Here is a 72,089-nt window from a genome sequence, read left to right on the forward strand (position 1 = left end):
CTTGTCTTCCTCACTGTGCTGATGAACTTGCAGTCCCTGTAGCCATACTACAGACGCGGTGGAAACAAAAGAAGGGCAAGATGTGCGAACAGGTCCAAGTGCGCTGGTCCAACTCCGACGCGCTAGGATCAACATGGGAGGACAAGGCGAGTCTACAGGCAAGGTTTCCCTTTGCAGAGGCTTGGGGACAAGCCTCGTCTCAAGAAGTGGGGGATGTTAGCGTCCCTGACAGGGGCGCCCCGCAGGACAGCGACACCGCCAAGACACAAGCCGCGCCACGCGCGGCCCAAGTCCGGAAGCCCAACTGTAGGACCTGCGGCCCAGAGTGGTCCAAGGTGAAGCCCACCGCACCGATATGAAAGGAGACGGCAACGCCAGGGTTCGGTATCCAGTGGATCACGGCAACGGCGGCTCGGCTCATTCCCCTTCCCCCTCGTCACGAACCCTAGCCTCCATTCTTGTATTTCTCCTGTAATCGCCACTAAATTGTGTACCTGAGAGTGCTGCCACTATAATTCGAGCTAGTTCCTACCCATAGCCTATCACATGGGAGCAAATTTGATGGTGAGCTACTGAGCTTAGTATTGATGGTGAGCTGCACGTCGGTGGCCAGCTCGTGCCGCTCCTCCGTCAGGCCGGCGTCGTCCGGCTCTGAAGTGTCAAGGGGCATGTGATCGCAGCCTCGAAGTCGAGCTAAGCTTGTGATCATGTAGTGCGTGCACTGCAGTGCTGCTACATAATTTTGGAAAGGTCATCAAACATATTAACGGTCATGATCTTTCAGTTGCACCTTTATTATTTCTAGAGAAAACTTCACAAAGCGAATTGGCTACAACTCGAAGTCTTTGCATGGAAGAGAATTTACATATTCTGCTCACTCTGTACTAATCTATATCTATCTATATACTCCCTCCGTTCCTTTATATAAGTCTTTTTAGGGATTTCAATATGGACTACATGCAGATGTATATAGATGTAGTTTAGAGTGTAGATTCACACATTTTGTTCCGTATGTAGTCCATATTGGAATCTCTACAAATGCTTGTTTTAGTAACGAAGGGGGTACCTAATCTTCTATTCTTAAATAGCTGCATCCCACTACCTATTTTTCCTCCTCATGCAAACCATGCCACATCATCAAGTCATGCATGTGGTCATAAGTACTTATTTTTCCTCTTCATGTAACCATGCCACATCATGCAAGTCATGCATGTGGTCATAATTTATAATGTGTGCACTAATCTACCCATAGTTTCACTAATTTTTGTGTGGGCATAATTGTTATATACATTGGACGCATAGTGCAACAATATGTAGATCATGTTACAATATTTTGTGTAAAATGGCACCCCGTTTACTTCAATCCAATAGTTTCTATTTTTGTCAAATGCTTCATATGATTTATTGTTTCTAAAATATAAACCGAGAGCAATCCTATATTTCTTTCTGCAATAGTTTTAGTTTTTAGCACCTATTACGCATTTGTTTATCATGTTTTTCGCATCAATGCGTGGGGCATCGTCTAGTAATAAAGGGGCTATTGCTTCTAAAGATACGTCACGAAATTGCCTCAAATACTGTAAAATGTTACCCACTAATGCCACCTATAAGTGATAAAAAAAGTGTTTCACACAGAGGAATCCCCTGCCTGGGCCGGCCCATGCAGTAGGGACCTCCTATACTACGCTCTGCACGCTGGCAGAAGACACAGCCCGCCCGTTTGGGCCGGCCCATGTCCGGGCAGCCTGCTTTTTAAATTTCCTTTTTTTTGTTTTCGTTTTTCTACTTTAAATAATTTGGGACTTCAAATGTTTCAAAAAAAAATAAAAATGTCAATTTTAAACTAAAATATTTAATAAATCATAATTTTTTGTTGAATAAAAAAATGTTCATGATTTTATAAAAAACTATTGCTTATTCAAGCAATGTATGAAAATTTGAAACAAATGTTCAGGAAATAAAAAATGTCATGATTTTAAAATTTTCGTGTATTAAAAAATGTTAACGAAATTCAACAAAATTTCGCTAATTCTAAAAATGTTCATGAATAGAAAAATATCTTAAAATTACAAAATCTGTTTGTGACTTACAAAATAGTCTATTCATTCCAAAAATGATAATGCATTTCAAAAAATGTTTCTTAAATCAAAAAAAATGTTCATTACTTCCAAAAATTGTTCCACAAATTTCCAAAACAATGTTCGTCCATTCTCGTAATTTCGGCCGACTCAAGAAAATTGTTAAAAAATGTTCACGACTTTCGAAAAAATGTTTGCAAACAGTATAAAATGTTCTTGATTTTATAATTGTTCGAAAATTTGTAAAAGTATTAATGAATTTGAAAAATATTCACGATTTCAAAAAAATGTTCATGATTTCACGAAATTGAGAGTGATAGTGTATCTCGGTGATGCAGCAAAATATGATCATGGCCATTGAAGATTATGATTTGTTTTTCTTTCGTTCCTACGCATAGCCCGTTTGCTATAATAATAATAAAGGGGCTATTGTTTCTGACAGTTCGTCATAAGATTGCCCCAAAAGTTGTCAACAATTAACCCCCATATCACCTATAAGTGAGAAAAAATGGTTTGCAAGTCGCTCCACCGTATTTTAGTTTATCACTAGCCAACCCACCATGTCACCTACTGGCTAGAGTTTCACGCCTCCACCTGAGATATCCAGCTTTGATTCTAGCTTAGCCTATTTTTATTTCTATTTTTTATTAGGTATATTTAAAAAAAATCATATCTTTCAAATCCTAACTCGAAATCTAACATATTATATATGACAATTTCTCAAAAAAATGTGTAGATTTCAAATATGTTGTTATCATGCATGTTAATCATTCCTAAAATTAGGTTTAGAATGCAACCTTAATTAATACCTTCTTTATATGGGATATTTTGTAAATGCCTATTGTATATGTTCCCACACCATTTAAATTGAATACATGTGATAGTTTCATTAGTTTGAGACAAAAATAATGCTCTTATGCACAAGTTATCGTTGTGTACTAAAATGTACTTCTCTATTTTCATCATAATGCAATATTTGTTGGGCATCACTAAGGAGGAACGAGAACAAAAGTGTAAACAGATAGCGACAACTAGGTACATATTTTTGTTGTCTAATAAATTAGAAACACCTTAAGTACACTTCAAAAATCATCTCATCTTTATGTTTTTTGCGCAACACCACTTATCATGTTGTTTGTCGCGCAGCATCGTGAAAGATTTTAAGGGATTTGCTGATGTCGTCGGATGTGTGTATGAGGGACGATTTTTTTTCTCCCGGTGCAACGCATGAGCATATTTGCTAATCAAAACATATGTGTGGATACTATGCTCATTCTGGTCCATGATGCTACTTGATTATAAGCGCTTCTTTTATGAGCTTTTATCTTACCCAAATAATGTACTCCCTCCATCTGAAAATACTTGTGGGAGAACTGGATAAAAATGGATGTATCTGGAATTAAAATACATCTAGATGCATCCATCTTTAGTCATGCCGGTTTCTGTTGTGGCTTTGTTGTATGATTGTTTATTTTAGATGTACCAGTTTTTAGCATGTACCCTACGTCCCAAATTACTTGTCGCTAAAATGGATGGTCTAGCAATAAAATATGTCTAGATACATCCGTTTGAGCGACAAGTAATTTCAGAACATCTAGATTCATCCGTTGAGTGACAAGTAATTTTGGATGAAGGAAGTAGCACACTGTTACTTATTTGTTTCAGCCGGGCAAGATTTCATCTTGGTCGATTCACTTTCTGTTGATTGATCCCCTATGAAGTAATCGAACATGGCCTAATGATGTGGTTTAAGTTTGATCAATCCACACCTCTTGGTTTGATTTAGATAAGACCAACTAGACTACAATATTCAACACATGTTGGAAAAACTGAGAACAATGAGCATCTACAGGAGAGACGTGGAAATCTGTTGCGAGTTTGTAAAGACAGGCTGTTTTTGGGGTGCAGATGCAAATGTATCAAGGGGGCACCTGTAAATGATAAGTGAGTTGATCATGTCCCTTGCATGTAGATTGAACATACCACACAGTTTTAGAGCAGTGTATCATGTGATGAGCGGTATCACTGGATATTTTTCCTCGGAAATTGCTTAGGGGGTAAATAGACGAATGGATATCAGCGGAATAATTATGGATCCCTTCATACTAATAATCTCACCTCCCCCCTCCTAAATTTAACGGAGGTGGCCCCCTCCTCCCCTTTAGGCTTTGTTTGGTTTCACGGGATCCTTCGGGGATCCTCATCAAAAACCAGGGCGTCCAGCCCACAGGGCAAGTCAGCCCATGTAAGACCACCGAAGCATTTGGTTGCCCACTGGGATTCTGCATCACGATTCACGTCGTTTCCACGGGAAGGTTTTCCACGTCTTGAGGGGTTGGGGAGGAAAGCCTCGGCTCGCCCACCCTCACGACGCAACGCCTGCTGATTTCTCCGCCTAGTGACATGTTGCTTCCTACGCCTTCCTCCAGCGACAATCCTCTGTTGTGGCTGTCATCCTTCCCGTTCCCCCCAAGATTCGATCAGCCTCAAATCTCATGTCCCGTCCAGCAGCGATGAGCGTCTTCCTACTCCTTCGACCAAGGTAGCCTCTCCTCCTCCCTCCTCCCCTGCGTCCAAATAGCAACATAGCTTTTTCCATGGTTTGTACAAGGATCTCACGTGAGCAGGGAGATCCCCACTTGGGGGTTTATTGCCCAGCCTTTTCCGTCCACAACAACCAAATGAGCCTTTAATCTCCATTAGAAATTGCCACATATCAAGGCCGCGATTGAATTGAGTATAATTTAATACATGTGTATAATTTTACAAGTGTATCTGTGACGCCCCCGATTTGACCGTACACTAATCATGCACGCAAATGTGTACGATCACGATCAGGGACTCACGGGAAGATATCACAACACAACTCTAAAACATAAATAAGTCATACAAGCATCATAATACAAGCCAGGGGCCTCGAGGGCTCGAATACAAGTGCTCGATCATAGACGAGTCAGCGGAAGCAACAATATCTGAGTACAGACATAAGTTAAACAAGTTTGCCTTAAGAAGGCTAGCACAAAAGTAGCAACGATCGAAAAGGCAAGGCCTCCTGCCTGGGACCTCCTAACTACTCCTCGAAGCCGAACTCCATGTAGAATCATCCTCGAAATCTCTAGCTCCTGGACTCCAGCATCTGGTTGCGACAATCAGGTATAGAAAGGGGAAAAGAGGGAGAAAAGCAACCGTGAGTACTCATCCAAAGTACTCGCAAGCAAGGAGGTACACTACATATGCATGGGTATATGTGTAAAGGGGCATATCAGTGGACTGAACTGCAGAATGCCAGAATAAGAGGGGGATAGCTAATCCTGTCGAAGACTACGCTTCTGGCCATCTCCATCTTGCAGCATGTAGAAGAGAGTAGATTGAAGTCCTCTAGGTAGCATCGCATAACATAATCCTACCCGGCGATCCCCTCCTCGTCGCCCTGTTAGAGAGCGATCACCGGGTTGTATCTGGCACTTGGAAGGGTGTATTTTATTAAGTATCCAGTTCTAGTTGTCATAAGGTCAAGGTACAACTCCGGGTCGTCCTTTTACCGAGGGACACGGCTATTCGAATAGATAAACTTCCCTGCAGGGGTGCACCACATAACCCAACACGCTCGATCCCATTTGGCCGGACACACTTTTCTGGGTCATGCCCGGCCTCGGAAGATCAACACGTCGCAGCCCCACCTAGGCTCAACTGAGAGGTCAACACGCCGGTCTAAATCCTATGCGCGCAGGGGTCTGGGCCCATCGCCCATTGCACACCTGCACGTTGCGAGGGCGGCCGGAAGCAGACCTAGCCTAGTGGCGTTCCAGTCCAATCCGGCGCGCGCCGCTCCGTCGCTGACGTCAAAAAGAGCTTCGGCTGATACCACGACGCCGGGATACCCATAACTACTCCCGCGTAGATGGCTAGTGCGTATAGACCAAATGGCCAGACTCAGATCAAATACCAAGATCTCGTTAAGCGTGTTAAGTAACCGCGAACGTCGACCAGGGCCAGGCCCACCTCTCACCTAGGCGGTCTCAACCTGCCCTGTCGCTCCGCCACAAAGATCCACTTGCGGGTACTCCTACGAGCCGACCCGACTTTATTTACCACATGTGTCATGTATAGAGTATATAAGTATATACCCGTGATCACCGCCCAGGTGATCACGGCCCGATAGTATAGCACAACAGACGGACAAGAATGTAGGGCCACTGATGGAAAACTAGCATCCTATACTAAGCATGTAGGATTGCAGGTAAAGGTAACAACAGTAGTAGCAAGGATAGGCTATGCATCAGGATAGGATATCGGAAAACAGTAACATGCTACACTACTCTAATGCAAGCAGTATAGAGAAGAATAGGCGATATCTGGTGATCAAGGGGGGGCTTGCCTGGTTGCTCTGGCAAGTAGGAGGGGTCATCAACTCCGTAGTCGAACTGGGCAGCAGCAGTGTCGGTCTCGTAGTCTACCGGAGAGAAGAGGGGGGAAGAAACAGTAAATACAAAGCAAACATAAGCATGACGATGCGTGACATGACAATGAGCGGTGCTAGGTGTGTCCTAACGCGGCAGTAGGTGGTACCGGCGAAGGGGGGAACATCCGGGAAAGTATTCCTGATGTTTCGCATTTTCGGACAGATGAAACGGAGGGGGAAAGTTGCGTGTTCGATAGGTTAGGGAGGTGTGGTGGACGAACGGGCTACGTATTCGGATTCGTCTCGTCGTTCTGCGCAACTTTCATGTAGAAAGTATTTTCATCTGAGCTACGGTTTATTTTATATGATTTTCTAAAGTTTTAAATCATTTTAGAATTTATTTAACTTATTTAATTCAACATTATCCAGAACAGTGCCTGCTGATGTCATCATGACGTCAGCAGTCAACAGGGCGTTGACTAGGTCAAACTGACGTGCGGGACCCACCTGTCATTGACTGATTAATTAATTAACTAACAGTTTAATTAGTTTAGTTATTAGATTAGTTTAATTAATCAAAAATTAATTAGGTTAATTAATTCTTTAATTAATTAAATATTTTTAATATATTATTATTATTATTTATATTTATTTATTTATTTAATTCCCTTTTTTCTTTTTTTTAAACGTTCAGGGGGCTGGGACCCTACTGCCAGTGGCCCAGGAGGCCACTGGAACGGGTGCTAGCGGGCGAACCCGACGGGCGCGGGCAAGGTGCTGCCCGCCAGGACGCGGGGTGAGGCCGTGGCCCGGTCATGACCAGCGGCCACAGCCGGGGCTCCGGCGCGGCGGAGGCAGCCCCAGGAGGAGGGCCGCGGCCAAGTGCAGAGGAGGGGGCGCGCTTGCGGGGGAGCAGGGAAGGCGACGGAGCCGAGGGCGCCGGCGACGGGGCGAGCGGCGAGTGATCTGCGCGAAGGCGAGGGATAGCATAGCGGCGGAGGCGGCCACGGTGGGCACGCGCAGGGCGGGGCGTGTGCGAGGCGAGGCCACGGTTCAGCGAGGCGAGAGGGGAGAGGAGGTCGGGCCTCACCGCGCGCGTAGGGAAGTGGCAGTGGGGCGTGACGAGGAGGACGGGGACGTCACGGTGGAGGGGAAGAAGGCCGGCGAGGTGGAGGAAGCAGGCCGGTGATGGAGCTCCGGCGACTGGCGGCGGCGGCGTCGACGTGCAGGAGGTGGCGAGGCGTCGGCGTTAGTAGGCGTCGGGTCGACGAGGGAGGAGCTGCGAGGAGGCCGGGAGGGGCGGCGATTGGCGCGGAAATAGTCCGGCGAGGGGGTCCGAGAGGCGATGGGGTTCGGCGTCGATAGGCGCAGGTGGCGGCGGGACGCGCCGGGCGGCGGCGTCGCGACGTCGGGAGTGAGCGATGTGCGCCTGCGTCGTGGAAGGCGGCGGCGCTAAGGGAGAGCGAGGGGAAGGGAGGTCGGGCGTGGAGGCGCCTGGCGGCGGGGGGAGGCGCCAGGGGCGCGATCCAGATGTGGATCGTGAGGGGGAACGGGGACCGTGGGGAACGAGGTGGGAGTGGGGGTAGCAGTTAGGGTTTGGTCGGGGGAGCCGGGCCATATAGGCCAGGGAGGGGTGCGGGGAGTGGGCCGGCTGGGCCGACTGGCTCCTTCGGCCAACTGGGCCAAGGCCCAGTCAGAGGGGGGCTTCTTTTATTTCTTTAGCTTTGTTTTCTGTTTTCTTTTCTTTATATATTTTCTTTTCTATTTTATTCTTTTAATTACTGTTTTATAAAATATAAATACAACTCCTAAATTAATATTATAATTTATTCTACTGCCCCAAAAAGTTTGACACTTAATTAAAATAGTTTGCATTATTATTATTTTTAAAAGACATTTAATTAATTGTCATAGCTGTTGTTTTAATTACTTTAGAGCCTTTAAACATTTTATTAAAGTGTGGTTTCTCCACAATAATTACCTATGCATTATTTGACAACACCCCAACGGTTTAGTTTCAATATTTGAAAATCTTTACCGTTTGATTTTATTAAGTTTGAATTTCAAATCGATTTTGAACTAACACGAGATTAACAACAATAATCGTGGTGACGTGACATCATTAACGTGAGATTAATGTAGCCTAATTATCCGGGCGTCACAGTATCTTACCGGATTAGACTGATTTCCGGCCGGAAACAATAAGACGTCTAGGGGCGTGTATCCTTTACCTGTATCTAAAGGAAACACGATAATCCAAGCGCGACCTAAATTGCGTAGAAACCGTAAAATGGGATTTGTTGCTGTAGCATTACTTGGAGGAAATCGCTTGAGGCCTTGGTTTTGTTTCACTCTTTTTTTTAATCAAATAAAATATGATTTGGCAGTTCTCGTGTTAACATTAAAAAAAAAAGTTTTGACTAGTGTTATTTTGCTCCCCCGTAGTATTCTGCTCGCTCCCACCGACACCCCCTCCCCCAGAAAAATTCCCCAAATTTGGCCGGCCAAAATCATGGACGGAGATCGACGGACGCCGGCGGCCGCGGCCGCCGCCGCATCGGCGGCATCGGTCCTTGACGACGACAACCTCCTCCGCGAGATCCTCCTCTGCGTCGCCTTCCCCACCTGCCTCGTCAACGCCGCTCTCGTCTGCAAGCGGTGGCTCCTCCACGCCTCCAGCCCGGCCTTCCTCCGCCGCTTCCGCGAGTGCAACCCGCCCCGCCTCCTCGGCGCCTGCGTCGGCTACCCCGGCAGGTATCGCTTCGTGCCTCTCCCGCGGCAGCCCCCGGAGCTCGCCGCCCCCATACGCCGCGCGACCTCCTGCTGCGACGCCGCCTTCGCCCGCAGATGCCCGCGAATCAAGCACTGCCGGAGCGGCCGCCTCATCATCGAGGTCTTCCGCGACGGCAGCTTCAATCACCCCCTTGTGGTGCCGGTTCTCGCCGGGGAGTCTTCAACCGTCCTCCCACCAACCCTGCTGTCCCACGCCCACCGTAACTACTGGGAGAGGCGCACTCAATTCACTGAGATGTTCCTACCCGAGGATGGGGGCCGCGACGGCATATCGTTGGTGAATCTGTGGAAGGACCGGCAAAAAGTGTATGCGGAGGTGTGCATCCTCAGATCTGGCCGATGGTGCGTCCCTGACATGGAATCAGAGATAGAGCCCCCAGATGGCACAGTCTTCCTTGAAATGCTACCACCCGTCCATGGCAAAGTCTTCATGGTGACCAACTCTGGGCACACCGTGGGTCTAGATTTGGCCGCGGGGAGCCTTTTCACCCTAGAGCTACCAGTTGGAGTGCGGAGCAACTATATGCTCTCATGTGCAGAGGATTCAGGGATCTATCTTGTCAGCGCAGACGGGTTTCAGCTCAGTGTGTGGCTCCATCGGATGTCGGGCGATGACAATGATGCAGGCTGGCTGCTGCTGGACACATTTTGTGTCCGTGAGGGTCAGGCATGCACGCCCCGTGCAGAGGACAGTTGGGTTCCTCCTCGCAATGTTTGTCTTGATGTTGTTGCGGTCGGGGACAATGCCGACTTTGTGTTCTTGGATCATCCAGCAAGTGGCACTCTCTTTTATGTTCATCTGAGGAGCAGGGTGGTTGAGAAGGTCTATCAGAGGGGGGCAGATGAATGTGGGTATAAACGTGCGGCTGCTGGCCATGTGCGTGTCTCTCCTGTTATGATGATCTGGCCACCTATCTTCCCAGCGCGGAACGTGAGACGTGAAGAATGATCCCCCTGTGTTTGATCGTTGTACTATCTAAACTGAGTATGAGGTCTGTAATAGAGAGGTATGTACTTTGAGTTATTTCTCTTCCTAGATCAGCAGATATTGCAGTCATGTAAGTTGGGTCTTACGAACCTATGTTCATTTCAGTAAAAAAAACTGAAGTTCTCAGAGGTATATTGCAATATATTTAGTAAGACTGCACTGATCTTCTAAGCTGACAGTAGTTTGTATAAGATATTCCATATATGAGGACTTTCTGGTAATGATCGGTTGCGTAGAAGAACTTTAAATGGTGGCCAAATAAAAATGACAAGCAGCAACTGGAAGACAAATAACTGAAAATACAGCTCTTGTCAAGGAAGTTTCTTTTGTGTTCTCGGCAAGGTGGCTTAGACGGTAAGACAAGGTATGAATGTGCTGTGATGTCCATTTTTATTCACATTAAAACTGACTTCTGTTTTCCATTTTCTATGTCCACAAAGCTATAATCCACCAATCATCACTAGTTCACTACTATGATAGATGCCATTGAATGAAGTTTTATCCCAATGTCATGCTGGTAAAAATGTGGCGTGTGATGTCGACAAACTCCACAACAATGGTATTCCTCGTTACACGCACAAATGGCAAAAACAGTAAATTAGAGTGCATCCAATCCTAGCTTGTCAGGAACCTGATGAATCATCAACTGAAGCATTGATTTGATTAATACCACCATCCATTTTTCTACGTATGGTACTAATAACTAAAGTTCAGCCTATCTGGAATCCTGATTCTTCATTTTTACTCATTCGAGGCATCATTACAAGAGATATCAAAGATTAGCCAGGGTCCTGACCATAGCTAACTGTATGATTTTGCCCCCTCCCAAAAGCAAAGATTACAGGAGGTGCTCGAATTCATTAGATGGAGTTTTATCCCAAATTCGCAATGGTATCCAGAAAAGGAAAATGTGATGCATGATGTCCACAACTCCACACAATTGGTATTCCTTCTCACGTACAAATGGCAAAAAACAAGGAATTAGAGTGTATCTAAACCTACCTTATCTGGAATCTGATGAATCATCAGCTGAAGCATTGATTCAGTTGATACCACAAAAGTTCAGCCTATCTCGAATCTTTATTCTTCACACCATTTTTCTATATAAGATACTAACAACAAAAGTTCAGCCTGTCTCGAATCTTGATTCTTCTTCTTCTTTACTTATTCGAGACAATATTAAAAAAAAATTCAAAGATCAGCCACTACCCTGGCCATAGCTAACTGTATGATTTTGGCCCCTCCCAAAAGGTGGTAGCTAGAACTAAGTTTTGTTGCCATGTCTCCTTTGGTACAATGGCAAAATCACCATAGGAACAGTGCCATTTATATAATGAAACTCCATTAAAGAAAAAGGTACATGCTGAACTCAAGATTTTCTCGTTTGGTCTTTACAATCTTCAGTGGTTGGCTGGTTGCTTAATTAAAATCTGGTCTAGAAAGGATAAAAGAACAGTCAAACAGTTCTGGCCGCCTGTATTCCAGGCACGGAATGTAGGGCATGATCAAGAGGAATGATCCCTTCTGTGTTTGATCTTTGTAATATTACTAGTAAGATGCCCGTGCGTTGCACGGAGCACCAAAATGCATTGATCCATGAATAGTTTCATGTTGGGGCCACTCATGTGTAACAAATATTGATAGGCTTCTATTATTCATTCTGCTTACAAGTACCCTTGTGAATAGTAAATGCAGACAAATAGCAAAAAAAAAACTACCTTTTGCAAACAAACATGTTTGAGTGTTCAACCTGCATGCAAAACTTCATGAAAAGATAACACTCGTGGTGCTTTGAAAAGAAAATGCACAAAAAGTTTTTAAAAAAGCTTTCAGTATCAATTTTGTTTATTTTCTACTACCTCGATGAGTAATTTGGAACGGAGGGAGTAGAACACAGTGACGAGCCCTACCCCAACGGCGTTTTCTGCTGACCTTTTCTTGCCTCCCCTGCAGGTGGTGGTGTCCCATCCCACTAATCATAGATACATGCTCTGAGAGGCTACTATGTGAATTAGTACAGATTATTGTTTTAGAAACAGATGGTTAATATGCATCCAAAATTCTAAATACAGATGAGATTCTCTGCCAGCAGCACAATAGACACACAGTCCCTGAAATTCCTGTTTACTGAACCCATTCCTCTATTCCGAAAGGCTCCAAAAATAGTTCCTCAATAGATTACAAATACAACATTACAATGGCATGCGTGCATTTACACTTTTGCACAAGAATGTAATTAAAATAGATTAATCTATAGGATGTAATATAGAAGAATCTGGGCATAAAAACATTAAATAGATGGAGAGCACGTGTTGAAATCATGAGAAAGCAACCATGCACTGGTTATCCTTCTTAGACCACATATCAGATGGATATTATAATGTTGCACCCATTTCTACATGTCATTCTCAATTAGAACTTCTAGAGAGAAATCTTCTGCAAGTGGATGCTATAGAGACAATTTTGCCGCATGCCCTCCTTGCTCTATTGTCCTCACAACACTGTACAAAGATATTTTTTTCTAAAGAGAGATTATCTCAGTTTGCATTCAATCGAGTGACAACAGACGGCTACATACTTGAGTTGCAGTTTTCATGTATCCGTACAGTTTGTATCATGTATCCAGTGACAACTTCCAACTGGAAATGCACACTAAAATTGAATTGTACAGCTAATGGGCTTATTCTCTGCACACATCACATTTTCATGTATCCGTGCAAATTTAGACTCAAGTTGTAGCCTGAAAAAATAATCTTTGCTGGGATCTAGGCAGCTCCTGACCATTCACAAGGCGGAAGATTGAAACTACTTCTCCATATATATTTACAAAATGGCATGGCGTATATTATCTCTGCTAATGTCGATGTCAAGATCAAGGTCTGTGTTAGCAATAAAGATCCTTGAGATAAGGTCACGTCACTCTAGAGATATGTGAACATAGTCCGGAATCGAGTACTGAACACCCATTATTTTTCAGCAATTTGAGCTCAATACATACTTAGTTGTTTGGCTAGAACTACACCTTATGGAATTACTAAGCTGAACAACCGACAACATACCTGAATTGTCATTTGAAGTTCTTGGGATCTTCTGGATCCTCGAAAGGGTAGGCACCAACCAACATCACCGAAAGGGTTACCACACATCCACACATTGGGTATGCCCATTCAAAAAAAAATTATTAGTGCTCGAGCAGAAAACATAAGAGTATTGAAATGGTTACTCCTCATGATCATGCATCACTTATGGCAACGAATGTGGATGGAAGATTCAGAATGCAAGTAAAGCGTCTATGGCCGAGCAAAATGAATTAAGTTAGGAGTAGTAACCTCCATAGTCAACCCTGCAGCGGTAACTGCAACGCAACACCTTGCCGATTCCTACATTCCTTGCGATCGCCCATCTTTGTGTCACGATCATGCACCTCGCCCTTCTTGTCGCCACCTCATAATTTAGAATTAGTTGAACCCTACAATGCAAATTTCTTTGAGAAAATTCAGAAGTACAATTGCCCTACACACATCAAAATTGATGGGACGCTCTTATGCAGTAGTTTGCAATTACCATCAGACACATCAAGCTGCTCAAAGGTTACCATTAATCCTAACCAAAATTCTAACTTTGCATAAGTAAACCACCCAGCACAATTTTGCTAGACAAATAATTTCCACTACTCTTTAAAAGGTGGCAAGCTCCATCTGGTCAGTTCGAAATCATACAGGGAACTAAGTACTTGGTCGGTTTCTTTGTGACATGAAACATCAAGCCTCCTGACCATCACAGCATGCCCATGCAAGGAAGGAATAATTTATAGTTTTACTTCATAGCCAGAATGCACAATTTTTATGCACATGTAAATGTTTGAAGTATGAAGCAACCTTAATATGCATTGACAACCACATTGCAAAGATAATACTTTCTCGCAATTAAACTATCCTGCAAACCAGCCACTAAATCACCTCAGTATGAACACAAAAATGACCAAACAACATACTTATCAAGTGAAAGCAATGAACGACTCACGTTCAGGGCTGTAACATTTTCCAATATCGGTGAACTTTTCTAAAATTCAATGAACTTTTTTCAAATTGGATGAACTTTTTTTGAATTCGATGAAAGGTTTTCAATTTCGATGAACTTCCCAAAATTGATGAACTTTTTTTCTAGAACATGTGAACACTTTTGAATCCATGTTTTGATTTTTCATCATCCAAATTTGTTACCTACGTTTATTCTTTACTTCGGAAAATAAAGTGTTCACTAGTTAGAATCAATCAATCCAATAGCTGACACTAGTTAGCAAAAGAGTTCTCAAAAAAAAAAACAGCGAACGAACCAGTTTCTCGCTAAGGAGTCACGCACATGGCGTCCTAAAGAAAGGCCTAGAACGAACCAGCTTCAGACGCGCGAATGAAAACAGCGAATGAACCAGCGGTGATGGGCCAAATGAAATCAGGCCACAGAAGATCGCTGTAGGCGCCACGTCTCGCAACGGGCGCATACAGCGCTCAATAGGAGCTCCCATTTAAAGGACCGACGCTTTCGTTAGCCAGGGGTACCCCTAGCACGAACCCAACAGCCCGATGGCACGACCAGGCCTATTAATGGGCCTCCCCACTACCCCACGTCAGTTTAGTGGCATAAAGAAAAAAAAGACATAATAAGCCCAATTTTCTGCTCACTACCATCAAGTCTTGAAGCTGGACTGAACCAGATTATGAATATCATAAAATATTTTTTCATAATATGTATAATAAAATTGTCATCAAGTTAAAAAAATGGATCCATACTAGTTATGAAAACTTAAAAATGCCAGAATTTAAGAAAACATAGAAGAAACCCTGGCCAAAAAAAGTTTCAACATAAGGATACCCATGTTTATATAAACAAATTTGCCATGGTCCAAAGCAATTAGTTTGCCATGGTTTAAATTCATAAAGTTTGCCATGTTCCAAACAATATAAAATTTGCCATGATTTGAAGTAGGGATTTGCCATGATCCAAATAATGAATTTTCCCATGGTTTGATTTTTTATTTATTTTTGCATTCGATAAAAAGTCAATTTGCCATGTTGAAAAATAAAAAAATTCCATGATCTGAGGTATGAATTTTCCATTGTCCAAAAAAATTGTTATTGGTTAAAGCGATGGTCTAACCTACATCTTTTCCATAGGCAAAACAATAATTTTTCCATGAACAAAACCATTTGGGAACCTACGGGAGTCACTGGTGCTACCGCCGCATGACCTCGATGTGTCTGGGGGGTGTCGCTGTGAGTTGGTGGGTGGGGACGAGAAGAAGATAAGGTGAGGGGAATAAGCGAGTGGGCGACTGAGCGAGGGGAAGATGTGAAGGATTCTAAAATGTCACCGACAACAAGGCATAAAAATTTGCTCCGTGGTTCGTATTAATAATTCAACGATAGGAAGCACGTTCGTGATGAGATTCTAAAATTTTGATGTCAGATTTTAATGGATTCCATGATTTTAACAAGTTTAAAACATAATAATTTTGTGTAGTATAGCCTAGAAGAAAAAGGAAGGAAACGATCGATTCAGCTGGCCTATCGATTCTGCTCCTCTCCCACCGAAACCCTCCCCTCCGGAAAATCCCCAAAACTTTGGTTTGCCAAAAATCATGGACGGAGATCGACGGACGCCGGCGGCCGCGGCCGCATCGGCGGCATCGGTGCTTGACGACGACGAACTCCTCCGCGAGATCCTCCTCCGCCTCGGCTTCCCCACCTGCCTCGTCCGCGCCGCCCTCGTCTCCAAGCGGTGGCTCCACCACGCCTCCGACCCGGCCTTCCTCCGCCGCTTCCGCGACCGCAACCCGCCCCGCCTCCTCGGCTTCTGCCTCTGCTTCTCCGGCCGGTACCGGTTCGTGCCGTTCCCGCAGCCCCCGGAGCTCGCCGCTCCCATTCGCCGGGCGACCTCCTCCTGCACCGCCGCCTTCGCCCGCAGAATCCTGCCAATCAAGCACTGCCGGAACGGCCGCCTCATAATAGAGTTCTTCAACGACGGCAGATTCGATTACTCCCTGGCTCCGCTGCTCGCCGGGGAGCCCGTAGCCGTCCTCCCGACGACCCCGCTACCCCACCTTGACTGGGACACCACTCAAGGTAGATTGGTTCAGATGTTCCTGCCCGAGGATGGGGGTCGCAACGGCATCACCTTGCTGTATCTCTGGGCGGTCCGGCGAAAAGTGTACGCCGAGGTGTACGTCCTGGGATCCGGCGGATGGGGCGTCCCTGCCACCGCGACAGAGATAGAGCTCTCGTTTGACGCACACTTCCTTCAAATTCTACCACCCATCCATGGCAAGGTCTTCGTGATGACCGACTCTCGGTACGCCCTGGGTCTAGATTTGGCAGCAGCGAGCTTCTTCACCCTTGAGCTCCCAGTTGGAGTGCGCCACAATTACAAGCTCTCCTGTGCGGAGGATTCCAGGCTCTATCTTGTCAGTGCAGACGGGTTTCAGCTCAGTGTGTGGCTCCATCTGATGTCGGGCGACGGCAATGGTGCTGGCTGGCTGCTGGTTGACACATTTTGTGTCCGTGAGGCTGAGGCATGCGCACGTCTTGTAAGGGACCGTTGGATCCCTCCCAGTAATTATCTTGATGTTGCTGCGGTCGGGGACAATGCCGACTTTGTGTTCTTGGATCATACAGCAAGTGGCACTCTCTTTTATGTTCATCTGAGGAGCAGGGTAGTTGAGAAAGTCCATCAGAGGGTGCCAGAAAAATGCTATGTACCTCCCCAAATAGCTCTCTCTCCCATTGTGATGATCTGGCCGCCTGTTTTCCCTGCACGAGAGGTAGGACATGATCAAGAGGAATGACCCCCCTGTGTTTGATCTTTGTAATATCTTCACCGGGTATGACTTCTGTAATAGAGAGGTATGTTTCTGACTGTGCTAATGGAAATTGATGAAAAATCAAAATTATGCGGATGGGCTTGGTTGCATCTCGTCTGACTAATGTAATGTATGCTATTTCACCGTGCTGTTCCTCTCCTTAGTTTGAAATGTGTTTGCAATGTGTTGAAACAATGTGTGCAAGTCTATCTGCTATTACTGCATTGACGATTGTCTATCGGCACAGAGCCAAATATTTGATTATCTCATGTAGTACATAGATGATTGATTTCCAGTAATATTTTCATTCACCTCTGAATGTTATTAGTTTGTTACTTATGTACTGACATTATTGTCCTGTTTTATGTTGTCCACATGAAGGTTGTTCTTCTCATTCAACAGATCTGCAGCTATCAGTAATATAATGAGTTGTTGTTTTGTTTCCAGGCATGGTTCTTCCATCCCACCCTTATCTTCTCAAGGAAACACACATCCATATTCCTCATATGGTGGTGGATACCAGAGTGGTAGTACAACAAAGAAGATTGATATCCCAAATGGAAGGTATGCCACTTGGGAGTTTACTTGTTTGGTTTTTGCATTCTTGCAGTGTTGTTAAAATTATGTGGGTTTAATTATCAATTTTTTTATGTTACTGTATTTTTTGTCTCGTCGGATTTGTATTTCTCTACTTGACCTTCCTTTTCCATTGTTTGCTTGTGAAACTCTTCTCTTTAGTTATGACATACCCTATATTCTTGTCAAAATGTACATGTCCAAAACGTTATCTCAACGAGTTGTCTTGTAAACAAGGTGGTCATGGAGCAGCATCAGTATGGCTTTGACATGATTGTATACTTTATACAATTGTGTGCTTGCTTCTGAGATGTTCAGAGACGCACAACAAATCTGAAATTATATTTGTAATTTGCGCAGTCTCTTTGTTATTAGCTGCTATGCTCTGTGTAGTCTCTCTAATGAAGATACTAGAAATCTTTAAACAATCATAGTTAAATATTGGCAAATCCATACTTCCATTAGGAGGTTTATATACCCTATACGTCTTCACCACATGTCATACCGGTGCTTGTGGTGTTATCCATATATCGCAGGCTATACTGTCTATTGATCATTATCTTGACATAAGGCCAAATTAGTGTCAGTAACTAGTTCTGAGGGCTGCACACATCAATCCCAGAGGCAGATTTGTTACTACCTAATGTTAATATACTTGATGCTGATGGATGAAAGATAAAATTATGAACTGCTCCATCTGTTTTGGTATAAAAGTCTCATGTGTACCATTGTAGTATACCATTAAAATATAATACATACATCAAGGAACATGCCTGGTCTTATATCGAAACAGAAGGAACTGGTTTGTATTTGGATTATATGATTGGATTTCATGTACCTGGTCTTGTCCTGTCAAATTTTCCTTTGCTATTTCTATACATCTTTGGCCCACAATACCATTTCTCTTTTTCTAAAATTCAGGGTACTTCCAGAATTCATCTAAAGTTTCCTCTTTCCAATGATATTACATTTGTAAATTTTGGAGCCCTTTGCACATATTGTTTATTGATTGTGTGTTAATTTTATTTTTCCAACGAATAGAAATCATTATCTTTCGAAAGATTCAAGGACGTTCGAGGAGTGACCAGTACCATTGAAGACTTTGCTGAGCGAGGCAAGCAACCTACTTTGATCATGTTGAACCCATATTTGCATTACACTTAGAATTATTTTTCATGCATAAAGTATTGTTTACTAGTATTGCTATTAAGTAAATTAGCTAGGGTTTAGCTATGCCCTATGTGCTTGATATTGACACCCCTTTGACATTCTTATGCCAAGTAAATTAGCTAGGGTTTAGCTATGCTCTATTTGCTTGATATCGACACCCTCCTTTGATAATACCCCTCCTTCCTAACCATGTAGTGGTCACAGATAAATGTGGGTCATATGTGCAAGTTTAATAGTAATGCTTAGCCATGCTAGTCGCATAAATCATAGGACATGCGAAGAATCTTTGTTACTCATAAATGTTCTACACAAACCTAAGGGTGTCACTAATGCCCATGGTATGGTCTGAAAATAAGGTTATATAAAATGGAGATGAAGTGGAGATTTAGTTAGGTGATTGTGACTTTGACAAGATAGTGAAAGATGTTCGGTGGATTATAAAGATTTATGTATAGTAAATGAGCATGGTGATTATTGTATTGGCGGATAAATGGATCTTCAATAAACTTGAAGCAATTTGGATTTAGTTAGGCGATTATGATCTTGAACCAAATTTCATGGTGGATGATAAGCTTTTGATGCATTTATTTAGTTCATTGTGATCTTGAGGAGATAGTCAAAGATGTTTGGTGCATTAATTAATCTTGGACAATTTGGATTTAGTTAGGTGATTGTGATATTGAACCGTATTTCATGATGAATTATGAGATTTTAGGTGGATTTAGTTACGTGATTTAATCTTGAGAAGATAGTCTAAATGTTCGGTTGATTATGAGATTTTAGGTATGGTAGATGAGCATGGTGATTCTTATACTAGTGGATAAATAGATCTTTAATTTTGTTTGGATCATTTAGGATTTAGTTAGGTGATTTAGATCTTAAACCAAATTTCACGGTGGATTATGAGGTTTTGGTTGGATTTAGTTAGGTGATTGTGATCTTGACGAGCTAGTAAAAGATGTTTGGTGGATTATGTGAATTTAGGTCTAGTAGGTGAGCATGGTGGTTATTATATCGGTGAATAAGTAAATTTTTAACAAACTTAAGAAAATTTGAATTTAGTTAGGTGATTTTGATCTTGAACTAAATTTCATGGTGAATTACAATATTTTAGATGGATTTAATCAGTTGATTGTGATCCGGAGGAGATACTCAAAGATGTTCGATGGATTAATTATCCTTCAATAATTTGAATTTCGTTAGCTATTGTGATATTGAACTGAATTTCATGATGATTTATGTGATTTTAGATGGATTTAATTATGTTATTATGATATTGAGAAGATGTCAAAGATGTTTGGTGGATTTTAAGATTTTAGGTCTAGTATGTGAGCATGGGACTATTATATTGGTGAATAAACATACCTCTAATTTAGTTTGAAACAATTTGAATTTAGTTAGATGATTGCGATCTTTTAACCAAATTCATGGCGGATTTTGATGTTTGGGTTGGATTTAGTTAGGTGATTGTGATCTTGACGAGATAGTCAAAGATGCTCGATGGATTATGTCAGAATTTATGTCTAGTGAGCACGGTGGTTATTATATTGGTGGATAAATGGATTTTTAGTAAACTTGTAGTAATTTGGATTTAGTTAGGCGATTGTGATCTTGAACCAAATTTCATGGTGAATTATGAGATTTTAAATGAATTTAATTAGTTGATTGAGATCTTGAGGAGATAGTCCAAGATGTTCGGTGGATTAATTAATATTTTTTGAACACAGTACAAGCGCAAGTGCTATATAAACGTGCATACACTTACCTCTATGAACGCACACACGCACACCCTATCCCTATGAGCACCTCCGAGAGACTAAGCCGGCATATCATCTTGAGATTTTATGAAGTCATCGTAGGCGTCTCGTAGTCGACAGGAACAATTTGTATTTAGTTTGATGATTTATTTGATTTTAGGTGGATTTAGATAGGTGATTGAGTCTTGAGAAGATAGTCAAAATGTTCGGTGGATTATGAGATTTTAGGTATGGTAAATGAGCAAGGTGATTATTATATTAGTAGATAAACAAGTATTTAATTTAGTTTGGATCAATTTGGATTTAGGTAGGGGATTGTGATCTTTTAACCTAATTTTACAATGGATTACGAGATTTTGGTTGGATTTAGTTAGGTGCTTGTGATCTTGACAAGGTAGTTAAAGATGTTCGATAGATTAATATGTCTAGTAAGCGAGCATGGTGGATATTACATTTGTGCATAAATGGATCTTTAATAAGCCTTAAGATATTTGAATTTAGTTAGGCGATTGTGATCTTGAACCAAATTTCATGATGGATTATGAGATTTTAGCTGGATTTGATTAGTTGATTGCGATTTTGAGGAGATAGTAAAAGATGTTCGATGGATTAATTAATCTTGAACAATTTGAATTTAGTTAGGTGATTGTAGGGATGGCACCCGCCGGGTTTGGGTACGGGTGGAGTTACCCCATACCCTTACCCATCCTCTTTGAGCTTACCCATCACCCGTACCCATACCCGCCAACGGGTATAATTTTTTCCCATACCCATCACCCTGCAGGGTAAATGGGTACCCACGGGTAAAAATACCCACGTGTGCACATATGAACTTGTGCAAGAAATAAGCATAAACGACAACATATCAACATAATTTATAGACATCAGCGCATCGTAACAACATCGCATACTTATAAACAACAACACATCATAAACGACATCACATTCTTATAAAAAACAGCACTTACTCGTAACAGCAACATATCATAAACAAAAATACATTCCCGTAAAGAACATCACTTATTCATAGGCAGCAACACATAGTCATTTATTTTAAGTTCACAAAATCACGACAAAGTATGCAGGTAATTTGACCGTACATAAGGCCACAAAATGAGCATCCCAATAAAGTTTCGACATTGTAACTAGTTCAATTAAAATAAACTCAACCAATCCGACAGTAGCATAACGAAGACCTTGGCGCAATAAGTCTTCAATCTTGAGCATAACTCGCGGAGTCCATGCTCTCTACATCTCAAAGGGCCAAGTCCTGGTTGGAAACATGAATATAGTCATTTTTTAGAATTTTTCTTGTAGCATATGCACTCAAATACTCAATTGGCAAAGGAAATGTGTTGGTGAATACTAACCTGCATCCCCTCTTGAATGTCTTGAAGGCAAGTCCAAAAGCTAGCATCTCCTTTATGAACATCTAGAACAACAATTTGTAGAGATGATGAAACAATGATTAGCAATAGTTAAATAACGAGTAAGTTTGAAACAAATTACATTATTTGCTCACCTTTGCATTTGTTTCTAAGCCAATTTTGGGAGCACATCAAGACTTCCACCATATTAGGAGTTAGGCGGCTCCTATGCTCACTAAGTATTCTGCCACTTGTGCTAAATGCCGACTCTGAAGCAACTGTTGTCACGGGAATGGCAAATATATCTCTGGCAACCTTCCTTAATGTTGGATATCTTGTTCCAGCTACTTTCCACCAATCCAACACACTAAATACTTCTGTGTATGGCACTAGGCCATCTGTCAAGTACATATCTATTTCACCTTGTAACCGAGCTGCTGCAGGACTTTGCTTGGCAACAATGTCATTGAAAATATTCATGATGGCTGGAGCTTTCATTGAAGAAATCAATTCTTCACATGGTTTATATTCATCTACTTCCACTTCATACTCCTCTATCAGTGAATGTAGTCTAGCTACTAATGCATCAACCAACTCCACACACTCATAAGAAGATGGCTCAATGCCATGAAGCATCGCAAAGCAAGCAGTCAACATATGCCTCTTGTACCGAGGATCAAGAAGTGTAGCCATCCCCATTAGATCTTGAATGTCCGTCCAATACTTATCAAATTTAGTAGTCATTTCCTCAGAGAGTTTTTTGATAATTGGGTTGCTAGAAGTGGCCCACTGTCTCATTTTCATTTTAATCTCACAGATTCTAGGGAAGTAAACATTAGCAGTCACATAATTAGTTCCGGAGAACAACTTTGTTATCTCATAGAATAAGCCAAGTCTCTCCACCATCTCTGCAGCAAACTCCCATTCTTTATCACTAGGTAAATGCTCATATTGTTTGTCAACTTGTTTTGCACGTTCAAAAACAACTCTGTATGGTAAAGCTACTTCTAGCATCATGAAAGTGGAGTTCCACCTAGTTTTGCAATCAAGAATCAACTTTCTTGTTATTTTAATTTTTTAAACTTAGCCATCTCCTCAAACTTCTCTATCCTTTTTCCTGTTGCTGTCCAATATGCCACACTTTCCCTAATGTTTTCTATAGCTGACTTCATAACATCCAATCCATCCTTAACTATAAGATTTAAGATGTGTGCACTACAACGCATATGCAGCAGAGTACCTTCCAAAGGGAGCTTCTCCTTCCCTATCTTCCCCACAATCATCTCAATTGCCTTGTCATTGGTGGTGCAGTTATCCACAGTCACTGTCATCAGTTTTTCATCAATATTCCATTGAAGCAGGGAATCATAGAGCACCTCACATATCACTTCAGCTGTATGAGGAGCTGGAACATATACAAACCTGCAGTATTCAGCAACATATAGTCATAAACACAGCAATAATAAAAACAACACTATAAGCAGCAGCACTTCATAGAAAGCAACACATACTAAACAGCAGCACTTCTTAATCAGCAACACATCATAAACAGCAGCACATCATAAACAACAATATATGATCAGCAACACATACTATACAGCAGCACATAGTAGTACCTCATGATAACATTCCGAAGCTTCCAAGATTCATCAATGAAATGAGCTGTAATAGCCATATATCCCTTCTTTTGGTGGTCCGCAGTCCACATATCTGTAGTGATAGCAACCCTAGATTGGTTCATAGTCATGTAATCAATTGCCTTCTTTCTTTCTTGGTTATAATCTTCCTCAATATCTTGCCTAAAAGACAAAAGAAGAGGATACCATATGTTACCTCTTCATTGCATAGAACAAGATAAACAGAAATAAATCAAATAAACCCATGGCAAAGTATACCTAATAGTATTTCTTGTATGTAGCTTGAATAGTGGCTGAAGTGCATGAACAAACTTCCTAAAACCAGCATGGTCCACTATAGACAGTGGATACTCATGCAACACCAACATGTTACCAAGCTCTCTTCTAGCAACCTCTTGATCAAACGTATAGCTCTCCAAAAAAACGTTACCGTCCTCCTTAGCATTCATCCTCAATGATGGCTGACTCAATGTTTTGCCTCCCTTCATCTTCAACATCTTGAGAGTACAAATCTTTAGATGAGAAGCAAGATGCTTTGTGCCTGCTCTAGGTCCTGAAGCAAGTTCCTTGTGACAATAGTTACACTTTGCTTTCCATTGTCCATTGATCCTCATCTTCTTCATTTCCAACCAAACTTTAGAAGTTAGCTTCCGTTTGCCTGCTTCATTGACCTCTTCCACCTCCTCCTCCTGTCCATCTTCATCATCTGAAAGAATGACATGATCTGCATCTTCATCCATTGGGGCAGATGCATCACAAGGAGCATCTACTTGGCTGGTTGAACTTGTACCACTGCAAAAGGAGCATAAATGAAAAAATACATCAAATTCTTGTAGTCTTCTTAATAAAATACTTGATTCTATATGTGAACTGAAAGTACGATGCTCATTAAATAGATCTAAAATCTACCACCGCCGATTCTATCTCTGCTATTACAATGCTAAAAAATCACACAGTGTCTGATGTACGTACTAGCACACAATTTGCTACGCTGAGCTCATCTCAGTAACAAATACATTTTTTCTCTTATATAAAAAGATCTCATTCATCACAGCAGCTATATACATCATGCATAGGCAGAAAACCAATACTTATCAACTTATATATGCAGGAAAAAACATCATATCATCACATATCTATACATCTACGTATCATCTACGAATGCATAAAATCATACACAAAATTGAAACTCACCAAGCCAAAATAGCCTTGCTTTTGTTCTTGTGCTTGGTGACAGTAGAGGATCGACTAAGCGGGCTAGGGCGAGGCGGCCGGCTTGAAGTGTTGCGACGGGGCTGCACCTTGGACGCCGAGGCAGGAGGTAGAAGTCCTTTACGTCGGCCCGGGGCTTGGCCCTTTCCTGGCGGACGGAGACGGGGACGGACGACGCACCCCAACGATGGTGTTAGGCTTGGGACCAGGGTAGCCGCGCCATGCCCATGCTCCTGGCCCTGGTGGTCGCCGCCGTCTGACTCAGTCCGCATGAGCACGAGCTGCATCTCCTTCTCCTGGTCGCCGTCCTCGCGCAAGCTATGGTCCTCATCCCCAAGATCCATGGCGTCCGAGCGGCTGAAGCGCTGGCGACGGCGAGGCAGCGAGTAGCTGGACGCAATGGCGGCGGTGACTAGGGATGCCCGAGGAGGCGAGGAGCCGAGATGAGATCAGGAGGAGACGAGAAGGATATCAATCTCCGTCTCTCAGAATATGGGACGTGATCTCTATTCATTATTCACCAAAGCCAAATCACCCAAATCACGCAGATTCCTTTTATGTTCTATCATTCCATGTACGTGTGTATGTGGGCTACATGTATCTCGTGGACTACATAGACTGATTTTGTGGGAAGTTAGATTAGATATATGAGTAGTGAAGGCCCACTTAACAGATTTTACGCGGGTATATGGGTACACGGGTATGGGTTATGCTATCCCATACCCGTACCCACTCTGCCCGATGGGTTTAATATTTTTCTATTTATATACCCATAGGTAATTTTTTATCTCATACCCTTACCCTAATAGGGTTTTGACCCGCCGGGTACGCGGATAATGGGTACCCATTGCCATCTCTAGGTGATTGTGATATTGAACCAAATTTCTTGGTGATTTATGAGATTTTAGTTGAATTTGGTTAGGTGATTGTGTCTTCAAAAGATAGTCAAAGATGTTCGACGGTTATGATATTTTAGGTCTAGTAGATGAGCATGGTAACTATTATATTGGTGGATAAACAGATATTTAATATAGTTTGGAACAATTTGGATTTAGTTAGGTGATTGTGATTTTAACCAAAATTTAGGGTGAATTATGAGGTTTTGATTAGATTTAGTTAGGTGATTGGGATCTTGATGAGGTAGTAAAAGATGTTTGGTAGATTATGTGAATTTAGGTCTAATAGGTGAGCATCTTGACTTATATTGGTGGATAATTTTTTTTTACAAACTTGGAAAAATTTGGATTTAGTTAGACGATTGTGATCTTGAACCAATTTTATGGTGGATTATGAGATTTTTGATGGATTAGTTAGTTGATTGTGATCTTGAGAAGATAGTCAAAGATATTCGATGTATTAATTAACTTGAACAATTTAGATTTAGTTAGGTGATTGTGATATTGAACTAAATTTCTCTGTTATGAGATTTTAGTTGGATTTAGTTAGGTGATTGTGTCTTCAGAAGATAATCAAAGATGTTTGATGGGTTATGAGATTTTAGGTCTAATAAATGAGCATGGTGATTATTATATTGATAGATAAACAAATATTGAATTAGTTTGAAACAATTTGGATTTAGTTCGGTGATGATGATCTTTTAACCTAATTTTTACGGTGGATTATAAGGTTTTGGTTGGATTTAGTTAGGTGATTGTGATTTTGATGAGCTAGTAAAAGATGTTCGGTGGATTATGTGAATTTAGGTCTAGTAGGTGAGCATGTTGATTATTATATTGGTGGGTAGAAATAAGGGCCACACGAGTGACTCAAGGCGATGATGCCACTACTGATGAAAATAACTGGTAAACACGGCAAGAGAGGCGGAGAGACTGGGGGTGATGGCAACAGATGGACTTTGATCCAACATCCCACTTGCCAGTGCGCTCCGTTCCCTGCTGATCCGGCTTGGTGTCCTTGTCCTGTTTGTGGATTTGTGTCACGTACTTGATTAAGCATCCCACGTTCTCCTAATGTGCGCCCTTGGTCTTGATGATAGGTAGCGCCGTGTTCTCGGGCGCGTCCCGTGGGTAAAATTCAGGTATGTGTCGATTGTCTGAGCTCTTGCTCGCCATTGTGCCGCCCAACAAGGGAACACGGGATGTGGGATCAAGACAACACACATAGCAACCCGCCACCAGGCAACGGACGTCCATCTGGACTTACAGGGAGCGGAGATGGACACAAAGGGGGATGTTGAGCTCCATAGTAGTCTCATTAGTGTGCTCATCAGTAAGAGCAGCACAAGCAAGAAGATCCTGGATATACTCCTCATAGAAAATAAAGAAGCCATTGAAGGTAGAAGAAACCTCAATCTCAAGGAAGTAGTAACTTTAGTAAATATGGAGCAATTTGAATTTACTTAGGCGAGTGTGATCCTGAACAAATTTTTTGGTGAATTATAAGATTTTTCAATGGATTTAGTTGATTGTGATCTTGAGGAGATAGTCAAAGATGTTCGGTGTATTAATTAATCTTAAAGAATATGGATTTCGTTAGGTGATTGTGTCTTGAGATGATAATCAAAGATGTTTCGTGGATCATGAGATTTTAGGTCTAGTAGATGAGCATGATGATTATTATATAGTTAGGTGAATGTGATTTTGACGAGCTAGTAAAAGATGTTCGGTGAATTGTTGTGAATTTAGGTCTAGTAGGTGAGTATATTGATTATTATATTGATGGATAAATAAATCTTTAATAAATTTGAAACAATTTGAATTTAGTTAGATGATTGTGACCTTGAACCAAATTTCATGGTTGGTTATGAGATTTTTGATGGATTAGTTAGTTGATTGTGATCTTCAAGGAATAGTCAAAGGTGTTTTGTGGATTAATTAATCTTGAACAATTTGGATTTAGTTAAGTGGTTGCGATATTAAACCGAATTTCACGCTGGATTATCAGATTGTAGGTGGATTTAGTTAGATGATTGTGTCTTGAGAATATTATCATAGATGTTTGCTAGTCTATGAGATTTTAGGTTTAATAGATGGGAATGGTGATTATTATATTGGTAGATAAACAAATCTTTAATTTAGTTTGGAACAATTTTGACTCAGTTAGGTGATTGTTATTTTTCAACCAAATTTACGGTGGATTTTGAGATATTTTTGGATTTAGTTAGGTGACTGATCTTGACAAGATACTCGAATATTTTTGGTGAATTATGTTAATTTAGGTCTAGTAAGTGAGCATGGTGGTAATTATATTGGTGGATAGATGGATCTTCAGTAAAAATGAAGCAATTTGGATGTAATTAGGCGATTGTGATCTTGAACAAATTTCACGGTGGATTATGAGATTTTCAATAGATCTAGTTAGTAGATTGTGATTTTGGGGGATGTCAAAGATGTTTGGTGGACTAATTAATCTTGAACAGTTTTGATTTAGTTAGGTGATTGCGATATTGAACCAAATTTCTCCGTGATTTATGATATCTTAGTTGGATTTAGTTAGATGATTGTGTCTTTAGAAGATAGTCAAGGATGTTTGGTGGATTATGAGATTTCAGGTCTAGTAGATGAGCATGGCGATTATTATATTGGTGAATAAACAAATATTTAATTTAGTTTGGGACAATTTAGATTTAGTTAGGTGATTGTGATATTGAACCAAATTTCTCTGTGATTTATGAGATTTTAGTTGGATTTAGTTAGGTGATTGTGTTTTGAGAAGATAGTCAAAGATGTTTGCTAGATTATGAGATTTAGGTCTAATAGATGAGCATGGTGATTATTATACTGGTGGATAAACAGATAAACTGATATTTAATTTAGTTTGGAATTTGGATTTAGTTAGATGATTGTAATCCTTTAACTTAATTTTGGTGGATTATAAGGTTTTGGTTGGATTTAGTTAGGTGATTGTGATTTTGACGAGCTAGTAAAAGATTTTTGGTGGATTATGTGAATTTAGGTCTAGTAGGTGAGCATGTTGATTATTATATTGGTGGATAAATGGGTCTTTAGTAAACATGGAGCAATTTGGATTTAGTTAGGCGATTGTGATCTAGTACAAATTTCATGGTGGAGATTTGCAATGGATTTAGTTGATTGTGATCTTGAGAAGATAGTCAGAGATGTTCGGTGAATAAATTGATCTTCAACAATTTGAATATATTTAGGTGATTGTGATATTGAACCAAAATTTTCTATGATTTTAGTTGGATTTAATTAGGTGATTGTGTCTTGAGATGATAATCAAATATGTTTGCTGGATTATGAGATTTTAGGTCTAGTGGATGAGCATGGTGATTACTATATTGATGGATAAGCATATATTTAATATAGTTTGGAACAATTTGGATTTAGTTAGGTGATTGAGATCTTGACGAGCTAGTAAAATATGTTCGGTGGATTATGCGAATTTAGGTCTAGTAGGTGCCTATGTTGGTTATTATATTGGTGGATAAATATTTTTTTAATAAACTTGGAAAAGTTTGGATTTAGTTAGGCGATTGTGATTTTGAACCAAATTTTATGGTGGATTATGAGGATTTTGATGGATTAGTTAGTTCATTGTAATCTTGAGGAGATAGTCAAAGATGTTCGGTGTATTAATTAATCTTGAACAATTTGCATTTAGTTAGGTGATTGTGATATTGAACCAAATTTCTTCGCGATTTATGAGATTTTAGTTGTGTTTATTTAGGTGATTGTGTTTTGAGAAGATAGTTAAAGATGTTTGGTGGATTATGAGATTTTAGGTCTAATAGATGTGCATGATGATTATTATATTGGTGGATAAGTGAATCTTTAATAAATTTGGATAATTTGGATTTAGTTATCCGAATTTGGTCTTGAATCAAATTTTATGGTGGATTATGAGAGTTAGTTTGGCGCGCTCCGCTTCTTCCTCGAGGAGCATGTGCAGTGCGATGGTGCGGGGGCTCATGCGCAATGGCGAGTCCACGCATCTCCTGCGCCCCGGAACCCTCTCCTTCCCAGCATAGCAGGAGCAGGAGCAAGGATGCCGAGGCGGTTCAGGTTTGCCTCCACCTCCTCTCTCCTCCCTGTCTCACTCTGGTCTCCCCTTTTTGTCTCATTCTGCAGCTTCATTCAAGCATATATTTTAAATTGCTAGGTATTCCAGGTAGTTAGCCTATCTATGGACTACACCTACATCTGATGTTAGAACTCTGATACTAATTTATGTTCTTGTTGCATAGGTGAATGGTGCTTTAGCTTCAATGATCAATTTTATTGCTAAATATTTTTCCCACTAAAAGTGTCAAAGAATATACAACTTGGTATGAAGAAGTTTTCTTATAGGGAAATAAAGATTCTTGTATGCAGAACGATTTGGGCTCCTGCAGCTGTATTAGTTGGTTTTAGTTCTCAGATTTTTACTTTGCCTTTTTTAGCAAAAAAACTGGATGTATGAATCTGAGATCTGGACCTCAAGTCACTGCTTTTCTTTTCATCTGCAGTCGCGAGGAAGAGTATCAGGCAGAGAGGGTTTCACAACACTGACAAGTCTTTGCTTTCCAGGATTGCCATGGTGAGCTGCTGCTATAATCCTTTAATTTTCTTTTATTTTGTTACTTTGTTAAACTTTGTTATATTATTCTGATGCTATGATTTGTGATGGCTAGATGAGATTTGTGGTGAAAAGTCTCCTTTATTTTGTTTACCTACAGATCTTGAATGCACGATTGATAATTTTGCTGGATAGGTTAGAAATCTAAATAATAGACATTTTAAAGGATTTAGTTGGTAAACATGGAAAGCCAAGAAAAATATATAGCTTACTTACAATGGACCTGAAGTATGCCTAATCTTGGACTGCGTTTATTGCCTGTCGTAGGTGTGTTTCTTTTATTCTATATTTGGGGGGTTCTAAGCTATTGAATTAGGAAGCATACAGTTTATCCGTTTGAGACCCGCTTAGTCTGTTGGCTACTGCAGGGAGCTATGGATGGTGGTCTTGATCTTCCGCACAGTGACAAGAGATTTGCTGGCTTCATGAAGGATAAGAAGCAGCTGGGCGCGGGCGCTGAGATTCACCTCAAATACATCTATGAAGGTCATGTTGCTGACTACATGAAGGTGAGTTGGATCCATTGCCCTCGTGGTATTATAATGTCATTTCTTCATTCCCTAGGGCTATCATTGTTGTATACATGAAATCTTTCTGGAAGATATATCTGGGCCTGATTCACCCATATAAAATATCCTAAAGCAGTGTACTTTGTTCTTATTTCTGAAGCAGCTTACTGAATCTCGTTTTAACTTCTGCCCTACCCTATTTCAGTCAATAGCTGATGAGAAACCTAAGAAGTACCAATCTCACTTCAGTGAGTACATCAAGAAGAACTGAAGAAGATCAATGTGATTTTTCTCCCTCTTGTTAACCTTTGTTCTCTCATTTTGATGCTATAAACATGACTACATGAGGGAGGGATGAGAATACGACGAAGTTAGATGAGATTTGCAGTGAAGAGCTTTCTTTCATTTGTTTACCTACATATCTTGATTGCACGATTGATTATTTTGCTGGGTATGTTAGGAATGCAAATGCCCCTTTATAGGAAGCTTGAAACTTCAATTTTCTGATGGGGAGTTATGTGTGGTTTCAGGGTTACAGATGCCACAAGGCTTGCCTAATAAAGGTTCCCAGAGAAGGAATGGTTTGACAAAAAAAGGTGGTTCTTTCTTTAACTGTTTCGATCCTCTTTTTTATGCTAAAAGGAATGCTTATGTTTATGTTTTACTATTTGTAAAATAAACATATGTCAGGTTTTAGAGCAAATTTCAGGTTAAACATTTTCACTATTTGTATTCTTGGTTTGAACATATGCTAGAATCATATCCACTCCTGAAAATCTTTGTATGTATATGCAGTCGTTTTGGAATGGGCTATGATTCCTTTTTAGTATTTTAGGTTACACATTTCTCCTAAGAATCTTGATATTCACTATATTAGTATAGTATAGGTTTGTAATTTTTCCTTGGGAATCTATATATCCAGTCAAGCTGGGATAGGCTATAATTTTTTTACTCGGTCATGGTGATGGCACTCTGCCGACGACATGGCAACAGGTCAATAGTTCATGTTCTTTCTATACATTTTTGCAGGCTTTGCTCTCCAAGTGCAGAACACTTTCCCACTCCCCATCGATGACGATCTTCCTGTATGAGCATTTTCATCTGTGCTCCCTATTTTCCTTGCTCCACTAAGAATGAAGCCATTAACAGTTGGCTGTAATTGCGGGATAGCTCTTTTAGCACCACAAAAGTTATTCGGAAAGGTCATTAAGCTTATTCTAATGCCAACTTCTGTAGTGGTGCTTGTCCTGGTTATTACAGTATGTTCCTTTTGACAAATCAACAGAAGTGTACAAATTCATTTAAATGGGTTCACAAGGTATTTTCATTAGCAATGCCACAAGGCATCAGAAAGCACAAGTAGCGAGAACAATTAGTTCAGTTTTAATATCATAGTTCTACTCATCTGAAATTGTGTTAAATTAATCTGCTAGAGTATGGTGATAACAGAGGGGCACTGTTTTTGAAAATTGTTTTTTCTGTTCCAATTGTATAGGGCCCTCCGCAAGGATATTGATTTCATCAGGTGTAGATGTTTAGTTGGACAGATATTGTTCGTCAGTTTCTTAATGCGTGCCTAGCTGTTTCCCCTTTTTACATTGCTTCTTTTCTGTAGGATTTCTTGAAACATAATAACTTGCTTCCACAATTGTAGAATGATCATGGTTTCTTTGCATTCCTGTACTTATATACGATTAACAATTTCATGGCTATCCTAGGTAACAAACAGACATCATTGCAATTAGCCAATGCATTTGCGTTAAATGCCCTGCTGGCCGAGTGCAACTTCGTTCTTCTTTAGTGGGTATTTGTATTTTCCAAAAAGAAGTTGGTGCACCTCATAGTTGTTTTGTAGCCTGACTATTATGCCTAGATTTTGCTCTATGATACAGAACTAAGTAGTTCACTATGGCAGCTGGCTATCTGTGTCGCTTCATAGTTATGGAAAAACAGGGTAGAGCTCTAATAACTACTCTCCTCAATCAATCTACAAGAGCCAAGATTATCTTTTAAGTAGATTCCATATCTTTGAACAACAGATTCTGATTCTTTTACAGAGATGTTTTAATTCATTTTTTATCAGTTGCGCTACTACATTTTACTAATGATTTGAGCTGCCTTATTCCCAGATAGTGACTATCTAAATTATTGACATCGAGGACGGGGCGTCGACCCGTTGGCTGGGCAGCTAGGGTAGCTGCCAGCCCACCCGAGTTCGAGCCCCAGCTTTGACGCCTGGTGCTCGCAGAGTTTCTCCTATAAAAAATAGCCAACGAGTGTTAGCACTTGGGTTGGTCTCATTTAAAAAAAAATTGACATCCACTCAAATAAATATACAAGAGTTGTATGAAAGGGAACCACCCATCTTTTTAACAAGAAATATGTTTAGCGTCATAACATGTTCAGGTCGCACATGCATACCAGAACACTAAGGGGTGGTCTTACAAATGACAACTACTTTCATGTTAGTAATTTCTTCTGTTTGACATATTCCACGGCCCTTCTTGCTAGCTCCAGTCATTCAATTTATCATTATATCCACCATATTTTTATGCTCGGCATTCCTAATCTGCCGGTCACAAGAAACTGTAGTATAATGTCAGGTCGCACATTCTTTTTGTTTCATGGTTCAGTAGAGGTCTCATGGTGAGCAGCAGCACTAGGTTGCAGTATAATGTCAACTGATTGCAACATCCTGAGTTATTTTAACGATGTTTTTCATCTGGAAGCTTGAATCTCTTTCAACTTTCAGTACACATATATTCTGATTTGTGCATAAGGAAACTCACAAGTTTGTGTCCATCTTTTTGGTTGTAATCATATGGCTTGCATATTTTATCGGACTGATCAGTCACAAAGATCGGACTGATAATAAGATCAAAAGAAGCATTTATATCATCTTTTTGTGTGCTTTATCTGTAGAAAAGTACCATGGGTTGATGGTGTTGGATCCAATTACTATATGATGTAATCGACTGCTATTCCTATGAACTGCTCCTGGACACACTGCTCTATGTTATCATGTCTTACATTCTATTGTGTTGCCTATCTTTATAGTTGCTCGGATCTTACATTTCAATTTTTGTATTTTTGTCGGTGCAAGTGTTGTCTTCCTACTATCAAACAACAGGGATTTCTTTAAATTAAATTGTACACATTGTCGAAAAATACCCTGTGTATGTCTATATTCATGCCTACTACTCCCTCCGTTCCTAAATATTTGTCTTTTTAGAGATTTCAAATAGTCACCGCATACGGATGTATATAGACATATTTTAGAGTGTAGATTCACTCATTTTGTTCCGTATGTAGTCACCATTTGAAACCTCTAGAAAGACAAATATTTAGGAACGGAGGGAGTATAAAACAAACATTCTTCATTGCCTATGCCTTTTCCTTCTGTTAATGATGATAATGCAGCTCTCCATCTTATTAATTCCTTCTTCATTCACTTGAAATATTGCCTAATTTTTTTGTGTGTGTATTTGGTTTAGCACCCTGACTTATGGTCAAACTGAAGGTGCTTAGCATGGTCTAGTATGCATTTCTTAGTTTCTCTTGATTTCTGTTTCTGTTTCTGTTTTTGTTTCATTTCATTTTAAGCCGATTGTATTTGCATACATATTGGAGAGGTTATTTCTCGTGTGAAGTTACTATTTTTTTCCAGTTCTGAAGCACCTTCCTAAACTTTTGATGGTCTACTTTACAAGAGAAAATATTTCTCTGTTTGTATGGTGCAGGTTTCTTTATGGTCTACTTTACAAGAGAAAACATTTCTCTGGAAGGAGCTGCTGACAAGGCTTAACAACAAACTGGACGGAGTTCTTCACATGGCAAACATAGATGAAGGAACGATGTATGCCTTCACCTTCAGACGCAAGGCAAGTGCCTCCGCCTCTGTCTAACTGCTCACTCCCTATGAGGACACCATCGTAAACCTTCGGTGTCACCTATATATAGCTTGTGTACCAGACTTCATGTTTATAATGCTCTTATACCCAAAAAAATATTTCCCACCACGTCTGGGGCTGGCGCACGATTTTTTTGGGTGCAGGTATTGCGAGCTAATCCTACCCCCTCTCCGCAGTTTCTGGAAAACGTGGGCTCCATTACCAGCAGTATCAAGATCGGAGGCGAGGGCCGAGCAGTTTTGGCGGCGAGTGGGCGATTTTGCGTTGGGCGCCCTCGTCGGCATTGGCTTTCAGCCATGGAGGAATCGGCGCCTCGGCTTCACGACGACACGTTACAGCGTCTCCACCGCCACCACTTCTGCCCTGAGGTTATTTGGCGGTGGGCAGCAGCGTGTGAAATCTACTGCAGAGGATTTGGGCATTTTCCTACCGGTGGAAGACCTGCATCCAGCTCCACAAGTCCTTTACTAGCCCTCCTTGCTGCAGTTCCATCCTCTACCGTCAGGCCAGGCTGGTACGAGATTCTAGCAAGGATCTAATTTCTCAGCCTTTTTTCATTACGTGTGTATTCTTCAGTAATGCTCCCAAATCTCTTCTCACTCCAGAATTCCAGATACAATGCATCACGTAGTTTCTTTTGTTTAGTTCCCATTAGCCAGATATTCATAGAATTTGAGTTAGATTTATTTGAACTGCAGAGTAGTACTGACGCTCGCCCATTATTCATTCAGGTTATTTCCTGTTAATTTCTATAGAATAAACTAGATGGGAATGTGTTATTTTGCTGAGTGATCATATGGTTATAGCTAGGCTTCATTAGTTTGTGTATGGAAGTAACCTGCTATTCTCTCTTCAACCAACTGCATAAGGAAAATTATTGTGATTATCCATCTGATGACATGAGTAATTCAAATGTTGGTCTGTGTTCATGCTGTCAATGCTTGGCACCCGGAACTAAAATATAGTAGACTCTTTAAATGTAATGGTTACCAATTTGATTAACAGATACAAAAATTAGTCAATTCAAATGTGTAGAGTTTGTGTCACCAGCTCATAGTTGTAATCTTGTAGGTTGGATCATAAGAACCTTTTTTCATCTCAATAAATAAAAACTACGAGTAGTGCATTGCAAGAGACCAAGCAGAACTGCATTGAATCTTCTAAACTTGATTGCAGTGTATATAACATACTCGTTGTGTGAAGAGTCGGTAACTAAGATTTGTCTGGTAATGATCAGTAGTGCAGAAAAACTTTGAAAGATGACCATGTAAAAATGACAAGCATCAACTGGAAGAGAAATACCTGAAAGTACAACTCGTGGCAAGCTTCGTTTCTGTTACGGACAGGGATGGCTCAAACGATAAGATAAGTTACACATGTGTTGTGCTGTACATTTTTATTTGCATTAAACCTGACTTCTGTTTTCCAATTTTTATGTCCACAAAGCTATAATCCACCCATCATCACTAGTTCACTACTATTAGTTCTAATGGAAAATTTGATAGACTTCATTAGATGAAGTTTTCTCCCAATGGCGCCCATAAAAAATGGGATGGATATCTCTCCCATTATGATGATCTGGCTGCCTATCTTCCTGGCACGGAACATAGGGCATTATCAAGAGGAATGACCCCCCTGTGTTTGATCTTTGTAATATCTTCACTGGGTACAACTTCTGTAATAGAAAGGTATGACTAATGTATTCTATTTGACCGTGTTTAATTGCTCTCTTTGGTTTGAGACGTGTTTGCATGCATAGAATTTGTCATGACTGTCGAAACAATGTATGCAGCTCTCTGCTATTTGCACACTACAAGATATAATAGATTCTTGCGTGTACTGGTTACCAACTTGATTAACAGATACTGAGCTTAGCAATGCAAATGTGTAGAGTTCATATCAGACTCGCAGCCATATAACACTGGGTGTTGCAGTCATGTAAGATTGATCTTAATAACCTCTGTCATTTACGTTAAAGGAAATTGAAGTTTACAGAAGTGTATTGTGAGATATCCACCCGAACTGCACTGAATCTTCTAAGCTTGACCGCAGTGTCTATAAGATATTGCCCAAATGAAGACTTAATGTAATGAAGATTTTGTCATAGTGATCAGTAGTGTAAAAACAAAACCTTTGGGAGACGGGCAAGTAGAAATTACGAGCAGCAATTGGTACATAAATGACTGAAAGTATAACTTTTGGCAAGGAAGCTTGGTAGGAGCTAGGATCCTACCTGGTCTAGGGCGTAGGTTGTACGAGAAGGGGGAGGGTTGACGGAGATGCGATCACGGCTGCCGGCGGTGGGCCGCCGTGGCGCGATGAAGAAGAGGCGACGGCGGCGCAAGAGGCGGCTAGGGTTAGGTCTCCCAGCTCCCTTAGGAAGCCGAGCAAATAATGATTGCTTTTTGCTTGATTAGATTGATACATCTCTTCTCCTTATATAAAGAGGTTTACTTGACTCGTAAGTAAACGATCCTAATAACGATAAGATAATTGGGCTAAGCCCCTAATAACGATAAGATAACTTGGGCCACAACCCACTGGGCTAAGCCCCTAATATGCCGGTCATAACGCTTCTCCCCGCCTGCACAAACAGCTCGTCCTCGAGCTGTAAGGTGGGGAAGCGCTTGCTGAACTCCTCGAGGTGATCAACCAGCGTCAAACACCTTCGCGACAGCTGGGGCGGCCAGGTCGGCGGTGACGGCGTCCTCCTCAATGTAGTCTGCAACCTCCAGATAGAAGAGTCGCGGGCAGACGTGGTCGGGCGTATAGGGCTGCTGGATGGCCACCGCGCGGCGCTTGAACGCGCGGGCGTAGTACATGGCCGTCTGGAGATCTTGGGGTCCCCGAAGCTCCACGTCCACGCGGATGTGATCCGGAAGTCCACCGACGAAGAGGTTGGCCTGCTGCTGTGCCGTCACGCCCGACGCGTGGCATGCCAGGGCCTGGAAACGGTCAACGAAGTCCTGAACCGTGAAGGTGAAGGGAAGGCGGCCTCGCTCTGCCATGCGGCTCCCGCGGATCGGTGGCCCAAAATGAAGGAGGCAGAGCTCGCGGAAGCGCTCCCAAGGGGGCATGCTGCCCTCGTCCTGCTCGAGGGCGTAGTACCAGGTCTGTGCCGCGTCGCAGAGGTGGTAAGAGGCGAGCCAGGTACGCTCCGAGGCGAGGGTGCGCTGCCGGCAAAAGAACTGCTCGCACTGGTTGAGCCAGTTGAGGGGGTCCTCCGTGCCGTCATAAGTGGCGAAGTCCAGTTTGGCAAACCGCGGCGGTGTCTGAGTCGGAGCGCCGTGGCCGACTGGCTCGGAGGTGCGAAGCAGCGAGGATTGGGGCACCCGGTCAGTATGGCCGCGGCCCGTGGAGTGACCCGCCGAGCCGGAGGGATCGCTGAACTGCAGAGTGGGTGTCGGCGGGTCTCCAGCCGACGTGTAGACGGGTGGCGGCGATGATCCGGTCAGCCAGGCCGGTATTGGGGACGGCGACGGCGGGAAGCGCACTTGCTGGATCGGTACGCCTCCCTGCGAGGGTGACCCCGGCTCCGTGCTGGTGGTGGCGGGGCCGGTAGCTGCGGCTGCGGCGGCACGGACCCGGGTGGCGTGGTGGGCGCCGCGAGGGCCGGGGCCGGCCACTGTGGCCATTGAGGCGCGGCAGCGGGCGGCGGTGGGGTCGGCAGCTGGGGCTGCGACTGCCCGGACTCGGGAGGCGTCGGGGGTGAGGCGATCGCCGGAGCCGCCCGCTGCGGCCACTGTGGGGGCGACAGCGGGCGGCGGCTGACCGGGCCAGTGGTGGTGTAGAGGCCCGATCGGCGCCGTGGTGGCCGCGTACCAGGGCAGGGCGACTGGCCCGGTCGCGGTGTCCGGCTGCAAGGGCGGCGGCTGCCCATAGGGCCCGCCCAGGTAGAGACTTATGCCCTGGACGGCGGTGACGAGGTCGTTGAGGATCCCGGTCATCTCCGCCGACGAGTAGACGGCGACGGGCGGCGCGGTGGAGGGCCGCGGCGTCTGGCCGGTGGAGGCGCCGGCGGTGGAGTCCAGCGGCACGGTGGGGAGGGCCAGCGGCGCGGTAGTGACGGGCAGCGGCGGGTTGGGTGGTGGTGCAGACATGATCGGAACCGAGCTACCTGATACCAAATTGGTAGGAGTTAGAATCCTACCTGGTGTAGGGCGTAGGTTGTACGAGAAGGGGGAGGGCTGACGGAGATGCAATCGCGGCTGCCGGCTGTGGGGCGCCGTGGCGCGATGAAGAAGAGGCGGCGGCGATGTGACGCCCGGGTAATTAAGCTACAGAAACCCCCTCGTAATGATGCCACATCACCTCGGTTACTGTTGTTAAACTCGCGTTGATTAGGAACCGATTCAAATTCAAATTCAAAATCAAGGCAAACAATAAAAATTTTCAAATGTGAAAACTAAAATGTTCGGGTTGTGACAAATGTTGCATCGCGCCATCCGCTCCTCGCGCGTGGCCGCCTCTACTTCTCCTCGATGCGCTGTCGTCCGTGTCGTTCGCCCGCTCCGGCCGCGCCCCTGCCGCCCGCTCGTGCCGCCTAGCAGCCCTGCTCGCGTGCTGCCCCGCGCCTGCATGGCCACTCACCGGCCCCGCTGCGCCACGCCGTCACCCCCTGCTGCCTGCGCCGCCGCCCGCCTCGCGCACGCGCTCGCACCGCGCGCTCGCCCCCCCCCCCCCCCCCCCGCGCTCGGGCTTCCCCGCAGCTCGCATCGGGCCTCTGTCGCGACACCTCCCCTGGTCGCTGCCCGGCTCCCCTCCGCCCCGCCGCGTTTGCTCCGGCCGGCCATGCCCGCCGGGCCGCGCTGACTCCGCCCACCGTTGCCACAACTCGCCCCCATCGCGCCTCGCCGGCGCGCGCTGGTGCGTCCCCTCGCTCGTGGCCTTAGGCATGGGCGCCCCACGGCCACGCCCGTAACCCCGCGCGCCCAGTAAGGCCCCTGGCCCAATGACAGTCGGGGCCCACGCACAGAACGGTTCAAAAAAAAGGATTAAAATAATAATAAAATTAATTAATTAACTAAATTAATTAAGTTAATTAATCCTATTTAATTAATCTAATTAACCTATTAGTTTAATTAGACAGTAATTAGTTTAACCTAAACCCTAATTAACCTAACGGTGTATGACAGGTGGGTCCCACTGGGCCCACACGTCAATTTGACCAGTCAACACCTCTGTTGACTGCTGACGTCATGATGACGTCAGCAAACACTGTTCTGGATAATGTTGATTTAAATTAATTAAATAAATTCTAGAAAATGATTAAATCTTTAGAAAATCATATAAAATAATCCGTATCTCGGATGATAATACTTTCTACATGAAAGTTGCTCAGAACGACGAGACGAATCCGGATACGCAGCCCGTTCGTCCGCCACACATCCCTAGCATAGCAAACTCGCAACTTTTCCCCTCCGATTCATCTGTCCGAAAACGCGAAACCCCGGGAATACTTTCCCGGATGTTTCCCCCTTCGCCGGTATCACTTACTACCGCGTTAGGGCTTACCTAGCACCGCGTATTGCCTCGTTATGTTTTGTGATGCTTTGTTTGCTCTGTATTTACTGTTTCTTCCCCCCCTCTTCTTCTCCGGTAGACCCCGAGACCGGCGCTGAGACCACCGAGTACGACTACGTCACCGACGACCCTTCTCCCTGTACAACAGAGCTTCCAGGCAAGCCCCCCCCTTGATCACCAGATATCGCCTATTCCTTCTCTATACTGCTTGCATTAGAGTAGTGTAGCATGTTACTGCTTTCGGTTAATCCTATACTGGTGCATAGCCTGTCATTGTTGCTACAGTTGTTACCCTTACCTGCTATCCTACTGCTTAGTATAGGATGCTAGTGTTCCATCAGTGGCCCTACACTCTTGTCCGTCTGCCATGCTATACTACTGGGCCGTGATCACTTCGGGAGGTGATCACGGGTATATACTATATACTTTATGTACATGACACATGTGGTGACTAAAGTTGGGTCGGCTCGTTGAGTACCCGCAAGTGATTCTGATGAGGGGGCTGAAAGGACAGGTGGCTCCATCCCGGTAGAGGTGGGCCTGGGTTCCTGACGGCCCCCGACTGTTACTTTATGGCGGAGCGACAGGGCAGGTTGAGACCACCTAGGAGAGAGGTGGGCCTGGCCCTGGTCGGCGTTCGCGGATACTTAACACGCTTAACGAGATCTTGGTATTTGATCTGAGTCTGGCCATTTGGTCTATACGCACTAACCAACTACGCGGGAACAGTTATGGGCACTCGACGTCGTGGTATCAGCCGAAGCTCTTCTTGACGTCAGCGACTGAGCGGCGCGCGCCGGATTGGACTGGAACGCCTGCTAGGCTAGGTCTGCTTCCGGCCGCGTTCGCAACGTGCAGGTGTGCAATGGGCGATGGGCCCAGACCCCTGCGCCATAGGATTTAGACCGGCGTGCTGACCTCTCTGTTGTGCCTAGGTGGGGCTGCGACGTGTTGATCTTCCGCGGCCGGGCATGACCCAGAAAAGTGTGTCCGGCCAAATGGGATCGAGCGTGTTGGGTTATGTGGTGCACCCCTGCAGGGAAGTTTATCTATTCGAATAGCCGTGTCCCTCGGTAAAAGGACGACCCGGAGTTGTACCTTGACCTTATGACAACTAGAACTGGATACTTAATAAAACACACCCTTCCAAGTGCCAGATACAACCCGGTGATCGCTCTCTAACAGGGCGACGAGGAGGGGATCGCCGGGTAGGATTATGCTATGCGATGCTACTTGGTGAACTTACCATCTACTCTCTTCTACATGCTGCAAGATGGAGGTGGCCAGAAGCGTAGTCTTCGACAGGATTAGCTATCCCCCTCTTATTCTGGCATTCTGCAGTTCAGTCCACCGATATGGCCCTTTACACATATACCCATGCATATGTAGTGTAGCTCCTTGCTTGCGAGTACTTTGGATGAGTACTCACGGTTGCTTTTCTCCCTCTTTTCCCCCTTTCCCTTCTACCTGGTTGTCGCAACCAGATGCTGGAGCCCAGGAGCCAGACGCCACCGTCGACGACGACTCCTACTACACCGGAGGTGCCTACTACTACGTGCAGCCGCTGACGACGACCAGGAGTAGTTAGGAGGATCCCAGGCAGGAGGCCTGCGCCTCTTTCGATCTGTATCCCAGTTTGTGCTAGCCTTCTTAAGGCAAACTTGTTTAACTTATGTCTGTACTCAGATATTGTTGCTTCCGCTGACTCGTCTATGATCGAGCACTTGTATTCGAGCCCTCGAGGCCCCTGGCTTGTATTATGATGCTTGTATGACTTATTTATGTTTTAGAGTTGTGTTGTGATATCTTCCCGTGAGTCCCTGATCTTGATCGTACACATTTGCGTGCATGATTAGTGTACGGTCAAATCGGGGGCGTCACAAGTTGGTATCAGAGCCAACTGCCTGTAGGAATCCCCCTTTCCAACTCCTTGGCCGAAGTCGAGTCTAGTCATTGGAAAAGTTTTTACTAACATGGTTGTGTGTCTTACGGGCCCACGTCGCCATTGGGTGGTACTAGGATCTTTTACTCCTCGACCTTTACTCTGGGACTCTGATCTCTCTCCTATTCGGGTTAAATGAATTTTGCTAAATCTAACATTAGGATCTCGTTATCACTTTCACCCGGAGAGCCCCTTATTACTGATGATCGTCTGCTGCACGTGAAGACCCTGAAGATACTCTCCGCTGATAACCCGAGAACTTGTGTTCATCGCTTTTGCAATTCCCTTTCATCGATAAACTCCTATGGATAACCACGTATACTCGCCATTCATACAATGTTTCCCAGTTGATCTTGTTATTACAAGATACCCCGAAATTCTCTCTGTTGTTCCGAGAATCCTTTGAGCTTACTACCTTGCTGTTCTTTGTCACCTGAATACCCCTACGGATAATTCTCGCACTTACCGAGTATCCGCTCATCCCCAGTTGATTCAAGTATTTCACAAAAGTGTTCAAAATACCATTCGATCTTCCGAAAATCCTCAGGAGCCTTTTTGCTCTTGAAATTCTTGCTTACTTGCATTATGATTAATCTTAAGTCTCGTAATCTTATTGGCATCTCTTGTCATTATCATTTTGAGTCCGTTGATTCAATTTGTTGTGAATGCTCGCAATCCTCAATCAGAGCCTAGAATTCATCCTTCCGGCTCGGACGTCATTTTGAACATGAGCTGGTTGTCGACCAATCAAATTGCCACCGTTTGTGCCTCTAAGTCTATTCAACTTACTTGTCTTTTGATCAGAGCATCTGCTTTTGATCCCCCAATTTGGAAATCATAATTCCTTGCATTTAAGGTCTCGAATTATCCAGATTTTTCTATAATCCGATGCCTTGGCATTATTTCTTCTTCTGGCTGAACATATATACTCAAATCAGTTTCTTTGCGGTCCGCCAGATCCTTTGGTGGATTATTATCCGACCGTTCCTGCATATTCTCAAAACCTTGAGTTCTTCCCCTGATACACCATGCCTTTGGTAAATTGTATCCTCTGTTTTCTCAACCATGCTCTGTTTTCGAGCTGGTGGTATTTACTATTGAAGCTTGTGGTATATGTTTCCACGATACCCTGACGGGTTGAACCTATGCCTTCCTTAATATGTGTGAACTCGGAAGTTTTCACGAGTCATACTCATCTGGTATTTCACCAGGTAAAACTTTCAACACTAATGCCTTTATCAAGGCGAGAAGTGAATGAAAGGTTATGCATTAAAGAAGTGGGAGTTGACCTTGAACTTTGTGTTCATGCCCATGGACACGATGTAAATCTTATCATGGAAGCTTCTCGTAAAATAGTTACCCCCTTGTTATAAGTTCTTGTATCCGTGGTTTGATCATTTACAAATGTGGTTCTGACCATACTGTTCCCCTTGATTCAATTTCTCAGACAAGTTAAACCACTTGTCCTCTGCAGATCATTGCACCTGTCCAACCTTTACTTTAATCTATCGTCGAGTATTACCCCCTGGTATCTCGAGATAAACACAAAACATCATAACTTCTTATGAGTTCTTCATCAAGTACTACATTCTCACTGATTCCAATTTTTCACGGGCTCTCAGTTATTAAACACTCAAAGACACCGATAACTGAACCGAGTCCGCACTACGGTTCAACAACTTTAGTAATATTCTTTACTTACGAGTTTGTACCCAAACACGTCATTCCTAGCCTGATTGGCTATATCATTATCGTGCTAAATTTTAACTGTGCTACCGGCTCCTTCCCGGAGCACAAATTGCGACGGTGAGCTAATCTTACAATCGATCTTCCTCGTCATATCACTTCTCCTTGAACAGCAAACTTGATTTCGAGTTTGTGTCCTAACCGTGGTTCCAATAACCTTTCGCTTTCATCATTCCTTTGACTTGATGTCATCGTCGATCAATTACATCTTCTTGAAAACCTCTCGACAAATTTGTCGTGATCATTGTCAACAATTTGACTTCTTCCAAGTTGTGTGTCGAAATTCAGGATGAGAAATACCATCCTTGCCCCTCGATGAATTGTGTTATCATCGACAACATTCTTGCCTCCCCCAACACAAACTTGTTCATATTTTGTGTTGTATCTTGATTTCCCTGCTATCCAACTTATGTTATGTTCTACCGTGGAGTATTACCATCTTTGATGTCAAGAATGTCGTGAGCATTACTCCACCTCTTAAGAATTCTTGGTACAAGTGATACTTCTCACCATCACCATTCTTTCTTGGTCCCCGTGTTGTTTCTAAACGAATACCGACAAATGGTCTGTGATGTGTAAATTCTAAACATCTAGCAACCCTATTGCTTTGAAGTTATTGGTCTATAGTTTCATTCTACGTCTATGGCTTAATGAATCATCATTCGAACATTGATCGTGCTACCTAGCCCATATTTCGGGTGCACATTTCAACCAATGTTTAACTGTGTATGTTTTCCTCGAGCATACATCATTAAGTCATTCGATCTAGCTAATGTTATCTCCTTGTTCACATAGTTGTGGAAATCCATCTTTTTGGAAATCTCGATGAGTTGTCGCTGAGTCCATCAGCCACCTCCTCATCCTCTCCTTAGTTTAATGATGAACTCTCATTTCGGAACTCACTCCCATAGTTCATTCCCTGAGTCTGAGGTATCCTGACACCAATCAGATCTGAATCTCAGTCAGATATGATGGTTAGAACATTTTCCAAGAGTCGTAACATTGGTCTTTATATCACCCGGTAAGGTGATGTCATGCCTAGCACACCTGACCGGAGGACCTAGTGTTATAGTTTCCTTCTTAACAAGGTTAACCATTTTTTCCGTGAGGAAATTGAATGCCTTGTTTAATAAGTTCATCTTGATGGATCCTTTGTGTATCCAAAGTCTGACCTTTGCTTGAAGACCTTATCAATGCTATCTCGAAGCATGTCTGTGGTGCTTTGATTTTCAACCAGAACATTTGAAGCCCAATGCTAAATGTTACTTGCTCAATTATCCAAACACCGTTGCATGGGTAATGTCATGAAATTTCTCTCCCCTTTCCTAAAGAGTTTTCTATATTATATCCTGCCAAGGATATCATGCTCTGCTTGTCCTTGGGAAGGATATACCCCTGATATATGTGTTTAAACACATTTTCCCTTCCATTGTTTGGTTTAACCTTTCTTGTGATCTATATGATCTAAGCAGTAATATTCTCCTGCTTATGTATATACCTCGGTGTACAATTCAGTCAGCAAGACCCTGTTACTATTGTTGATGACATTTCGGTAGCCACCGATGGACGAGAACCTTGCCTATTGGCCCGCCTCGTTCAACGAGCAGGAAAATGGTTCTCTTCGTCCCTCGCCCTTGGTATCGATGTTGTTGCCGACATAACTGACAGGCTACCCTCTGACACGCCTTACTATCGTGACCGTGCAAGATGTCGGCCCCCTTCCTACTTTCAACCACATGGTGGGCCCATAACCCACAGCTCCACAGGATCGAAACCTGACTCTCCTGTACGCCCCCTGTTCCCAAAGTTATTCCTCGCGCGTGGCCTCGTATGTAATTCACGGGCCACCGTCCCAAGTGATCTATTCTAGTAACAGAAGCAATACTCAATCTCATTGCTCTGGACCCCTTTCGCGTGTTGTTTCAGACATCGAAAGATTGCCTATCCGTTTGAAACTTCTCATGGTACCTTCTTACTTTGCTCTCGATAACTTCTTAAGTTTCACTTCGAGAGATACTTATGCTTCTCCCCCTGAGTTAACCGTCCGATGATCAATTTTGTTAGAATCCGGCCTTATAGAGTTTTCCCCCCTCTTATCCTTTCGTAAGTCCGGTGAAGATCCTGAAGGAAGGACGACAATTTCAACATGATGCATTGAGGCATAGGAGTGAAGACATCAATGCTATGGATCGACCTCTTCGAGGAGAGCAACCAAAGACGAGAAGATCCGTTAGACTTTCGTAACCAGAACTTCCCCCCATACACCCCTCTTAAATCTCGGGACGAGATTTCTTGTAGTGGAGGAGAATTGTGACGCCCGGGTAATTAAGCTACAGAAACCCCCTCGTAATGATGCCACATCACCTCGGTTACTATTGTTAAACTCGCGTTGATTAGGAACCGATTCAAATTCAAATTCAAAATCAAGGCAAACAACAAAAAATTTCAAATGTGAAAACTAAAATGTTCGGGTTGTGACAAATGTTGCATAGGTAGATATGGTGAAGAACCCATATTTAAATAAAATGTTTAAATGCACTCTAGTAAATAAAACAGTGGCTAAAACAAATATTTAAATGATTTTACAATATTAGACAAATACAAACTAACTTATTTGCCGATCAAACTAAAGGTGATAGTAGCCTAAATTAATAGGATTTTTAGATGCAATTCTTGTATTTTAAAACTAGTTTTGTTTTGAAATGAATTAAAACAGAAAATAAAATAAGTAAAGAAAAGAAAACACAAAAAACAGAAAACAAAAGAACAAAAAAATAGAAAAGAACCCCCCGGGCTTCGGCCCAGCAGGCCACAGGCCCAGCCGGTCGACCCCCACTTCACTTAACCCCCCCACGCCCCCGAAACCCTAACCCCCACGCACCCACTTCCCCCCACTCGTCCCACTCCTCCCCCTCCCCCGATCCAGATCGGATCAGGGCTTGCAGCGGCAACCGCCGCCCCGCGCCAGGCCGCCGCCGCCCGGAGCCCGCGCCACCTCGCCGGCCTGCCTCCTCCTCCCCGGCCTGCACCTCGTCACCGCGTCGCCGTCGTCTCCATCTCCTCCCCGCGCCCCACTGCCCCCGACCCTACGACCCCGCCATGAGCACCGCTCCTTCTCCTCTGCCCCGCTTCGCCGCACACGCGTTCGGCCGCCCGCACCGCTGGCCTCCCGCAGCCAATGCCGCTCGCCCGCGCGCGCGTCGCGCCATCCGCTCCTCACGCGTGGCCGCCTCTGCTTCCCCTCGACGCGCCGTCGCCCGTGCCGTTCGCCCGCTCCGGCCGCGCCCCTGCCGCCCGCTCGTGCCGCCTAGCAGCCCTGCTCGCGTGCTGCCCCGCGCCCGCTTGGCCACTCACCGGCCCCGCTGCGCCACGCCGTCACCCCCTGCTGACTGCGCCGCCGCCCGCCTCGCGCACGCGCTCGCACCGCACGCTCGCCCCCCTCCCCCCGCGCTCGGGCTTCCCGCTGCTCGCCTCGGGCCTCTGTCGCGGCACCTCCCCTGGTCGCCGCCCGGCTCCCCTCCGCCCCGCCGCGTTTGCTCCGGCCGGCCATGCTCGTCGGGACGCGTCGACTCCGCCCACCATTGCCACGGCTCGCCCCCACCGCGCCTCGCCGGCGCGCGCTGGTGCGTCCCCTCGCCCGTGGCCTCGGGCATGGGCGCCCACGGCCACGCCCGTGCGCCCGCGCCCGTAACCCCGCGTGCCCGCTAAGGCCCCTGGCCCAATGACAGCCGGGGCCCACGCACAGAACGGTTCATAAAAAAGGATTAAAAAAATAATAATAAATTTAATTAATTAATTAACTAAATTAATTAAGTTAATTAATCCTATTTAATTAATCTAATTAACCTATTAGTTTAATTAGACAATAATTAGTTTAACCTAAACACTAATTAACCTAACAGTGTATGACAGGTGGGTCCCACTGTGCCCACACGTCAGTTTGACCAGTCAACACCTCTATTGACTGCTGATGTCATGATGACGTCAGCAAACACTGTTCTGGATAATGTTGATTTAAATTAATTAAATAAATTCTAGAAAATGATTAAATTTTTAGAAAATCATATAAAACAATCCGTATCTCGGATGAAAATACTTTCTACATGAAAGTTGCTCAGAACGACGAGACGAATCCGGATCGCAGCCCGTTCGTCCGCCACACATCCCTAGCATAGCAAACTCGCAACTTTTCCCCTCCGATTCATCTGTCCGAAAACGCAAAACCCCGGGAATACTTTCCCGGATGTTTCCCCCTTCGCTGGTATCACTTACTACCGCGTTAGGGCTTACCTAGCACCGCGTATTGCCTCGTTATGTTTTGTGAGGCTTTGTTTGCTCCGTATTTACTGTTTCTTCCCCCCTCTTCTTCTCCGGTAGACCCCGAGACCGGCGCTGAGACCACCGAGTACGACTACGTCACCGACGACCCTTCTCCCTGTACAACAGAGCTTCCAAGCAAGCCCCCCTTATCACCAGATATCGCCTATTCCTTCTCTATACTGCTTGCATTAGAGTAGTGTAGCATGTTACTGCTTTCGGTTAATCCTATACTGATGCATAGCCTGTCATTGTTGCTACAGTTGTTACCCTTACCTGCTATCCTACTGCTTAGTATAGGATGCTAGTGTTTCCATCAGTGGCCCTACACTCCTGTCCGTCTGCCATGCTATACTACTGGGCCGTGATCACTTCGGGAGGTGATCACGGGTATATACTATATACTTTATGTACATGACACATGTGGTGACTAAAGTCGGGTCGGCTCGTTGAGTACCCGCAAGTGATTCTGATGAGGGGGCTGAAAGGACAGGTGGCTCCATCCCGGTAGAGGTGGGCCTGGGTTCCTGACGGCCCCCGACTGTTACTTTATGGCGGAGCGACAGGGCAGGTTGAGACCACCTAGGAGAGAGGTGGGCCTGGCCCTGGTCGGCGTTCGCGGATACTTAACACGCTTAACGAGATCTTGGTATTTGATCTGAGTCTGGCCATTTGGTCTATACGCACTAACCAACTACGCGGGAACAGTTATGGGCACTCGACGTCGTGGTATCAGCCAAAGCCTTCGTGACGTCAGCGACTGAGTGGTGCGCGCCGGATTGGACTGGAACGCCTGCTAGGCTAGGTCTGCTTCCGGCCGCGTTCGCAACGTGCAGGTGTGCAATGGGCGATGGGCCCAGACCCCTGCGCCATAGGATTTAGACCGGCGTGCTGACCTCTCTGTTGTGCCTAGGTGGGGCTGCGACGTGTTGATCTTCCGCGGCCGGGCATGACCCAGAAAAGTGTGTCTGGCCAAATGGGATCGAGCGTGTTGGGTTATGTGGTGCACCCCTGCAGGGAAGTTTATCTATTCGAATAGCCGTGTCCCTCGGTAAAAGGACGACCCGGAGTTGTACCTTGACCTTATGACAACTAGAACTGGATACTTAATAAAACACACCCTTCCAAGTGCCAGATACAACCCGGTGATCGCTCTCTAACAGGGCGACGAGGAGGGGATCGCCGGGTAGGATTATGCTATGCGATGCTACTTGGTGAACTTACCATCTACTCTCTTCTACATGCTGCAAGATGGAGGTGGCCAGAAGCGTAGTCTTCGACAGGATTAGCTATCCCCCTCTTATTCTGGCATTCTGCAGTTCAGTCCACCGATATGGCTCTTTACACATATACCCATGCATATGTAGTGTAGCTCCTTGCTTGCGAGTACTTTGGATGAGTACTCACGGTTGCTTTTCTCCCTCTTTTCCCCCTTTCCCTTCTACCTGGTTGTCGCAACCAGATGCTGGAGCCCAGGAGCCAGACGCCACCGTCGACGACGACTCCTACTACACCGGAGGTGCCTACTACTACGTGCAGGCCGCTGACGACGACCAGGAGTAGTTAGGAGGATCCCAGGCAGGAGGCCTGCGCCTCTTTCGATCTGTATTCCAGTTTGCGCTAGCCTTCTTAAGGCAAACTTGTTTAACTTATGTCTGTACTCAGATATTGTTGCTTCCGCTGACTCGTCTATGATCGAGCACTTGTATTCGAGCCCTCGAGGCCCCTGGCTTGTATTATGATGCTTGTATGACTTATTTATGTTGTAGAGTTGTGTTGTGATATCTTCCCGTGAGTCCCTGATCTTGATCGTACACATTTGCGTGCATGATTAGTGTACGGTCAAATCGGGGGCGTCACAGGCGGCGCAAGAGGCGGCTAGGGTTAGGTCTCCCGGCTCCCTTCGGGAAGCCGAGCAAATAATGATTGCTTCTTGCTTGATTAGATTGATACATCTCGTCTCCTTATATAGAGAGGTTTACTTGACTCCTAAGTAAACGATTCTAATAACAATAAGATAATTGGGCTAAGCCCTAATAACAATAAGATAACTTGGGCCACAACCCATTGGGCTAAGCCCCTAATATGCCAGTCATAACAAAGCTTCATTTGTGTTCTGGAAGGGATGGCTAAGACGATACAACAAGGTGAGCATGTTGAATGTTAGTTGTGATATCCATCTGCCACATTAAAACTTGTTTATTTCTCCGATTTTTTTTGTCCAATCGTCCATCATCACTAGTTCACTACTACTCCCTCTGGTCCTTTTTACTCTGCATATAAGATTTGTTAGAAGTCAAACTTCATAAAGTTTGACCAACTTCGACAAACTTCATAGAGTAGTTGCTAGTTCTAGGCGAGATCGTTAGGTGTGATCTGGAGCTAGTTCTCTGCTTAATTTTGTGATATCCATTAGACAAAGGGGTTTTAGGTGTGATGCATGATTTCGACATCTCCACACTATTGATATTCCTTCTCATGCACAAATGGCAAAAACAGGCTATTAGAGTGTATCTAAACCTAGCTTATCAGGAACCTCTGGAATCATCAGCTGAAGCATTGATTCAATTGATACAACCAGAGTTCAGCCTATCTTGAATCTTTTGATTCTTCACACCATTTTTCTATGTATGATTCTAACAACAAAGTCCAACCTGTTCCGAATCTTGATTCTTCTTCATCTTACTTATTCGAGACACTATTCAAAAATATGAAGGATCAGCCACTCTCCTGGTCATAGCAAACTGTATGATTTTGGCCCCTACCAAAAGCAAAGATAAAAAAAGTGTTAGCTAGAATAGAACCTTTAGACAGAGAACATATATTCTTCCTAATTAGCCACATCTCATAGCGATCCCCTTGCACCTCAATTAAGCATGCAATCCTGCGCCGACCACTCCCGCCTCTTTACCCGACGCAGCTAGTCATCTACAAATAAGCATCGTGTCATCGGCGGCAGGCTTGTCGGAACCAACGACCAGGTCATGAAGCTGCACCTCGGCGGCCAGCTCGTGTCGCTGCACCTCGGCGGCCATCCGTAAAAAACTTCATTTCATGAAAAGAATGTTAAGTTTACAGAAGTGTATTTGGAGATATCCACCAGTATACTGAATCTTCTAAGCTTGACTGCAGTGTGTATAGACTTGTCAGTAATGAAGTTTTTTTTAGCCAAAACAGGAGCTCTGCCTTTACGTTGAAGATAAGGAATTTATCGTAGTGTAAAAAAAATCCTTGGAGGACAGGTAAGTAGAAATATGAGGAGCTGCAACTGGAACAGAAATGACTGAAAGTACAACTTGTGGCAACGGAGCTTCATTTGTGTTCTGGAAGGGATGGCTCCGACGATACAACAAGGTGAGCATGTTGAATGTTAGTTGTGGTATCCATCTTACACCGATGGTATTACTTCTCACGCACAAATGGCAAAAAACTAGGAATTAGACTGTATCTAACCTAGCCTATCAGGAACCTGTTGAATCATCAGCTGAAGCATTGATTCAATTGATATCACCAAAGTTTAGCCTCTCTTGAATCTTGATTCTTCACACCATTTTTCTATATATGGTACTAAAAACAAAAGTTCAGTCTGTCTCGAATCTTGATTCTTCTTTAAAAATATCAAAGATCAGCCACTCTCCTGGACATAGCTAACTGTATGATTTTGGCCCCTCCCAATTCCCAAAAGCAAAGATTAGAAAAGGTGGTGGCTAGAATAGAACCTTTACACAGAGAACATATATTCTACCCAATTAGCCACATCTCATAGCGATTCCCTTGCACCTCAGTTAAGCGTGCAATCCCGCGCCGACTACTCCATCCTCTTTACCCGCCGCAGTCATCTATAAATAAGCACCGTTGGGTCATCACCATCATCCAACTCCAAGAACACAACAGCTTAGAGCAAGCTCAAGTGAAGTGAGCTGATCAGATCGACCAATAACAAATCCCCAAGAACAGCCTACTAGCTACCCACCAATTCGCTCGATCAGCAATGGCAGACAGAGTGACGAAGCTGGCGTCGCAGCGGGCGGTGGTGATCTTTGGGGCGAGCAACTGCTTCATGTGCCACACGGTGAAGACGCTCTTCACAGAGCTGGGCGTGAGCTGGACGGTGCACGAGCTGGACAAGGACCCCCGCGGGAAGGACGTCGAGAGGGCGCTCGTTGGCATGGTCGGACGGAGCCCGCCCGTGCCAGCCGTCTTCATCGGTGGCAGGCTTATCGGCACCACCGACCAGGTCATGACGCTGCACGTCGGCGGCCAGCTCGTGCCGCTCCTCCGCCAGGCCGGCGCCCTGTGGCTTTGAAGAGTCATGGGCAGCAGTGGCTGATGGTGCGAGCAGTTATGTGCGATCGCAGCCTCGAAATCGAGCGAAGCTAGTGATCATGTAGTGCGTGCACTGCAGTGCAGCTACGTAATTTTGAAAAGGTCATCAAACATATTAACGGTTATGACCTTTCAGTTGTACCTCGTTGTCATGAAAAGAGTAGAAAGGATGCTTTGTAAGAGATGAGCATCCTGAGCAATATTAAAAGAGCTTATGCCTGTTATCTTGTTGCCGTTGCTTAACTAATTTGATGCTTTGCTTAATCTGGCTGGCTGTTGTGCTAAGGCCGTGAGGGAATCCACGGTATAGATAATGCTCCTCGGTGAATGGAGAATATAGTGTCATATCTGCTCGAATTATTGGAATTTTATTAGACAGTTGTACCTCTCGGTGTGCATCGAGACGTTAGACAGCAGGCCTTCAAATCCCTGCCTCTTGCTGTACAGGAGAGAGGCAATAAGGTTTTAGAGAGCCCTCTAGCGCAACTGTTGAATCTTCCTTTTTCGTGGCAGAGAACGATGGCTTTTCCCCCAACTTGGATTACCTTCTCGGCAATATGACGAACGGTGCACCAACATCTTCTTCCATCGCAGCGTACGTTTTCTCTCTTCTGTTAGGTTTTGCATCCGGTTTACTGCTTTTATCTATCGATGTGGATCTTGTCTTTGTTATTTACTCAATTGCATGACTACTTACATCACTTTGCTACTTGATTTGATTATCATCTCTATTATGATTATCATGTTTTATTTACCTACCGTCTTTTGGTCTTTCTGGATCAAATTTAACGGAAAATTGCTCAAATATTCAATAATATTGCTCACACTTTTCTCGGGGCTATAGTACATGGATAGCATGGGGGTAGATGCGCTGATACAGAGAGGGGAGATCTCGGTGTGTTGAGAACTTGAGATAGACGCACCGGTTCAGTCAGGGCGTGTTTGGTTGCCGTGCGCTACAATACCCGCATTGCATACACTTCTCCACTCAACCTGGCTATGCAAATGCAGCCTCAAATGCACCATCTGCATGTTGTTTGGTTGCCTGCATGCCCTCTTGCCTGCATGGGCAGAACCACACTGACTAGTGTCTGGTTGCCTGCATGTTAGTGGACAAACCCAAGGCATGATGTTTGGTTGTATGCAACGCCTGGTGTGTGGTAACCTCTTTGGCTAGTTGGTGAGGTTACCAGCACACTTCGGCACAACCATGTAGCACACATCATAAGCAGAGTAGTGTATAAACAGAGGATCAACTACATAAGAGCATATTTCAGATAAGCAGTACCACACTTGATAACAGTTCTACGCATAAACCATAAACATAAACAGTTCAAAGCAGACTCGATAGTACTTAGGGAGGCCCTGGCCCTACTCCTTGGAGGCGAAGGCTTCAACGTGCTTCCCGCACTTGTTGACGACCTCAATGCCATCGTCGTCGAAGATGATGACCTCGAGGGTGTCGGGAGTGAGGAGCTTGAACGTCACCTTGTAGCCGATCTTGATCTGATGAACAGCTGCGTAGGTGGCCCAACCTTGATCCAGGGTCACCCTGCCGTTCATCAGCTTCACCGTCACCTTTCATGAGCAGCCGGTGTTGTTCCTGAGCTTGAACTCGGTCGGCACCGTGACGAAGTGCTTGGTGAAGTCCAGGGGCATGGGGATGCACTCAAGCTTCGGTGCAACGATGACCTTGCAGAAGTGAGTTGGGCCATCCTCCTGATGGTAGTGGCCGTAGTTGCGGCGCTTGTTGCTGGGGGGCTCCTGCATGCCCTCGTCGTCGCCACCCTCAGGCGTCTTCGGGTCTTCCTCGGCGGTGGGCGGCAGCACAACCTCGTCGGGCATTGGGTGAAGGGGATGCTTGCCCTTGTTGTCAACGGCCGGAAGCACCTCCGTGCCCATCTCATTACTCTCCTCGATCTGCACATAATTCATGGAGTCAAGCACAACACAGAGTTCATGGCTTATTGAAGAGCATGTAGTTAAAACGACATGACTGTCACTCTTCTCCTCCTCTCCATCCCCCCTATATTTACTCACCCTGCCCACCACTAACCCACCCCCTGTCTTCTCTCACTGTTAACCTTCCTCCTCCCCATCGCCATGAGCTCTAGCTCCAGCTCCAACGCCAACCCCTTCCCTTGGGTATTGGCCGGAGGGCCTTCTTCCTCGGGTGGTCGGCTGGTGACCGCATCAAGTTCGAGAACACCATGGAGGTGTGCTCGAACTTCAGCTCCATGCCTGACATGCAGAACGAATCTAATGCAGTGCTCATGAAGGCCACTAAAGAAGGGCTGAAGACGCCGATTCCTGACCTAGCGAAGGGCGCGATGGCAGTTGACATCATTTGCTGGGCCATGAATCAGGCCGTCTCTGACGACGTTAAACAAAGGAAGAAGTGGTGCAAGTACAAGAACTACTGGGCTTCTAATGACCGTCGTGCCGCAGTGTACTGGGAGACGGCTATCGCGCCACCGGCGGTCATCGGTGGGGAGCCTAAGGAGGAGGAAGAAGCGGTGCAGATGCCAGCGAGGGCGCCGGAGCCAGGCCGATCGACCTCAACTCCGCCGAGGACGACGACGACGACCCGCCGGCCCGCACGGCGATGAAGAAGAAGATGAAGGCCAGCGGCTCGACCAGCCGCTCTGCACGCCGGTGACGACCGCCGCGGTCAGCCGGTGTCCGTTGTGTACCCCCTATCCCCCTATCCCCCTTCTTCATTCCGATCTTGCATCTATGAACTCGTATGAACTAGTATGAACTACCCCTATGCTTATCTACCTCTATTCCCCATTCCCCTCCGCCGTGGATCGAATCTATTGCCGGATCGAACGGGAAAAAGTTTTGCATGTCGAACAGAGAGAAGTGCTTACCGCCATTGCCGCGCGCCAACTGCTGATCCGCTCGCTGGTGATGGAGTCCGGTGGTCTTCTTGCTCTGCTTCGATCCGCCGCCGCCGGTGAGAGTTTGGAGAGGGAGCGGTGAGGGGCGGTGAGGCTAATAATTGTCGGCGCTGCGGGAAGCAACACGGCTTCTCGAGCGTGGCCGCGCGCGTGCAACCGCCGCCGCCCACGTGCACCGCTCGGGCCTGGCCCTGGAGAAACTGCCGATTCGTGCGTTCCCAGGGAGCCAGGCCCAGGAGTGCTTTAAGGTCCATGCCATGCGGGCCGCACAGTAAACGCAGGCAACCAAACGGGCCACTTCCTTCCCGCGCGGGCCAGGCTGGGCCTAATGCGGGCAACCAAACACGCCCTCAGTGGCGGTGCCATGAACTGGCCAAGGCCTAGGCTGTCTCGGGCAACCTTCATTTAATGTAGCACAATAGCTGCAACAAATGCTAAAACCAAGGAGGGACTTGGGCGTTACGCCCCATGCCACGGGTTAGGCTGCCTGAGGCCCATCTCCGTCGGTGGCGGCCACAGGAACTGGCCAAGGACCAGGCAGCCCTAGGCAACCTTCGTTTACTGTAGTGCTATAACTACAATAAATGCTATAGTCAAGGAACGACTTGGGCCTCACGCCCTAGGCCACGGCCCGGGCTACCTGGGGCCTGTCTCCGCCCATTGGGTTCAGTGAGCTCAGTATGTTACATATCATCCTCATGCATGAGAACACATTTCAAATCAAGACAAAATTGATGTTGAGCTCAAGGCCCTCCAAGTTCAATTTGCATTACCAAACTTTGGTGCTTGGTTAACTAAGTCTCTAAAGAGCAAAACAGAGTCGAGAAAAAGGGCAGGTAGAAGCTAGGGCAGAGCAACAACAATGAAAAGGAGCTGGCCCAACAAGGTGGGTCAGGGGGATCCTACTTTTGCCATTTCATCTGAAAAATCAAAGTAGGTGATAGTAGTAGGCTTTTCAGTTTGCAATAAGGAGAGGACATCTCCAACTCGGACCCCTAAAATCGACATGGTATTTATCCGTGGACGCGTGGGACCGGTCATCCAACCATGGCCGCATATAGAATTTGAACAAACTGGAAGATTGTCATGTAAACATGACGAAATTAACTCAATTTTAGACTTGATTTACATAAGACAAACGGTATTTCATCTTTCAACTAAAACCTAAAAAAACACATAAGCTACCTTGTAGTGTATGGTGACCTTGTACGCGTGGCCGGCCTGGTCGGCGGCACGTCCATAATTGTTTGTGTTGTTGTCGTCGAAGTGGTCCTTCCAGCGGTGGAAGGGCGCGGGGGAGCAGCGACCCTGCCCTTGTGGAGTAGTTGTCCTGCTTCCTCTTGCGCCGTGCAGAGGGCGCCGCGGCCAACGCCGACCCTAGCTGGGGAGCCTTGCCCTCACCCATCCCGCCGATAACAGCAACGTCAATCTCACTGAAAGACCACTCCTCGCCATACTTGGTGAGCTCCCCGTCGAGGCGGCGTAGTCGTCGCGTGACCATCTTCATGGTGGTTAGCGACCGGCCGCGGGCCCAGGCCTCCGTGAGGTCGAGGTCTGAGCGGACCTAGGTCGACGATTCGTTAGACTTGGTGAATGTCGAGTGGTGCACCGCTGCTGCCTAACTGCCCTCTCCTTAGCCGACACAACGCTCCGCGGCGACGAGCAGCCGCCACCATCATGGCCAACGAGGTAGTAGAGGAAGCCCTCACGCACCTTTGTGATCGCCGATGACACCTCCTCCTTGATGGCCTTCCTGCGCGACATGCGGCGTGGCGGCGACACTGGCCGATCAATGTGGACCTACCCGCTATGCACCGGCGATGCCGACACGTCCTTCACGTGATGTTCGATTTGGAAGCCACCTTAATGCGGCACAACCACTAAAGTAACCTTTTCGGTCTCCGCATTGGCATTGAAGTGTGCCGCTCACTCGTCCGGTCGCATCGCTCTGATCGGCATGAATGTCGTGGGGTCATATTAACTCTGGAGCGGCGCTGACCGGCGTGAATGCGTGACACCCGCTTCGTGCGGAGGGCTTTGGGTGGGACCGGAGTGTCGGACGCGTATGTGGCAGCGGTCCGGACGCGCGCAAAGCCCCTAGGTTTGTGTCTGCTTTATGGGATTTCATACAACCGGATCGCTCCGTGGACCAATGTGGTAACGTGTTGGATGACAAACTGCGTCCGAACAGTTCGGTCCGGATGGTTGCGGGAGTTCATGGGTACAAGGTGAAGATGCCGAAGTCATTCTTGCAACCTTGCACGCTTGGTCAGCGGATCGAGATATGTAGGAGGACGCAACTCTTACAAAGTCACATTCGCTATATTGAATATAGAGCGTGTTTCACATGTTTTGAAGGCCAGACATGTGAAGTCGATTTAGATCGTCGCATCCGAGCCTTCATAATTTTCCTACATATAGGACATATATGTCTCCTTTTTTTGCGGGGATGGACATATATGTCATTCGCTACAGACTTATTCTTCAATTAGATTAAAATTGCACATTTGGTTAACCAACAATAGTGTACTAAAGGTCACACACATTAGAGCCTGGTGGCGGCAATGAGGTCGGTGTTTGTCGGTCACAGACGCGGCCGGCGCAAGGACAATTTTCACAGCGGCGATTTTGGCGGCGGGGTACCAATTCCGGCAGGGCGACACTTGAAATTATACTAAGCATTGAGCCAAACATCCAGCCGCCTAATGCTTAGTATAATGTTGAACAATGTCGACGACCCTACTCTCCTCGACGATGAGGGTAGCTGCCTCTCCTCCTATGAGTGCGGCACCTAGTCCGATCGCCAGGAGGGAAGTGGTGGTTGTGGACGACGAGTAGGAAAGTGGAGGCTCTGGGCGGAAGGAAGGGAAGTGAAGATTGTGTGGCGGGGATATGATCTCGGTAGGACATGGCAATGGCTTTTTTATGGCCGTGGTCCGCAAGAAAACATGGCGAGCGGTGAAAAAAGTGGGGAGATACATAGCGAAAATGGCTGCAGGAAGTTGGCATGTAGGTGGCCGTCATTAATTAACACGCCTTTTGGTGTCATGGGCGTCTAGCGTCTACACCATTGCCAGAGAGAGGAGACGGACCGCCCGGGAGGTCTGGGAGGGAAGTGGATCTTCCAGCACAAGCAGTTGGCAGATAGAGCTCCCTCCAAACCAACGCCCTCATTCTCCAAATATGAAGGCTCGCTGCTTGATTTGGAGCGCCCTCATAAATTATGGTATCAGGAGTCGGATGACGACTGCGTTACATCGGTCGTTCCCATAAAATGTCATATTGGCGGTCACTATGCTGATTGACGCGATGTAATGATTTTGCTAGAGTTTCTCTTAGAAAATTGGTAAATACACTGGCAGCGCTGCAACCCGCGTGCGATCAGTGCTACAAATGCATATTGATTTTCTCTTAAAAATGTAGAGGTAATAGCACCAGGAGTCCTGAAACTTCTCCAGGATGTGATGGTCTAGTCCAAAACTTGCAAAAGCAAACTATTGCATCCCACAACTTGCACCCAATGTGCAAATTTGGTCCTAGCCAATCAGACGACGACAAGTGGAGGCAAGTCAGTAGAGTCGGTCAGCGCAGCACCTTTTGCAATTACCCCTGGCCTTAGCACTAATAAACCCTCACTACACCGCACTTTTCACCTAAATTTATTGGGTCTCCCTCCCTCGCCCAATCATTCGTCGCCCTCTCCCCCTGTCCGTGACCGGCCGACAAGCCGTGCTGGCTGCGCTCGCGTGAGCCATGGCGTCGTCGCCGGACTTCACCGGTGGTGTGCACCCGCCGCCTACTGCGCACCAAGTTCGGCCGCTCGGTGTCAACCCTCCGGATTATGGTTAGTCATCCATCCTCTCTGCTCTGTTCCTCCTCTCTGCTCGATGTCAACCCTCTCGGTCGGTGTTCTCCTCCCTGTTGGATCGCCCAGTTTTGAGCTCGTTTCAGGCCCATTGGTTGGTAGTTCGTGGTTGTAGTGCTTCCCGCGAAGTCAAACTGGTTATTGGGTAGTCGATTGTAGTCTAGGGTTTTGGGTGAAGTTGGGGATTTTAGGCAAGAACCTAGGGTTCTTGTTTAGAATGTTTTTCAGCCAGACTTTAGGTTTATGGCTAGTACGTACATACTGTTTTGCAAATACGTGCCAATTTGGCCTAGGGTTTGTGCGTAGGGGTAGCATTTGCAGTGTAAAAAGACTAAACTTTGTTTGGCCAATGTAGGGAACGGCTTGAGATAAGTAGTGGATTAGTACTTAGTTTGTACATTAGCCATGCTAAATTAGTTTGTTACTGCTTTTGTTGAGTTAATTTGCAAGATGTAGTTAACTGAATTTATTCCGTGAACTGAATTCAGTTACAAGTTGCAGTTAACTAAAAAAATTCAATTAACTCAGTTTCGGAAGAGAGCTGAATTTATTCACTTTTGTTAAAGATGCAGTTAACTTGAAGATTCATTTAACTTGAAGATGCAGTTAAATGTATTTATTCAGTTATCTTTATTGATGCTTGTGCTTACATTCTGCACTGTATGGTTGTAGTTTGTGATTCAGCAATGGGACTCAGTGTGGACACCCCTTTCTTCACATTAGAACTGGAGCATGGTGGACTATTTTGTGCACCAATAAATAACATGGAGTACTATAATCCTTCAGTGGAGGTGCTTGACTATGTTGATGCTGGCACGTTCTCATATGCAGTCATTGAAGAGCACCTGCTATGGTTGGGATATCCTGTCAATGAGCACATCATTTATTGGTGCATGCTTGACAAAACAGTTTCAGATGGTATGCTCAGAATCAGAGGTGATGAGGATGTGAAGCAAATGATAACAGCCAGTGCTCAGCATAAGGTTCTTGCAATCATGGTTGATCATTCAGATTTCATCAGTAATTTCAGGCAAGATTTGATATGTACAGTGGGAGCAGTAGAGAATTCTGTCAGAGTGGTAAACCCAAATGTTGTTGCAGCCAGTGCAGCTAGTTCTCGCAGCATCATTTCATCAATGCTGAAGATCCAATTTCAGAGTTTGTAGCACATGATACAGAAGCAGACAACTTGCTGGCTAATGTTGCAGAAGAAGAGCATTTGCTGACTGATGTTGCACAAGGAAAGCACTTGCTGACTGATGTTGCACAAGGAGAGCACTTGCTGTTTGATGTTGCAGTAGAAGAGCATTTGCTGACTGATTTTGCTGAAGAAGATCACTTGCTGACTGATTTTGCTGAAGAAGATCACTTGCTGACTGATGTTGCAGAAGATGTAGTGCTTTCAGATTCAGATTTCAGTGATAGTGATTATGACATAGATGATGGAGATGATGATCTTTATGAAGAGAACATTGACTTTGATGTTGATGAAGAAGCTGAGCAAGAGGAGGAAGAGGTGGAACTTGACTATGTACTTGATGAAGATTTGAATCTGTCAAGAGAAGAAGAAGAGCAACTAATGTACAAGTTCAAAGCTTTCAATTTCAAGGTGGACATGAAAAACCCTGTATTTAATGTAGGGATGGTCTTTGCTGATGTGGTTGAGCTGAGGAAATCTATTACTACATATTCAATAAGGAACAGAGTGCAGATCAAAAAGTTGAAAAATGACTAGATCAGATTTCATGCCGTTTGTCAGAGTGATTGCCCATGGCTGCTTAAGGCTGGCAATGACAACAGGACAGGAGGATTTGTCATCAAGGCCTACTATGGAGATCATATGTGTCAGAAGAAGTGGAGGTTGAAGGACATGACATCTAAATTCCTTTGCAACTATTTCATAGATGAGTTCAGAGATGACCAAAAGATGTCACTTGGAACATTTTCAAGGAAAATAACAAAGGAGTTTAATTGCACCCCTAATAGATGGAAGCTAGCTAGGGCTAGGACAGCAGCAGTGAAGGAGATCCATGGTGATGAAGAAGAGCAATTCAGTAGACTATGGGATTATGGACATGAATTAAGAGAGAAGAACCCTGTCTCAACTTTTTTGCTGACAACTGGACTGGTCAAAGATACAAAATTTCCATTGGGCAGAAAATGTTTGAAAACAATGTATTGGTCATATGATGCCTGTCGGAGAGGGTGGCTTAAGGGCTGCAGGCCTATTATCTTCATAGATGGTTGTCATATGAAAAATAGGTTCAATGGTGTGCTGCTTAGTGTAGTTGGCATTGATCCTAATGACTGCATTTTCCCCATTGCTATGGGCTGGCTGGAATTAGAATGCACAAGTTCTTGGGAGTGGTTTCTCACAACTTTGAAAGATGATCTGAACATCACCAACAGTGCTCCTTTCACACTTATGAGTGACAAGGAGAAAGGTCTGATAAATGTTGTCCACAAAGTTTGGCCAGATGCAAAGCACAGGTTTTGTGTGAGGCATATTTACCAAAATTTCAATGAGAAGCACAAAGGAGAGGTACTGAAGCAAGACATGTGGGCCATTGCCAGATCACCAAACAAGTTGAAGTGGAGAGAGAACTGTGAAAAAATGGATGGTCACAGCTGAGATACTTTCCACTGGACTGAAAGACTAGATTGGAAAACTTGGTGCAAAGCATTCTTCAGTGAATTTCCAAAATGTGACATCCTATTGAACAATAACTCTGAAGTTTTTAACTGTTATATCCTTGAGGGTAGAGAAATGATAGTGCTAAGCATGCTTGAGTATATTTTTTACAAGATAATGCACAGGATGGTGAGTAAGCAAAGAGAAGCTATAGAAAAGTGGGCAGGGTCACTACAGAAATGAATGCAGGTAGGCAAACAAGGGCAAGCACAGTACTTGAGAGAGGAGAAGGCTCTCAAGCTTCTGGTAGGGGAAGGGGAAGGGGAAGGAAAAGACAAAGGAATCCAGATGCAGGTGGAGGAAGATGGGCAACTGCAGCTTCAGGCAGAGGAAGAGGGGCAACTGCAGCTTCAAGCAGAGGAAGTGGTGCAACTGCAGCTTTAGGCAGAGGAAGAGGGGCAAATGCAGCTGTAGGTGAAGGAAGAGGGGCAAATGCACCTGCAGGTGGAGGAAGAGGATCAAATGTAGCTACATGTGGAGGGAGAGGAGCAACTCAAAAATGCAGGCAGAGGAAGAGGGACAGGAAATGTACATGCTTGGAGAGGAAGAGGAGGAAGAACAGGAGGGAGAGGAGGAATGCCAGGTGATAGGGCATACTGGCTACTGTTTGGAGAGGAAAGGAGAGTGGAAATTCCCGATCTGAATGCTCCTCCTGAAGAATTTGTGGCTCCTGATCCCTGAATTGGTGGGAGATTACAGTTTCATCTTTTTGCAAAGGCTTAAAGTAATGTAACACAATGACTGGCCTAACAGTGGCTTAAATTGCCAGTTTTTTGATGGCAAAACATCTGCTTAATTTCCACTTTTTTATGGCAAATATTGGCATTAATTGCCTTTTTTGTAACTAAATATTATGATGCAAAACTATGGGATAACTGAATGTTGTATGGCAAATGAATGTTGGTTGTCAAAGGAGCAAGTTTATAGTCTAATGCATTTCTGAAAATGTGCTAGTTTGAGGTCCACTGAACTTCTGAAAGTGATCTAGTTCCTTGTGTACTGCATTTCTCAAAAAAATAGGTAATTTGTACGTAACTATATTCATGCAGCATTTCTGAAAATTGGTACTAATTTATGAAAGTGATCTAGTTTCTAGTTTGTACTGTACTGCATTTCTGTAAATGGTGTGGTTTATATTTGTTTTAGTTAACTAAGTTTGTGCAAATGACTAACTTTCTGCGAATGAAAAAAGATCAGATCAAAAAACGTAAAAAAAATGTGCAGGCCTGGACTCAAACCCAGGACCTGTGGGTAGGAAACTAACTGCATTGCCAGTGTGATAGTAGTAGTGCTCTGTTTAGATACTAGCACGCACTATACTTAAGCACACCCAGCGTTCCACTAGCTCGGTCGGTCCGCCGATTCGGTTTCCTTGCCTTTAAAGCGAACCACCGTTTTACTCCTCCACTAAACTCCACCTCGCTCCCCAGTCCACCCATGTCGCTGCGCCTCGGTCTCCCTGCTACCCCGCTCCACGGTCCAGCAAGAAAACCCTCGCCGCCGAGCTCCACGCCACCGCCGATGACATGGACAACACCCCCGCATGGCAGAGGGCCATCGACGATCTGGCCGGCGACGACGAGGCGCTCCGCGCAGACCTGAAGTAGATAACGCGGTGGTTCTCGTCCGGCACCGTGCTCTTCCACCACGCGTGTGGCCTCGTCAAGGTCATGACTGAGGACGAGAAGCGTCGCGCCATGCCCGCCCAGGCAGAGCTCCGGCCCTTGTCTTGCGCTTCGCAATGGCCGAGACGCAGTCGGACGATCCGAGGCAGCGCGCGCGATGGTGGATGTACCGCTCCGCCACCACGCCGTCGCCGCACCCGTATCCGTTCTGCGTTGCCTCCAGGATGCAGCGTGTCAACGATGTCGTTCTCGCCCTCCCCGCACCAGTTAAAACCGCCTATTGAGACTGCTTCAAGCCCGAGTTGCTCGTCCACGACGACGTCTCCGACGCCGACGCGGAATCCTCCTCCGACGACTCCGACTTGGAATTTGACTCTGGCTACAAGCCGGGTAGCGAGTCTTCAGGCGAGGAGGAGATAGAGGTGGTGGTCCTCTCTGACGACGAGCCGGACGAGGTCGTGATGCTGGCGCCCGTCGTCGCTGCCAACGAGGGCGACAGGGACCTCCCCATTGACGTGGAGCTGCTGCCAGAGGTGCCTGACATTGTCAAGCAGGAGGTGATGGAGGAGGTGGTGGAGGGGCAAGCACATGATGACTCGAAGAAGAGGAAGAAGCCCATGAAGAATCAAGTTGCAGGGGAGGTGCGCCGCTCCCAGTGTCTGAAGTAGCTCAAGAGCTAAAGATCTGAAGAATGCAGAACTGAAGATGAAGTAGTTAGGTATGCTGAGTAGCATCAAGTTTCAACATATAAGTTAGCATATAAGTTAGTAGTTAGGTGTGCTTCATATATGTTGAGCACATAAGTTATTTCTAGTTTCGAATGTCATGGTTTGAATTGCTTTTGGTAAGTGTTGAACTGCTGTTGCAACTACCTATGTGTTGAACTGCTGCTGCTGATGGTTATATGTATGTTGCTGTGTTCCTAATGTTGCCATGTTGCTTTGATATGTTGTTGCTACTGTTGTTATCAGGATATGCTTCTACAAAAGTGCTATGTGTGGTACAGCATACTTACTTCTTTCTACAAATAGCATGTGTGCTTCTGACCTGAAATAGCAAATTCAATCATGCAGTACAATGAAGCAAATTCTATTAAATTTAGATAGACTTAGTAACTAAAAACAAATTCAGCAAATTCAGTTAATAGTAGGATTAATTTAGTTAACTTGAATTAGCTGGCAACAGTTAAGCAAATTCAATTAAAAATAGTTAACTGAATAGAAATTCAGCAAATCAGGGCCACATTGGGCCTTAACTTGAATTAGCTGGCAATAATGAAGCAAATTTAGTTAAACTTAGTTAACTGAATACAAAATCAGCAAATCAGGGCCACATTGGGCCTTAACTTGAATTAGCTGGCAACAATGAAGCAAATTCAGTTAAACTTAGTTAACTGAATATAAAATCAGCAAATCAAGGCCACATTGGGCATTAACTTGAATTAGCTGGCAACAATGAATCAAATTCAGTTAAACTTAGTTAACTGAATACAAATTCGGCAAATCAAGGCCACATTGGGCCCAATAATGGGTTGATTTTACTGTACATGACTAATATTAGCCTATAATAATGGGCTGGTCTTTTACTTTTCTGCCTAATATTAGCCTATGATAATGGTCTGGTTTTTAATTTTTTGCCTAATATTAGCCTATACTAATGGGCTACCAGCCACCCACCACCCAGATTAACTTCTGCCTACCTACCACCCACCATTACTTCTATATAAAGCACACCCCATTGGCACAAACAGCAGTCAAACCCAAATCCCTCCCTTCTCCTCCCCCAGCCGCCAGAGAAAATCCTAGGAGACATGGATCCTGGAGAGGTCGTAGATGAAGATGAAGAAGAAGAGGTCCCTGTTGCTTGCCCCTCCACCACCAGCTGGGAGCGGCGCACCTCCCCTGCAAATTGATTCTTCATGGACTTCTTCCTCTTCTTCGAGCCATCATGTGCTTGCCCCTCCACCACCTCCTGCTTGACAATGTCAAGCACCTCTGGCAGAAGCTCCATGTCAATGGGGAGGTCCCTGTTGCCCTCGTTGGTAGCAACGACGGGCGCCAGCATCATGACCTTGTCCGGCTCGTCTTCAGAGAGGACCACCACCTCTATCTCCTCCTCGCCTGAAGACTCTCTACCCGGCTTGTAGCCAGAGTCACACTCGGAGTCGGAGTCGCCGTCAGAGGATTCCGTGTCGGAGGAGGATTCGGCGTCGGAGACGTCGTCGTGGACGAGCAGCTTGGGCTTGAAGCGGTCCCAATAGGCGGTGTTGACCGGCGCGGGGAGGGTGAGGACGACGTCATTGACGCGCTGCATCCTGGAGGAAACACGAAACGGATCCGGGTGCGACGATGGCGTGGTGGCGGAGCGGTACATCCACTACCGCGCGCGCTGCCTCGGATCGCCCGACCGCGTCTCGGCCATTGCGAAGCGCAAGACAAGGGTCGGACCTCTGCCGGGGGCGGGCATGGCGCGGCGCTTCTCGTCGTTAGTCATGACCTTGACGAGGCCACGCGCGTGGTGGACGAGCATGGCGCCCGACGGGAACCACCACGCTATCTCCTTCAGGTCCGCGCGGAGCGCCTCGTCGTCGCCGGCCAGATCCTCGATGGCCCTCTACCATGCGGGGGTGTTGTCCATGTAGGCGGCGGTGGCGTGGAGCTCGGCGGCGAGGGTTTTCTTGGTGTACTGTGGAGCGGGGTAGCGGGGAGACCGAGGCACGGCGACGTGGGTGGACTGGGGAGCGGCGTGGAGTTGAGTGGAGGAGTAAAACAGTGGTTCGCTTTAAAGGTTAGGAAACCGAATCGGCGGACCGACCGAGCTAGTGGAACGGTGGATGTGCTTAAGTATAGTGCATGCTAGTAGCTAAACACAACACTACTACTATCACACTGGCAATGCAGTTACGTTTCCTACCCACAGGTCCTCGGTTCGAGTTCAGGCCTGCACATTTTTTTTACCTTCTTTGATCTGATCTTTTTCATTCACAGAAAGTTAGTCATTTGCACAAACTTAGTTAACTAAAACAAATATAAACCACAACATTTACAGAAATGCAGTACAGTACAAACTAGAAACTAGATCACTTTCATAAATTAGTACCAATTTTCAGAAATGCTGCATGGATGCAGTTAAGTACAAATTACCTAATTTTTTTGAGAAATGCAGTACACAAGGAACTAGATCACTTTCAGAAGTTCAGTGGACCTCAAACTAGCACATTTTCATAAATGCATTGGACTATGAACTTGCTCCTTTGACAACCAACATTCATTTGCCATCCAACATTCAGTTATCCCCTAGTTTTGCATCATAATATTCAGTTAGAAAAAAGGAATTAATGCCAATATTTGCCATAAAAAAGTGGCAAATTAAGCAAATGTTTTGCCATCAAAAAATTGGCAATTTAAGCCACTGTTAGGTCAGTCATTGTCTTACATCACTTTAGGCCTTTGCAAAAAGATGGAACTGTAATCACCCACCAAGTCAGGGATCAGGAGCCACAAATTCTTCAGGAGGAGCATTCAGGTCAGGAATTTCCACTCTCCTTTCCTATCCAAACAGTAGCCAGTATGCCCTATCACCTGGCATACCTCCTCTCCCTCCTGTTCTTCCTCCTCTTCCTCTCCAAGCATGTACATTTCATGTCCCTCTTCCTCTGCCTGCATTTTGAGTTGCTCCTCTCCCTCCACCTGCAACTACATTTGACCCTCTTCCTCCACCTGCAGGTGCATTTGCCCCTCTTCCTCCACCTACAGCTGCATTTGCCCCTCTTCCTCTGCCTGAAGCTGCAGTTGCCCCTCTTCCTCTGCCTGAAGCTGCAGTTGCACCACTTCCTCTACTTGAAGCTGCAGTTGCCCCTCTTCCTCTGCCGGAAGCTGCAGTTGCCCCTCTTCCTCCACCTACATCTGGATTCCTTTGTCTTTTCTCCCCCTTCCCCGACCAGAAGCTTGAGAGCCTTCTCATCTCTCAAGTACCGTGCTTGCCCTTGTTTGCCTACCTGCATTCATTTCTGTAGTGACTCTTGGCTGAGGTATTGCAGCACCGGCAGCAACAACAAATGAAGACTGCTCTGGTAGTGGGCCATCACTACAAAAAAAATACACTTCCGTGATGATACGTGTTTGTCATAGTAGGTCGCGTTTTTTGTCATGCATGTACATCCATGACAAATTTATGACAGAATCAAGATAGTCATACCTGTGCTGTCGTAGAAGTGTTCCATGACATTACCAAAATTATCATCACGGAAGTGTCCACTTCCATGACGATAAATCGCGCGTCACAAAAGTGCTTTCGTCAAGGGTGACCGACACGTGGCATCCACCGTAACGGAACGCCGTTAAGCTATCGGGTCAGGTTTTGGATCCGATAACCCGTTAACAGCCCCGACCAATGGGGATTTTCCATGTGTAAAATCATCATTGGCTGGAGGAGACATGTGTCAGGTCCGCGTTGGCACAGGTGTCACTCATCCAATGGGCGAGACGCGCCTATGATATGTTGACACGTGGACCGGCCCATCAAGTTTAAATGGGCCGGCCCAACTGAAGGCCCACAAGATTTTGCAGACCATAATGGGCCGGCCCAGCTAAAGGCCCATGAGATTTTGCGGACCATAAAGGGCTGGCCCAGGTAAAGGCCCACAAGATTTTTGTGTGCCATAATGGGCCGGCCCAGGTAAAGGCCCACAAGATTCTTGCGGATCATAATGGGCCGGCCCAGCTAAAGGCCCACAAGATTTCAATGACATTAATGGGCGGGCCCAGCTGTAGGCCCACAAGATTTTGAAGACCCTAGAAGGCCGGCCCATTAACTGGCTGCCATGTTTTGGGCCAAATGCCGACCCATATTTGATCCGGTCCATTAATGGCCTACCACGCTCCGGGCCTAATTACGGCCCATATGAGATCCGGCCCGTCAACTGGACACTATGCTTTTGGGCCCAGTTGCTAAAGGCCCACTTAGTAATTCGGCCTAATATTAGTTTTGGCCTGTTAAAGGCCCGTTTAACATTTCGGCCCTATATTAATTTCGGCCTGTTAAAAGCTCGTCATATAGTTGGTCCTAACTACGGCCCGGTTTGCATCCGGCCTGCTCGCAGCCGATATCTGATTGGGCCAAACAAGGACCGAGACAATTTTGGCCTGTTAAAAGCCTGTGATCTGATTCGCACAATCATGGGTCGGGGTTCATTTTGGGCTGCTGCCGGCCCGTGAGCTGTTCGGCACGTTTCCGGCCCAACCTACATCGTGATTGCATGACGGCCCGATTATGTACCGTAATTTTATGGTTTGGCCGGTTTACTGCGAAGACAGGATATATATACAGTAAAATAACTGCAGCATCGTGAATAAGAAAAAACCTAGACTATACAATAAAGAAATTACGGCATATTACATCCACTGGGCATCAAAGTTCGCCACTATGATAATAAAGCACAAGCAGACAACAGATTACATACACTGGGCATCAAAGATTGCCACCAGTGCAAATAAACACGCCGACAAAATAATATACAAAACCGACAACACTTCAATAGAGTACAAGAAAGGTTAGCCCTGCCGGGGAGCTGCAGCGCAAGCAGCTGAGCAAGATGATGAGACTGCGCTTGTTCAACACTTATATCTTCCTCACTCTGAAAGATAAACACGCAGACATATGACAGGTTTTCCACATAAAAGTACCAGTGCTGACAATTCATCACATTTCTTACTGACGAATAAAGTGACACAGTTTAAAATTGCATTAACACAATATGGTATTGTTCAGGTCAAGACATGGCAGGAAATGACATTGTGAAGGAGTTGATAGCTTCACGACACCACTGGATTACAGATCAAGAACTCATAAGTATCAATGGTTAGTGTGCTGTCAATTTATACCATTTCAGATTGGCAAATAAAGAGACGCTTTAAATAATAGTAGAATGATATGACATTGTTCATAGTTAAGACATTGCAGAATATGACATTGTGCTGTAGTGGGTAGGTTCACCACACCACTGGATTACGGATGAAGAACAGAAGCATACATGCAGTGCAAAAGAAGATCACTTGCTTTGTATAGTTTAGTTTACATGGTATGAAGAAGGAACTTGGTTGTACAACTGAAAACTTAAATTGAGAAAGGACAAACTTTTGTTTATGAACTACATAATAAACTTTAAACAAGCAATTTGATGCAAACACCCAAAATAAACAGCAGTTGCAGTCATGCCTAACCAAATATATACAACAAAGTTTGAACGCTTGAAATGGACAAACTTACATTATTGGTGAAGACAGGCTCTATAAAGGCCTTCTCCATGCTGATGGGGGGCAATTCAAAAAGTTTACCACAGAATCTTCTTCAAAAGCATTTCCTTTATTCTACATTTTGTTAAGAGTAAATATCACTGGTAGAAAAAAGCCCTTTAGTCCCGCTTCACAACAGCCTTTAGTCCCGGCTGTGCAACCGGGACTAAATATGCGCGACTAAAGACCCCCCCCTTTAGTCGCGCCTCTTACGAACCGCGACTAAAGGCTTTAGTCCCGGTTCTTGTGGCTGACCGGGACTAAAGGCCCATCCTTTAGTCCCGGTTCTCGTGGCTAACCGGGACTAAAGTCCCGTCCTTTAGTCCCGGTTCTCGTGGCTAACCGGGACTAAAGGCCTCCTCCGCAGGTTTAAACCTGGTTTTTTTGCGAATTTTTTTAATTTTTTTATTTTCAAATTTCTGAATTATTTTAACCTCTAATCTCTAATCACCACCCCTCATCACTGCTCAATTTATTCTCTAATCTCTAATCACCCCTCATCATTCCAAATCATCTAACTTCCCGGACGGTCACCCATCCTCTCACTACTCCAGCCTGAGCACGCTTAACTTCCGGGTTCTATTCTCCCTCGTTTCCAAGTCTGCACTTGTTGTTTTCCTGACAATAGTAGGATGTCAATTCTATTAACCCTCAGGAATTTAGCTTGAGCATGAAGTGACACATTTCACTGTTTGAGTTTGAAACTATAGTTTAAAAAAACAATAATTATTTAGTAACACTAATATTTCTGAAATAATTAGTTTGACCATTGTTTGACCACTGTTTGACCAGATTTGACCAAAATTTAAAAAAACTGAAATAATTATTTAGTAACACTAATATTCTAGAATAATTAGTTTGACCATTGTTTGACCACAGTTTGACCACAATTTGAAATTTTTTGAATTTTTTGCCTCTCCAAATCTTCAAAGCCCCGTATCTTTTTTCTGTTAGGTTTTTGAGGATTTTGAAAATGTTTAACGGGGTTCCCCCCGTTAAAATCGGATGTAACTTTTCGAGTAGATGATTTTTCATATAAAAAACTTTTTCATCCGAGTTCGTATGCAAAAGTTATGCCCATTTTAAGAATTTCCAGAGAGATTTTGCAAATAAAGTCGAAATTCATATTTGTTAATTTTCCCAACAACTAGACCACATATCACATGAGAAACTTATTTTATTTTATTTTTTTGACATTTCCATCATTTTCTTTTGTTTTTTCTAAAACTGAAAAGGCGATCCAGGGGGGGTGTAGAGTTTGAAAATGAGGCCTCAAATCCCTTTAGTCGCGGTTGGCCAGACCAACCGGGACTAAAGGTCTAACCTTTAGTCCCGGTTGGTCTGGCCAACCGCGACTAAAGGTTCGGGCCATTAGTCGCGGTTGGCCAGACCAACCGGGACTAAAGGTCTAACCTTTAATCCCGGTTGGCCTGGCCAACCGCGACTAAAGGCCTTCGGGCCAGCCTGAGGACCTTTAGTCCCGGTTGGCCAGGCCAACCGGGACTAAAGCCCCTCCCGTCCGCCAGCTCGCGCTGGGCCCAGATAGGTGGTCGCGGGTCTCCTCCCGAACCGCGACTAAAGACCCCTTTGGTCGCGGTTCGATTATTTTGGGGACTAATGGGGGCGTATGGAAGCCTCTTTTTCTACTAGTGTATAGATGTGATAATATACGAAAAATGGAGAATATTTAAGATAAGATGAAGAGTGATGCTACATAACCAAGTAGCTATAAATGTAAGTGCAGCGATACAGGCAAAAGGTACAGCCAAGAGCAATGCACAGCTAAACTTCTTCAGTACCAAGCTTATGGTAAGAGTAAATATAGATTTGATGTGTAGAAAATGGAGGGCGAAGTAAAATAAGCTACAGAGTGATGGTACATGAACAACTACCTGTCATTATAAGTACACTGATAAAGGACAGCATGTACTTACAAGAACAATTCAGAGCTAAAAAAACATTGGCATTGGATATATTCTACACTAATGTAACCATTCATACAGATTAGATAATTTGGAGCGAACAATTGATAAGCAAGCTATCATGCATACTGCTGTCACATA

At 44.8% G+C, this 72,089-nt stretch overlaps 3 protein-coding genes and 1 long non-coding RNA gene across 6 annotated transcripts; all 4 read left to right on the plus strand.

The window, feature by feature from the left end:
* Nucleotides 1-8,935: 8,935 nt before the first annotated feature.
* Nucleotides 8,936-10,482, plus strand: LOC123080517 (uncharacterized). The gene has a single exon (XM_044503447.1). It carries the CDS (start codon nucleotides 8,993-8,995, stop codon nucleotides 10,220-10,222), a length of 1,230 nt encoding a protein of 409 aa, XP_044359382.1. The 5' UTR covers nucleotides 8,936-8,992; the 3' UTR covers nucleotides 10,223-10,482.
* A 5,333-nt stretch (nucleotides 10,483-15,815) lies between these two features.
* Nucleotides 15,816-21,565, plus strand: LOC123080518 (uncharacterized). Of its 2 annotated transcripts, none has more exons than XM_044503449.1 (3): nucleotides 15,816-17,160; nucleotides 17,565-17,681; nucleotides 18,735-21,565. In XM_044503449.1, the coding sequence occupies exon 1, from the start codon at nucleotides 15,900-15,902 to the stop codon at nucleotides 17,100-17,102; it is 1,203 nt and encodes a 400-aa protein (XP_044359384.1). In that variant the 5' UTR covers nucleotides 15,816-15,899; the 3' UTR covers nucleotides 17,103-17,160; nucleotides 17,565-17,681; nucleotides 18,735-21,565. The 2 variants fall into 2 exon arrangements, with proteins under 2 accessions (XP_044359384.1, XP_044359383.1); XM_044503448.1 differs by having other exon boundaries at nucleotides 15,816-17,078.
* A 3,461-nt stretch (nucleotides 21,566-25,026) lies between these two features.
* On the plus strand, nucleotides 25,027-34,763 carry LOC123080520 (uncharacterized). 2 transcript variants are annotated; one of them, XR_006438458.1, is made up of 7 exons: nucleotides 25,027-29,821; nucleotides 30,265-30,335; nucleotides 30,726-30,883; nucleotides 31,089-31,165; nucleotides 31,414-31,479; nucleotides 31,913-32,085; nucleotides 34,624-34,763. It is a non-coding gene; the product is annotated as an uncharacterized lncRNA (long non-coding RNA). The 2 variants fall into 2 exon arrangements; XR_006438457.1 differs by having other exon boundaries at nucleotides 30,743-30,883.
* Nucleotides 34,764-52,191: 17,428 nt separating this feature from the next.
* Nucleotides 52,192-52,861, plus strand: LOC123075473 (putative glutaredoxin-C2). Its single transcript, XM_044498069.1, has one exon. The coding sequence runs from the start codon at nucleotides 52,314-52,316 to the stop codon at nucleotides 52,626-52,628; it is 315 nt and encodes a 104-aa protein (XP_044354004.1). The 5' UTR covers nucleotides 52,192-52,313; the 3' UTR covers nucleotides 52,629-52,861.
* The last annotated feature ends 19,228 nt before the right edge of the window (nucleotides 52,862-72,089 follow it).

Source organism: Triticum aestivum, chromosome 3D, assembly GCF_018294505.1.
Source record: "Triticum aestivum cultivar Chinese Spring chromosome 3D, IWGSC CS RefSeq v2.1, whole genome shotgun sequence".
Classification (NCBI taxonomy): Eukaryota; Viridiplantae; Streptophyta; class Magnoliopsida; order Poales; family Poaceae; genus Triticum; species Triticum aestivum.

What these genes read in the sequence shown, in the direction of transcription:
- LOC123080517 (XM_044503447.1), top strand. Translation starts at nt 8,993, where the DNA reads ATGGACGGAGATCGACGGACGCCGGCGGCCGCGGCCGCCGCCGCATCG.
- LOC123080518 (XM_044503448.1), top strand. Translation starts at nt 15,900, where the DNA reads ATGGACGGAGATCGACGGACGCCGGCGGCCGCGGCCGCATCGGCGGCA. An exon ending in CTGTTTTCCCTGCACGAGAG is followed by an intron (nt 17,079 to 17,564) that starts GTAGGACATGAT and finishes TTTTGTTTCCAG; the next exon opens with GCATGGTTCTTCCATCCCAC.
- LOC123075473 (XM_044498069.1), top strand. Translation starts at nt 52,314, where the DNA reads ATGGCAGACAGAGTGACGAAGCTGGCGTCGCAGCGGGCGGTGGTGATC.